The 63504-nt window shown below is 42.9% G+C and overlaps 2 protein-coding genes across 4 annotated transcripts; one reads left to right on the forward strand and one right to left on the reverse strand.

The window, feature by feature from the left end:
* Positions 1-3556: 3556 nt before the first annotated feature.
* On the reverse strand, positions 3557-22884 carry EIF2S3 (eukaryotic translation initiation factor 2 subunit gamma). Its single transcript, XM_064151996.1, has 12 exons — positions 22684-22884; positions 18752-18815; positions 18147-18274; positions 17905-18026; positions 16125-16219; positions 15050-15208; positions 13978-14112; positions 12957-13051; positions 11724-11868; positions 10504-10673; positions 7656-7828; positions 3557-4313 (listed from the first exon to the last, which is right to left on the reverse strand). The coding sequence occupies exons 1-12, from the start codon at positions 22750-22752 to the stop codon at positions 4250-4252; spliced, it is 1419 nt and encodes a 472-aa protein (XP_064008066.1). The 5' UTR covers positions 22753-22884; the 3' UTR covers positions 3557-4249.
* A 2726-nt stretch (positions 22885-25610) lies between these two features.
* Positions 25611-56705, forward strand: KLHL15 (kelch like family member 15). Of its 3 annotated transcripts, none has more exons than XM_064151995.1 (4): positions 25611-25640; positions 27366-27473; positions 36855-37566; positions 48495-56705. In XM_064151995.1, the coding sequence occupies exons 3-4, from the start codon at positions 36862-36864 to the stop codon at positions 49602-49604; spliced, it is 1815 nt and encodes a 604-aa protein (XP_064008065.1). In that variant the 5' UTR covers positions 25611-25640; positions 27366-27473; positions 36855-36861; the 3' UTR covers positions 49605-56705. The 3 variants fall into 3 exon arrangements, with proteins under 3 accessions (XP_064008065.1, XP_064008063.1, XP_064008062.1); XM_064151992.1 differs by lacking the exon at positions 25611-25640 and adding an exon at positions 27055-27146; XM_064151993.1 differs by lacking the exons at positions 25611-25640; positions 27366-27473 and adding an exon at positions 27054-27146.
* Positions 56706-63504: the final 6799 nt, after the last annotated feature.

Consider the following 63504-nt stretch of genomic DNA (forward strand, 5'->3'; position numbering starts at 1 on the left):
TGGGCTGGAAGTGCACACTCTTCTCATGTCCAGCTTCTCATCCATCAGAACTCCCAAGTCTTTCTTAAAAGGCTGCTGTCCATCACCTCATCCCCTATCCTGGATTGATAATGAGGATTGTTCAGGGCCCTGCAGCACTTGGTCTTGTTGAGCATAATTCCTTCAACAAGATGCTCATTCCTTGGCACTAAAATTCTCTTGCCTACTCCTTCTTCATTGTTTGGGTTTGCATTCTTTCAGGGTAAGAAAGGAAGAGAACTTTCTTACATACTTGTATGACTTACATACAGGTTCTGACTGCCACAGTTCAGTTATTACTCTCTTTATGCCAAAAACGCTCATGCAACTCTCAGAATCACACAGAATATTAAGGGTTGGAAAGGGCCTCAGAAGGTCATCCAATCCAACCCCCCAGCCAGAGCAGGAGCACACAGGAATGCATCCAGTTGGGGTTTGAATGTCTCCAGAGAAGGAGACTCCACCACCTGTCTAGGCAGCCTGTTCCAATGTTCTGTCATCCTTACAGTGAAAAAGTTTTTCCTCATCTGCTCCAGCTTGCACCCATTGCCCTTTGTCCTGTCACTCAACATCCTTGAGTAGATGGAGGTTTACAGAAACAAGAGCAGCAACAGGAAGCCAGAGTACATTTCTAACTTCAGCATCCTGGTAAGTGACTGTCAGCTACTAAGTCAAAAGGCAATGGTGCCAAAATAATTACGGCAGTGGAAGAACTGACTGAACGACTTATGTAGGTAAAGTCTGGGGGGTTGCAGTAAAAAGGCGACTGAAGATCGGCATGCACAAGCGCCATCGTATGGTTAGAGGGTGACAGGGTCTGGAAGCCAGCCGCTTGTGCAGTGTTGTTTTTGTTAGGCACCTCTTTGAGGCTTTGTAAATGTTTAGCTCCAACCTTGCAGCAAGAAGTGACCCAGAACCGCAGGGGCTTGATGTAGCCGGGGCATTGTGCTGGGGGGGAAGCACTGATGGGAAACTGGCATGTGAACAGGATGGGGACAGAGGTTTCAGTCTCTCACGCAGGGAATGCTGAGGCTGTTGCCAAGATGACTCAGCATGGAAAACCAGTAGAAACTCACAGAGTCACAGGATGTTGGGGGTTGGAAGGGACCTCTGGAGATCTTCCACTCCAATCCCCCTGCCAGAGCAGGACCATAGAATCTAGCACAGATCACACAGGAACACATCCAGGCAGGTCTGGAAAGTCTCCAGAGAAGGAGACTCTACAGCCTCTCTGGGGAGCCTGTTCCAGTGCTCTGTGACCCTTACAGTAGACTCTTTTTTCAGTAAATTCCTTTCCCAGAAACACTTCTGAAAGTGCTACAGACCTCATACAAACCCATAATAAATAAAAATAAACCCAACTTATTTAGTATAGACTAGAACAAAATTGGCAAAACTATGTGAAGTGAAAATGGATGCTTCAGTGCTTCAGACAAAAAAAAGAAAACTGAGATTTGGCTGGAGATAGCATTTCCCTAACACATACTGGTCTCAGAAATGCTTACTGCCACAGCTCCTTAACTCTCTACCATTGCACAAGAGATCTCCTTATTTGTAGTAGAGCAGCACGATGTGTTACACCACACTGCCCTCTTCAACGTTGGAGCAATGCAGGCTGGCACAGCAACGGCTCCAGTCAGCATTGTGTCCTTCAACAATGCTTCAGTTCAACTTCTGCCAGTACAAAATACTGTAGGATGGGTCAAGCCTCCTTCCCTCTCACACTGTTCAGAACCACTCAGTGCCTGAAGCACAACACCATGCAGAGATAGCAGATGATGTAATGACTGTTAAACTAGCAGAACCACCACTCTCATCCTCCCCATCCCCCCATCCAATTTTATTTTGGCTAGTTTGAAGGAATTTCCTATAAGACACTGGAGAGGGGGTCTCCTCCTCCTCTACTCTACCTCAGTGAGGCTGAGTATTGTGTCCAGTTCTGGGCGCCTCAGTTCAAGTAGGACCTCAGGGAACTGCTTGAAAGAGTTCAGTGCAGAGGCACAAATAGGATTAAGGGAGTGGAACATCTTCTGAGGAGAAACTGAGGGAGATGGGGCTCTACTGCTTGGAGCAGAGGAGCCTGAGGGGTGACCTCATACTGCTCCCAAAGCATGAAGACGCAGCATTTGAGACAGAAACACTGAAAGTTGTATCCTGATCAAGCACTAGAATTAGAAAGAGCTACAGCTGACCTTCTTTCTTGTACAAAGGCATCACAGAATCTGTCTGGTTGGAAGAGACCTTCCAGCTCATCCAGTGCAACCCTTGACCCAGCACTGAAGGGTCAACACTGAACCATGTCCCTAACCATCAGGTCCACAGGCTGCTTGAACACCTCCAGGGATGGCGACTCCAGCACTGCCCTGGGCAGCCCATTCTAATGTTTGACAGCTCTTTCAGTGAAGATTTCCTAACATCAATCCTGAACCTTACGTGGTGCAGCTTGTAACCATATCCTCTAGTCCTGTCTCTTGCCACCAAGAAGAGGCTGCACCCTCCGTGCTCTAACCTCCCTTCAGGTAGTTGTAGAGGGCAATGAGGTTTGCCCTCCTCTTATCGAGACTGTACACCCCCAGATCCCTCAGGTGCTCCTCATAGGCCAGAAGCTGCAGGCCTTCTGCAAGCATTGTTGCCACTGGCTGGCCACACTCCAATACCTCAATGTCCTTCCTGTAGTGAGTGGCCCAGCACTGAACACAATACTGGAGGTGTGGCCTCAGCAATGCTGAGCACAGGAGGATGACCTCGCTGTTCCTGCTGGCTACAGTGTTTCCAACCAAAACCATTGGCTTGCTTGGCTGCCTGGGCACTGCTGACTCTTGTTCAGTGGACTGTCAACCAACAGACCCAGCTCCCTCTCCAAGTTGGAAAAAACACTATACAAAAATTAACGTGTTTACTCTCAACACCATGTGAGGTAGAAGTACTTTACAAATGGAGAAACCAAGTACAGGAAATGCAGATGGCAAAAGGGAGCACAAAATACAAAGTGAAATCAGGAATAAAACTCAGGCTGCTTCAGTGAAGTCCACTTGGATGAGTGAAATGATATTTACCTTTAGGATACTCTTGAAGATATTAAATACAGCTGAAGTTGGGCTTTGGAAATGAACACAGTGCTTTGTATAAAACCATGGGAATTAACATGACTTCCAGTACATAAAATGCCTAAAACTATGTACATTAGTACAAATGAAGTGAAACCTAAAGGGATGAAACTACTGGCACTCTATGGCAACTTTATTACATTATAATTTCTCCTGAGGAGTATGATTCAGGCAGGATTTATACCTTTCTTCTCCTCTCATTCTGAATCCATGTCCCTTTCTCCACCTCTCCCCCCCCCTTTTGCAGCCTTTTCCAGCTATTTTAGATTTCGCAGCTAATATTTGCTCAATATAACTTTGAAAGAAGTAGTTTTTACCCAGGGTAGGAAAGAGCTCCCAGGTCACCCCCACAATAATCCACGGTGACAAATGCTTCACATTAATCACATTTGTTTCATAAATGCATTCTAAAATAAGGTCAAAACCAGTACTGCCAGTTCAGATCCAGTTTACTTGTACTTTCTCTTTGGAGGTTTAACCAAAACTCATAGTATTGGAAGTGACAAATGTAAGTCAGTCAATATTTCCATCCTAATTACAAAGTGTAGTTAATACAAGTATAATTCTAAAGTCAGAACCATACAAAGCAAGAAGGCTTTTTGCTGTAAACAGCTGTCTGAACAAAAGATATTGTGCTGAAAGGGCAGCAGTCTTCAAGAAGGGGTTTAGTTTGGGTTTTTTTAGTTCTTGCACTGGTTGGACAATCACTGCAGCCTTTTGTTACTCAGGAAAAAGAATGGTGTGAATTCATGAAAATAGCAACATTTTATTTCAATACCAGATTTATGGTTTGCCTGTCACACTGGGGCTGGCTTGGCTGATATTAAACAGATATGTCTGAAACACAAAGTAACTTAAATTAGACATGCCAGGAGACATGTACAGTTAATTTCTGCTAAAATGTGGATCATTAAATCCACTTCTGAGCCAATTCTTGTATGGTTTTCATGGTGATAGTGAGTAGTATTTTAGTAAGAGGGGTAAAATTCAATAAAATGTATGAGGGCAGCCATACAACTCCAAGATACTGTTTGCACAGCTTCCAATTCCACTGGGTAAAGATAGCCCCTCCAAAATAGAAATAGGCACTTCATCTGTAAAAATGAAGCACTTTCTCTTGGGTTTCAGTCATCATCAACAGTTGGCTTGATTGTCACTCCTCTTCTGATTTGACCCCAGCCAATTAAACTGCAACAAGAAAAAAGAAACACAAAGCACTTTAGATGACTTTGAACAGTAGTCAGAAATCTCCGGGATAATCAGAATCCTGTCATACCTAAGCCTTCAGTTTTTGCCTTTTGAATTTTCTCCCCTTGTTTCCCACCCAAATTCATAGAATAGTTTGGGTTGGAAGGGATCTTAAAGATCATCTCGGTCCACTAGGCCTCATCCACTAGGCCAGGTTGCTCAAGGCCTCATCCAACCCAGGTTTAAGAGTGGTTAGTGGGAACACAGAAGGAAAAAAGGATGAGGGACAGAGAATATTTGTGTGTTTGCAATCTGCTAACGATGTACCTCTGAACAATAAACTATGCTGTAACTTACACTGTGCTGGTGGACTATAAATCTGTTCACAGCTCCATCTCTTTCACCTATGCCTGATGTTCTCCATTGCTTTCAAACAGCAATGAAAGTGGGAGAATGCAGACAAGACAACAGTAGGATTATAAGCAGAGTAACTCAATGATGAACAAGTAACCCATACAGACAACTCAATCCTCTGCTAAGCTCTTATTTATATCCAGTGAAATTAAGGTCCCTTAGATCTCCAGATGTCCACTCCAACCTCTAACACCCTATGAACTTCTTATAGGTCACTGCTGTCCCATAAAAATGCACTTTTTGAAAGTGATTGAAGATGATATCCATTTCCCTAATCAGCAAGCAGGCCACATTATTAATCTATCTGCCTTTGAAACACTTCCAATTTCTGGCAAGGGAGTAACACAGGAACCACGAGTGCATCCCTGTTTTATTTGCTAAGTAGTAAAGCCTGTCTCTGGACAACACAATAGAAACTAAAGCATATTCCTCCAGCACTTGCCATGTTTTAGCACCATATCCTTAAGTTGTAACTAGTTCACCTTTGAATTTATGGTTCTTTACCAGGCTAGACGTGGGTCTGGGCAACCTGAGCTAGTGGAAAGTGTCCCTGCCTGTGGAAGGGGGATTGGAACTAGATGGTCCTTGAGATCTCTTTCAACCCTGGCAATTCTGTGAATCTGTATCCTGAGAGGCCATTTGCTGTTAAACATTTATAATGTCTACTTTCTATTTAACATCTCCTTCTTGTGTCTTGCTTTCTCACTTTCTTCCATCTTTCCAGCACTCCACTGCCTTGGGCTACAAGCTCCTTTTCACAGTACCAACAGTACATGATCTTTACTCCAGCTGGAGTTTATCAAGTTGCTCTTCCCAGTTTGTCTCCTTTCCCTTTTCTCAACTTCCAGTTTCCTTATGTTGTCTCTTTGTCCTTTTAATATAGCACAGAAAGCAACTTCTTACTAACAGAATCTTTACAGCAGGCTGCCACTACTTGCCCACCCCATAATCTAGAGACAAGTGGACTTACTGGCAAAAATGGCTCATATTTTTCTAGTGGGAAGTAACCCACAGCGGAAACAAAACTCATATTACATTTTGCATAGGCTAGCAGTCTACAGCTAAAACCACTCCATAGTTTCCAGTATAAGTTTCCTCTTTTCTCCTCTTCCTTCTGCTTTCCTTGATGTAATTTGGTTTCTGCCTTATGTTTTTCTTTTGTTCAAGACATGTTGTCTTTTTTTTTCTTGTTTTTTTTTTGTCAGGGAATAATCTCTTCCCTAGTTGCCAGCTAGTTCTGAGACAGCAAGCACTAAATTCTGTCTGTGCATTCTTGTTGCTCAGAAAAAGAAACATGCCTCCATGGGTTTTAATGTCAGGCTTGGTTCTTTTTCATACAGTAACCACTTCCTATAAAAATGGCCATGCTCCCTTATACTTAAGATCTGTGCAGAATCAGTGAATCTAAACACCCTTTTGCACTTAGCAGATTCATGTGTAGGGAACACAACAGGCACAGGATGCATAATCATTTAGAAGGAGATATGGCACTGCGTTTTAAGTGAACCATCAACCAATTCTGTTCATCACTGTCAGCCTCTGCAGTCAGACATTTTGTATCTGTAATTTGAACAGGTAAATCCCATTGGTAGTTTTTCATTTCCTCACAGTACACTCAAACACTCCAATCCTGCTCCATTCCCCTGCTATTACTTCAGGGTTGCACTAGAAATCACATACATGGGCAGAGCTCCACTGACTTAGGTGTGGATCAAGAGAGGCTTAACACTACTAGCATTTCCGAAGTGCTGTACCAAGATTGCCCACTGTTAGATCAACTTACAACTCAGCAGTTTTGACAACAAACCATGAAGCTTCCTTGTCTGTTAACTAGTAGCTATCTACTCAGTTAGAAAGCTCCATTTGAAGGAGTCTAGTAATGAAATGAAGCATTTGACAATAACAGTGTCCACCAGTTAGAAGAATCCAGAAAAATTTTACAATGGGACACACTTATTTCTAGGACAAAATAGCCACATTTCAACATCTGAAATGGACCTACAGGAAGGCTGAGTAAGGACTGTTTACAAGGACTTGAAGTGATAGGCTAAGGGCAGTGGCTTTAAACTGGAGCAGGGTACACTTAGGCTGGACATTAGAAAGAAGTTCTTGATAACGGCAGTGGTAGAATCCTGGAACTAGCTGCCTAAGGATGTGGTTGAGGCCCCATCCCTAAAGACATTCAAAATCAGACTTAATGTGGTCCTGGGCAGCCTTGTGTAGTTGAAAGTGTCCCTGCTGACTGAAGGGGGCGCTAGGCAAGATGGCCTTTGAGGGTCCTGTAAAGGGTTAACCCTCCTGGGGGAGTGGTCTTGACCCTGACCCCAGGTCTTCCTGACTCCTCCCCAGAGGTGGATGTGAACTTTCCTCCAGGTGTAGTGGTTAGCTCACTCCCGCTTCCTGTCTAGACCCCTATAAAAACAGAGAGACTTCTGTTTCCCACTCTCTTGATCTGCCTCCTTGCCTGCCAGCACCACCCTCCTGTTCCTGCTGCTCTTTGGTTTACCACGTGGCCATCATTCCAAGGGGTGTACAAACCCACTGCCATTAATCTGGGTGTATATATGTATTTTATATCTTGTTTTCCCTTCCCTATACCTCTTTGTAACTCCCCTACCTCAAATACCTTTTATTTATTGTTAAAGTTTCCTCTTTAAACTTCCAAATCAAAGTGAAAATATTTATTTGGGTGTGTTTTACATTTTCCTCTCTACATCTAATTCCTTTTCTTTGCAAAAAGAGGGGGAAGAGGGAAAGGCATCCATTAATTGTTATTTGTTCTATTAACTCTATTTGAATCCCTAGGAAATTTAAAGTAGAACCAAGACAGGTCCCTTCCAACCCAATGCAATCTGTGAAAAATCAGTCACCTACTTCTTTGTTACCAATCTAACAGGCAGGTTCTCTGCCAAGGTAGCACCAACTCACCGCCAGTGTTTCTCAACTCTTCGACTCAGGGCGATTTTTTCTCCCACTTCTGTGCATACTGGGTTAGTAAGCACAATCTTCCCCAAGTCAGCTTTAACTGCACTGACTCTCCCTCCAGTAGATAAGGATCCTATGTTCACCATTAAAACTTCATTCTTTGATAATTTTTGCACCTGAAGAAAAACACACAAACCTTTCAAGTATATGCCTTAGTATTAAACCCCCCCAGCAAAACAAACCCACAACTCTCCAACCCCACACTAAATATTATCTTCTGTACCTACCTGAAACCAAAGATATAGCTATGTAAAAACTATAAATATCCACACACAACAATGTCAGTGGGTGAAGTCTGCATGTGAAAGGACAAATCTGTAAATATGTTGTACATGTTGCAGGTTCTTGGGATGATAGAAAACAGAGAGAGTCCAACTCTCTATAGTCCAACTACAGAATCGTAGAATCAACCAGGTTGGAAGAGACCTCCAAGGTCAGCCAGTCCAACCTAGCACCCAGCCCTAGCCAGTCAACTAGACCATGGAACTAAGTGCCTCATCCAGTCTTACCTCCAGGGATGGTGACTCCACCACCTCCCTGGGCAGCCCATTCCAATGCCAATCACTCTCTCTGGCAACAACTTTCTCCTAACATCCAGCCTAGACCTGCCCTGGCACAGCTTGAGACTGTGTCCCCTTGTTCTGTTGCTGCTTGCCTGAGAGAAGAGCCCAACCCCACCTGGCTACAGCCTCCCTTCAGGTAGTTGTAGACAGCAATGAGGTCTGCCCTGAGCCTCCTCTTCTCCAGGCTCCACACCCCCAGATCCCTCAGCCTCTCCTCATAGGGTTTGTGTTCCAGGCCTTTCACCAGCTTCGTCACCCTTCCTCATAACTGCACATCCCATACTGAAAGTGTGAACCATCTCAGATATTGCTGCAGGTCAGAATGTTACATCATTTAAAATCATCTGAATATTCTCTCATTTTCCTTATATCTACATACAGTAAAATGATTTTTCAGCAAAGTAATTCCTTTCACAGGATAAAAAGAGCTCTGAAGCAATTAATTTACTGAGGCGTGAAGCAGATTATAGAGATTTTAACACTACCAAGGAAAATCAAGGATCTTTTAGTTTATTTTCTGTAAAACAGAACATAAAGTTCACTTTTCTTTTCAACTACAGCGTTTCTAAAATACTTAACTTTAAAAGCTCATCTACAAAAAGCATGCAATTAGGAAGTAGATCAGTTTGTGTATAACAGCAATTATTGCACAAATGGGCAGGCCTATATCAAAGTGAAACAACTGCCAGTATGTTTAGGAGCCTAACATGGAGATACTGCCCCTGTACTCTGCACTGGTTAGACCACACCTTGAGTACTGTGTTCAGTTCTGGGCCCCCCAGTTTAGGAGGGACATTGAGATGCTTGAGTGTGTCCAGAGAAGGGCAACGAGGCTGGGGAGAGGCCTTGAGCACAGCCCTACGAGGAAAGGCTGAGGGAGCTGGGATTGGTTAGCCTGGAGAAGAGGAGGCTCAGGGGTGACCTTATTGCTGTCTACAACTACCTGAGGGGTGGTTGTGGCCAGGAGGAGGTTGCTCTCTTCTCTCAGGTGGCCAGCACGAGAACAAGAGGACACAGCCTCAGGCTGCGCCAGGGGAGATTTAGGCTGGAGGTGAGGAGAAAGTTCTTCACTGAGAGAGTCATTGGACACTGGAATGGGCTGCCCGGGGAGGTGGTGGAGTCGCCGTCCCTGGAGCTGTTCAAGGCAGGATTGGACGTGGCACTTGGTGCCATGGTCTAAGCCTTGAGCTCTGTGGTAAAGGGTTGGACTTGATGATCTGTGAGGTCTCTTCCAATCCCAATAATACTGTGATACAAATGGCTCCTGCTGCTTGAAACTCGTCTGATATGAATTCCTGCTCCTCTCTATTGAGAAGTACTCTTCTGTAATACTAAATACTGCATCCAGCACTACAGCCCTAAACACAAGGACATGCACCTGATGGAGCGGGCCATGAAGATGATCAGGGGATTGAGGACAGGCTGAGGGAGCTGGGCTTACTCATCCTGGAGAAGGATCCAGGGAGACCTAAGAATGGCATTACAGTACCTGAAGGGGTCCTACAAGAAGGCTACTGAGGCCTGCAGTGTCAGGATGGGGGACAGTGGTTTGAAATTACAGGAGATTTAGCTTGGATGTTAGGAACAAGTTCTTTACCATTAGGGTGGTGGAATACTGCAGTGGTTTGCCCAGGGAGGTAGATAAGGCCTTGGAGATCATAGAATCACAGAATCAAACAGGTTGGAAGAGACCTCCAAGATCATCCAGTCCAACCTAGCACCCAGCCTTATCCAGTCACAGATATTCAAGGTCAGGCTCAACAAGGCTCTGAGAAACCTAATCTAGTGGAGGATGTCCCTGCTGACTGTAAAGGGGGTTGGAATAGATGACCTTTGGAGGTCCCTTCCAACCCAAACCATTCTATGATTCTATGGTAATTCTAAACAAGCAGGGACAAATATATAGGAGCAGGCAGATATGTAAACATGAAGAATTTTTTTTCCCTCTGAGGCTAACAGAGCACTGGAACAGGCTGCCCAGAGGGGTTACAGAGTGTCCCTCTCTGGAGATACTCAAGACCTGCCTGCATGTGTTGCTGTGTGATCTGCTCTAGATGCCCCTGCTCTGGCAGGGGAGTTGGATTGGATGAGTTGTGCAAGTCCCTTCCAACCCCTAAGATGCTGTGATTCTGTGAATTACTGGGTAAGATCAGGAAGTGTATACACTGATAAAACTCAGCACAAAAAGACAATCAGGAAACACAGACAAAAAAAAAGGGAGTACAGACCTTTGCAGCTTTCTTGTCTCCTTCGGTGCGGACACCTAATAGACGTCTCAGCAAGAAGTAGGAAATTTCTAGCTCTGTAAATATTTCTGGCAGTGCTCCAACTGCACCAAGAACTTGGCCTACCATTCGGTCAGCCCGACACAAAGTTGGATCAATCTTAGTTCCAACACCTAAAGCACAGTAAGGAAAGCCACATGGAGTAACTAAAGGGTAGCTGTTATGTGTTAAAGTGTTTTATGAAGATCTAAACCAAACAAACTGAGGATGTATTGGGAATCCCCTGTTACCTGAACTGCACTTTCACTGTGAAGGTGACCAAGCTCTGGAACAGGCTGCCCAGGGGGGTTGTGGAGTCTCTTTCTCTAGAGACATTCAAAACATGCCTGGATGCATTCCTGTGTGACCTACTCTAAGTGATCCTGCTTGGCCTGGATGATCTTTCAAGGTCCCTTCCAACCCCTAAGATTTTGCAGTTCAGAATGTAAGCAAGTCTGTGAGAGCTCTGTCTAACAGATGAAGAAATATTCTGCTGTTAAAGCGGGTAGTTAACAATGCAAGCTGAACTGCATTGGCCAGTAGTGCTCAGAAATGCATCTTACTTACTAAATATCTACTTTTCATAGAATCAACCAGGTTGGAAGAGACCTCCAAGATCATCCAGCCCAACCTAGCACCCAGCCCTGTTCAGTCAACCAGACCATGGCACTAAGTGCCTCATCCACTGTCTTCTTGAACACCTCCATTGACGGTGACTCCACCACCTCCCTGGGCAGCCCATTCCAATGCCAGTCACTCTCTCTGGGAAGAACTTCCTCCTAACATCCAGCCTAGACCTCCCCCAGCACAATGTGAGACAACTAAGTCCCCTTGTTCTGTTGCTGGTTGCCTGGGAGAAGAGACCAACCCCCATCTATTTTTATGCCCTGTGAATTGTTACTGAGGAGAACAACACCCACTTTGCTCCAGCCTCCTTTCAGAGAGTTGTAGAGAGCAATGAGGTCTCCCCTCAGCCTCCTTTTCTCCAGACTAAACAACCCCAGGTCCCCCAGCTGCTGCTCACCAGCCCTATTCTCCAAACCCAGGTTGTACCTCTCCACACCTATCAGTGTAAATTCCTCACAGGCTTTTTGTTTTCCACAATGAAATAACACTGTTGGAAGTAACCGAGTGGATTCAATATGCATAAAGAAATAGATCCTTTCATAGGAGAATACTCTTACCTATAAGTCCTCCTGGAGCAGCATATTGCAGATCATTGTGTTCAGCAAAGAGTGACACAATTTTGGAAAAGATTGGCTTGCACATGAGTTTTCCTTCGCTGTCCTTGGATACAATACCAGGCCGGACCTCAATTTCCTGGCCCACCTAATTAAAAAAGTGAAAAAGTGATTAACTGATTGCTTCAGAGGAACATAAAGCTAACTACTAGTCACAGACAAAACCTACTATTTATACAAGTGTGGGCTCTGGGCTGCTGTAGAACTTCTGGGGCTGTTGCCCCTGTTCACTGCAAACTGAATGATACTTAAAGTTCCATATCTCACAGCCAACATAACAAGGGTTTTGCTTTTCAAAACTATGGATGTTAGGAGGAAGTTGTTGCCAGAGAGAGTGATTTGCCATTGGAGTGGGCTGCCCAGGGAGGTGGTGGAGGCACCGTCCCTGGAGGTGTTCAGGAAAAGCCTGCATGGGGCACTCAGTGCCATGGTCTGGTTGACTGGACAGGGCTGGGTGCTAGGTTGGGCTGGATGATCTTGGAGGTCTCTTCCAACCTAGTTGATTCTATGATTCTATTCATAAAACTCCTTTACCAAAGGATCTTTGTCAGCAGTAATTCCAACATTTAAAATTGAGTTTAATTCTGTAAATGATTTCATTTAGAAATGTTACAGCACTGAGAAAATTTGAGTTAATTGGAGCAGTGCAAGTGACCAGCATCGATAAACAAGACAAGTACAGGCTATATAACTGTTTGAAGATGCAGTTTGCTTTGCAGTCTAGCAGAGAAACTTTTCAATTCTCCATTGATTGACACTATCACACAATCAAGTATCAAAATAGAGAATACCTAAATGGAGAAGTGGAACCTGTGGGAACATACACATCCAAGGTACTTTAAAAATCCTTTTCTTTCCCTCTTCCTCCCAATAATTCAGGAATTAAGTTGTAGTACAGAAAAAAACACAACAGCTCCCTCAGTTTTTGTAAGCAATGAAATCAGTACTGCTATAAGCAAAAGATCTGAGTACAAAAATTGATTCAAAAAATAAAAAGCAGTGTTTCTTGCTCTGGTGATTTTAGAGAAGTAAAAATGAGGTAAAGACAGAAAGGATAAGTGCCATGTGACTTTAAAACAAAACAATAAATCAATTACATAGACTCATTTTACACTAAGCAAGGAAACTCTAATAATTATCATGACAAATCTCCAGACAAGAAAGGGAAAAGGTTACCTTTAAGACACCCTTTAGAATACTGCCACCAGCTACACCTCCCTTAAGGTCATCAACTTCACAGCCAGGCTTGTTGACATCAAAAGATCTAATTACTGCAAAGAATAAAGCATAACCAGGCTTGTATTTAAGATCAGGTTTTTAAAGCACTAGTGTCTTTATCACCTTTGACTGCTTCCCTATTCTTATGAGAGCAGACAAATACTTCTCAATATTAGAAAAACGTAATTCAGGAAGAAGACTAAAATATGAAGATTATTTTCTTCCAGATTTTTAAACATATGGTTGATTTTGTTCTCAAAAAAAACATTTAAGCTGCTCATATGCAAGAATGGCTTTTAAAACTGTTTCTACATAGCAGAAATTAAAGATCAGTTTCTGAAAAAAGAAATAATTGTAGTTGTGAATATTGGAAGTGGTTTTGTAAAGCAGTTGGACCTTGTATTAAGGTGGACCTTGTTTTAAGATGGTGAGCTTTTAAGCATACTGAACACATTCTGTAGGTCTCCCATGCTTTATGTGGAGAAAAGGGCAAACAAATCCTCATGCAGCTGAATTTTATAATATCCTGGACATGACCAGAGACTTTGATGATTATATCCAGGAGTTAAGAGACTACTACAGAAAATCTAACTAGGCAACCTGCAAGGTTTTCATAGAAATCACTTGATTTTCAAATTCAGCAATTTGTCAGTACTTTGTTAAATAGACTTTAAATTCAGAGCAGCTAAAGGAATGTTTTTAAGACACATAAATATCACCTCTTCGTTGCATTTTTGTGCTGTCATGTAGACAGAATGTGTACAAAACCCAGCAAAACCTCAGACAGATTTAACTAGAGCAAGTAACTATGAACAAAGAATACTGGTCTCAAAACAACATGCAACTTTTTAAAGTAAGAGCACACTAAAGGCTCCTCTTACACCTACCTCTTTAGAGCATGCAGCAACATGCTATTCTAAGTGTAGATACAGGTAGCCAATGGTTAGCAACAGAAGCCCAGATCCAAGCATTTACATACCAATAAGCCTCGGTTCAGATGTGAAGTCTCGCAAAGGGACTGGGATTTTCTTCACTATATACTCACAAACCACCTCGATGTTGTATTTCAACTGTGCTGAGATTGGAATTATTGGAGCTCCCTCTGCAACTGTACCTAAACCAAAATCAAATTCAAGATCAAGTCTTAATGCAGCACTCCCAGCAATGTGACCAAGGGTTCTGTTGTTGTTAAAAATACCTCTGAATTTCAAGTCACAATTTCTGTGTATTTCCCAAAGTGGTATCAGAGTATTCACTCTTCCTTTCAACATTTTAACTCAAACCACTCAGACCTACTTTTTGAGGCTTTCTGAAACAGCCCTTGTGTTGCCTCTGGGCAACTGTGTACTGAAGAAGCTTTACCATTGCTCTCTGAACACTCTGCAAGATAATCTTGTGTTCTAAGAGAGAATTAATTTCCTATATTGTGATCTGAAATATTCTTAAGATAATTTCCTCAGAGAGATGAGATAGCTCAATATTTGATACATCAGTATTCATTTTGCAGCCAGATTTTCTCTACAACTGCCTGAAGGGAGGTTGTGCTGAGGTGGAGATTGAGAGGAAATGGCCTGAAATTGTGCAAAGGGAGGTTTAGATTGGATGTTAGGCAAAATTTCTTCATGTAGAGTGGTTGGGAATTGGAATAGGCTGCCCAGGGAGGTGGTGAAGTCACTGTCCCTGAAGGTGTTCAAAAAATGTGCAGGCCTGGCACCTGAGGACCTGGTTTAATGGCCATGGTGGTGTCACGCTAGACTTGATGAACTTAGAGGACTTTTCCACATGAAACAATTCTGTGATTCTAAGGAAGCTCAACATCAGTGAAAACTACTCTCTAAAACCTATTGCTATTCATTTTACATGAAGAGCTCCCAACAGCCTCAGCACTATTGTACCCAGGTTGTCTGAAACAGCAAGCACAGCTCCAATGATCCATTTTTAAGATCACCAGACTCATCTGTTAGCATCTTCTGAATGAGAAAAGATTTTCTACAGAGAACCACTATGTCCATCTCCCATCACTAACTGGATTTCTGCTGATGAAAGCTTACCTTGTACAAATGCAAGAATCTGTTCATATTGTTCTTTAGCCTGGCTCTCTTTCACCAAATCAATCTTATTCTGTAGAATCAAGATGTGCTTCAGTTTCATGATTTCTATAGCAGCTAGATGTTCTGAGGTCTGAGGTTGAGGACATGACTCATTGCCAGCTAAAAGAAAAAGTGACTACAATATAGAACTGTAGGCAAAACTCTTGCAGTTAGAACATCTACTTTCCATTGCATCTTTATTCTAAAAGACAGTCACCTTTCAGTGATCTACATGTGGAGCATCCAAATTACTAAGCACATGAAGCACCCAATAAGCACCTACTCCTCCCCTGAACTGCTAGCTGTAGTATCCCCAAGTATGTGAACAGGGAAGCTATCAGCATGGTTTGGATTTCTGCCATCCAAGAAGCCAGCTTTTGGCTGATGTGCCATCATGGTGGTTAATCTCACTTCAAGTTTGGTCTATTGCACTTTCTAGATCTAAACAGGCAGCAGGACTGACACCTCACAGCTATCTCAGACTACCAAAGCTGTTTTTCTTGTTTGTTGACATGCCTTACACAAGTAAGATAAATGATTTTATCACTGCAGAGCACTGTATTGTTCTACTGGCACACAAAAATCAGTTTTACTTACTTCCTGCACCTTGACTTTGCTTATGTTCATCTGGGTTTACTGTTTATATTGATGTTTGTGGACTCTCCTGCATGGCAAAGGCTATGTACATATTTAAAGCAAACTGAAGCTTCAGAGAAATTCAAAATGTACCTGTAGGTAACTGATCTCCATGGAGTGGATATAATTTTTACAGTATTGTATCACCTACAAGGTTTCACCTTACCTAAATAATCTATCAATTAGGCCCGTTACCAAACTAATGAGTATGAGTGCTGTTTAACAAGCCCAGCTTGTTAGGGTACATTTTTATTGCAGCATCACTTTATTTTCCTCAACACATCAAAAGAATTCACTTGTTTTAATCAGTCACCCCACACCACTATATTTTAAAACCCATATAAAGCTGCTTCACAATATAAAAAAACCCAGAGCTCTGTTCTTTTGTAGCAATCATTACCTATCAACAGTAAAGCTGCATCCATTACTGCTGCACCGTTCAACATAGTAGCCATCAAAATATCATGGCCAGGACAATCCACAAAAGAGACATGCCTGTTGTAGAAAAAGGTTAAAAAGAAGTCCAAAAAGCCAGTTAACAGCTTCCCTGACAAATTTATGTCAATGGTTAGGTAGACACAGAAGTTAAAAGCATCCTTCAGTTGATAAACATTTCAAGACAGGTGCTGACAAGTAACAGCTTTGAAGTCATATGGCTTGGATTACCCCTTTGGTCAGATGGGAGTAAGCTGGTCCAGCTGTGTCCCCTCCCAAGATCTTGCCCACCCCTTAGCATAATCTTAGGACAGGAGAATGCTGGAAAAGCAGAGCCTTGGTGCTTGGCTCAGCAGCAGAAAAAACACTGCTGCGTTATCAACACCCAGCTACACCACTGCAAAACACAGCACTAGGATGATGCTTTTGGGTGAATCAACTCCAGCTCAGCCAAACCCAATACAACAGTTTCCTGAATAGCTTTTCTGAGTTTCAAAACTTGATGCCACTTATGTATATTAGGTACTGCTTTAGTATTTCACAAATGTGCTTGTAGACTACATTTGAATGCAACAGAATAAAACCCAAGCAAACAAACAAAACTCAAACACATGCACACCACACAAGATTTTTCTCTTTTGAAGGATGTGTCCAGTTCTCCTATGTTAGAAAATGATGCATCTTTAATTACATGGCTGTAATTGCATTTGACTTCAAAGACTTATCTATATTAGTTTCAAGACCAAGCTTGACAGGGTGCTGGACCATCTCATTTAAACTATATTCTTACCCTGGACCAGGTGATCCTTGAGGTCACCTTCCAACCTGGTATTTTATGAACGAATCTATGAATGTTACAGCTCCTTGTTCAAATTTGCTGTTGTGCAGTGCCTAGCAGTTGCTTCACTACATTCTTGCCTGAACCTATGCAATGTGGAATCCTTGGTTCCACCAAAAAGCAAGGGACTAATTTGCTGCTTTGCTGACATTGTGAAAAATCTACTGTAAGTAGATAAATCTACCACAGTAAGATAAAGAATCCAAAACATTTAACCAGTAGTTTGCATGTCACAGTCCAGAAGTTATTGTTAGAATGAGTGTTTTATTGGGAATCTGAGGAAAGGAAGGAAAGGTGTGATTACAGCACTATGTGTATTTTATATAGAGCAGGAATCTCATACAAGAGTCTTTGTGACTATTCTCAACTGAAGAATCACTGCAAAGACCCATGGGACAACTGTTGTAGTTATGCCTGCATAATGAGCATGCTATGCTTTATGAGAAATTAAGTATGAAATGAACATCTGGCCTCCAGTTACAGTCTTGATCTCACATTAAGCATCAGGCTTTCATATACTTAAGAACTTGGAAAACTTTTCTGCTTTTAGGAATCAAGTTTAACAGAAGTAACTCTCCAGGAAGGAATTTTGAAGAAGGTGAGGTCCACATTAGTTCTCATTCTAGTGAATTTAGAATATAGTTGTATTATTAATAGCAGAAAAAAATCATTTTGGAGTCCTGCAAATACCAGAGGGCAGAAGACACAGTTGTGCTCTACCATAAACTGTGTGTCACAACTAACACCAAGGCAGTTTAGAGGATAACTTAGATCAGGGGTTTAGATGATACCTTAGATCAGGGGTGCCATAATAATTTTGCTTACAGCTCAGCTTTGACTATCTTCAGTTTGTAAAAGGATGATAAAAAAACCCTGACAACTATACCATTCATTTCACAGCAGTTACCTGACTAGTTTAAAGTTCCCTTTAGTGCCAGGAATATCTGTAGGGAACTCATCTGGGGTGCTACTTCCACAGGATCGGTAACACTCTGGCCGGGAACAGCTTGGGTCATCCAACTTGTAAATCTGCAACAGTTATTTTTACAAATTGAGGAGTTAACTCGAGAAGGATTTGTTACCTACAAGCTTACATCCACCTTGAAATACATTATCAACATCTTTGCTAGATTTCTGGTAATGACTCACCTTTGCATTAGCATAACCCAGCTTGATCGTGATATTTCTTTCCAGTTCATTTTTAAATCTGACAGTGTGAACTCCAGAAATAGCTTTGACTACTGTCGATTTTCCATGGGCTACATGACCAATTGTGCCTATGTTTGAAAAGCAAACATTTGTCCATAAACCACTGTTTCATTTTGTGCAACGTTCCAATAAGATCAACACTTAATTACCCCAATTACTCTCTGTAAACACTAAGTCCTGAAGTGCTGTATGAGTTTCGTAAGCATTTTTGTTTGAACAAACAAGATTCTAAATTGAGCTCCTGACAGAAAGATCTTTGCAATTTCATAAAACTCATTTCAGTGTTTAATGTTAAGGTAAAATCAGCTTTGCTTTAGCAACCATTTCCCACTTCATTCAGCAGTGTTCTTCAGGTAGAATTGGTGCTTTTCAAATTAAAAGGGCTCAACAAGCTTCTTCCTTTACCTTGATAAAATTTGTAACAAACCCACTATTATTACTGTTTCAGTGCAACAATTATTCACAACGTTCTTGTGTAGGTACCATCTGCTATTGCAAGAGCACCAAAGTCACATTAATGCAGCCTTTCTTTCAGAAGTTCTTACCTATATTAATTGTTGCTTGTCTGCTGATGACTTCTGGTGAAAGAGGCGTCAGCTTGGTAACATCCTGTATGAGGGAGATGAAAAATCTGTGTTTATTTTGCATCTAAATGTTTACAAAGCACCACAAGTATTTTCTTAATGATTAGCCAGCAATTCTGTTGAGCAAAAATCCAGCTATGCTAATTAAAATAATCACAGATGAGCATTCTTGTCTTTTAGGCTTATGAAATAGGATGAAAAGTGAATAAAATTGTGATTGTACATCAGTATAGGGTTGCAAATCAAAACCCTGATTGTAAATTGTATAGGCTGAAAGGTGTTAAGGATGAAAGTAAACAAACCAAAAGCCCTCAAAAGAAGTTGACACACAAAGCAACCTCCTTTTCTCCTTCTAAACTTATATTACACATAACAGGCAAATTCAAATTAACTTTCCATGGGCTCCACATTGGGAGGTGATCTGCTGGAGAGCAGCCCTGTGGAGAGGCACCTGGGAGTGCTGGTAGATAACAAGTTAACCATGGGACAGCAAGAAGGCCAATGGGATCTTGAGGTGTATTAAGGAGACTGTGTCCAGAAGATCAAGGGAGGTTCTCCTTCCCCTATATTCTGCCCTGCTGAGACCTCATCTGGAGTACTGTGTTCAGTTTTGGGCTCCCCAGTTTAAGAGGGACAGGGATATGCTGGAGAGGGTCCAGCGGAGTGCTACGAGGATGATTAGGGGACTGGAGGGCATGGCTTACGAGGAGAGGCTGAGGGACCTGGGGCTGTTTAGTCTGGAGAAGAGAAGACTGAGATGGGATTTAATAGATGTTTATAAACATCTGAGGGCTGATCAGGAGCTGGGGACAGGCTTTTCTCACTTGCTCCCTGGGATAGGACAAGGAGCAATGGGTGTAAGTTGCAGCAAGAGATTCCACCTCAGCACACAAGGGGAAACTTCTTTATCGAAAGGGTCACAGAGCACTGGAACATGCTCCCCAGAGAAGCTGTAGAGTCTCCTTCTCTGGAGACTTTCAAGGCCTGTCTGGATGCATTCCTCTGTGATGTGTGCTAGATTGTATGGTCCTGCTCTGGCAGGGGACTTAGACTCAATGATCTCCTTGGGTCCCTTCCAACCCCTAATATCCTGTGATCCACAGTGAACTGCACCTATGTTTTAAAACCAAATTAAACAGCTGCTTAATTTGTGTAAGGTTCCACTACATTCAATACATAATTACAGCAAAAACATTGGAGTCAGCAGGTCAAGAGATTTCATTAGTGCTGTCAATTTGAGTTCTGGCTTGGTTCTGTTTTCTTTTTTTAGCAGCTACTTTTTTTTCCTGAAGTATTCTTATTGCAACCATGGATACCAGTCTTCAAAAGAGTTGTTTTGGTATTTTTCTAAATCTATTTGGACAAATGTTGAAATCCACTGAAATGTTCCTCTGCACTATTTTTGAAACAGTTAATTTTCACCCTGCACTGATTTCATACAGACAAGCTGCTCAGTTCAAGCAAAGGCAATGACATGAGAGTCCTCAGTGTAGGCCAGGATACAAATATCTTGCTAATACAGAGATAACACACACTAATTTACATGAAATCATATATTGTGTATACCATAACAAGCACTGTGATTAGCAATCAAACTTAAAACATCTCCATAATCATGAAAGATTCTGTTCTTAAACATTACATGAATAAAAAGCTCACACCCAATACAAAATCAAGTTTTGTTCCAGAGGCAGTTAAAATTTCTGTTTCTTCTGTATCTTAACTTAAAATGACTACAGGCACAGGAGTCAGCGACCTGCAGATGGCATCCTGTCGTAGGGTGACAGGCACGTAAGCATGATGAAGATCCTGCCATCAAGATTTTTGTTCCTGGTGTACAAATATGCACACATGCAATTTTTTTTCCCCCTCAAGACTGGTCTAAGTTCAGCTGTAACATTCCCTGCATTAAAAGGCCAACTAAAACATACAAAATAGGCCTTAAAGGCAATTCTTACTGACCTCTCAAGTTGGCTTATCTCTTTCCAACTGGTAATGTCACGGTCAATAAGAAAATCAAGGAAGGAAACTTTCTGAACATCCCTCACTAATGACTATCACCATGCTTAGCTGCAACACAAAAAGAATTCTTGGCTACAAATCCTAGTAGTTAGCATGGATTTACCAAGGGGAAAGTCATGCTTGACTAACCTGACAGCACTCTATGATGACACAACTGAATGGGTAGATTCAGGGAGACCAGTGGATGTAGTCTACCTTGACCTTAGCAAGGCCTGTGACACTGTCTCCTCCCATGATACTCTAGTGAGCAAGCTCAGGAAGTGTGGGATGGAAGAGCAGACAGTGATGTGGATTAGGAACTGGTTACAAGACAGAGTTCAAAGAGTGGTGATGAATGATGCTGGGTCCAGCTGGAGAGCTGGAGTCCCCCAGGGATCTCTGCTGAGTCCAGTCCTGTCCAACATCTTCATCAGTGACACTGATGAGGGGAGAGAGTCTGCACAGCAAGTTTGCTGATGACACCAAACTGGGAGGCTTGGCTGACACAGGTGCAGGCTGTGCTGCCATCCAGTGAGACCTGGACAGACTGAGAGCTGGGCACAGAGAAACCAAATGAGGTTCAACAAGGACAAGTGCAGAGTCCTGCACCTGAGGAGGAATAATAAACTGCACCAGTACAGGCTGGGAGGTGATCTACTGGAGAGCAGCCCTGTGGAGAGGGATCTGGGAGTGCTAGTGGATAACATCCATGGGACAGCATTGTGCCCTTGTGGCCAAGAAGGCCAGTGGGATCTTGGGGTGTATTAAGGAGAGGCTGAGGGACCTGGGGCTGTTTAGTCTAGAGAAGACTGAAAGGGGATTTATTAGATGTTTATAAACATCTGAGGGCTGATCAGGAGCCGAGGACAGGCTCTTCTTACTTGCTCCCCGGGATAGGATAAGGAGCAATGGGTGTAAGTTGCAGAAAAAGAGGTTCCACCTCTTTACAAGTAGGAACTTCTTTATTGTAAGGGTCCCAGAGCACTGAAACAGGCTCCCCAGAGAGGCTGTGGAGTCTCCTTCTCTGGAGCCTTTCAAGGCCTGTCTGGATGTGTTCCTCTGTGATCTGTGCTCGATTGTGTGGTCCTGCTCTGGCAGGGGGTTGGACTCGATGATCTCCTTGGGTCTCTTCCAACCCCTAATACCCTGTGATCTCAGGAACGTCTCGTTTGCTGAATACCAGGGAGGCAGCAAGAGGATTTTCAACTACTTTTGCCTGCATACGTGTGTAATATGTGAGGCAGCCCAGGCGAGACACGTAAAAAGGAAGATCACCAAAGCAAGAGACCACCGCGAGTGATTTCTGGGTGATTGAAAAAAACGCCTGCATAGCCCAACTAAGGTTCGCAGCCCATCGAACTTGCTGGGCAACAGACAGCCAATGTACGGTTCTACTTTGGGGCGGAAGGAGCCTTCAATAGTACTAAACAAGACAGCCCTTATAAGGACAAAGCTCCATGTCTCCAGCACTGTCACACAAAGATTTTACTCTAACAGCCGGGACGACATCTCATCGAACCTCACGCTCGCCTGACTAACAAGCCGAGAGCTTCATCCAGCCAACTCAAACAGGCTGCGACCAGCCTAACCAGCTCCCAACGCCGCCGCTCCGCCCGGCGCCTAACTCCATCTATGCTCTCCTTCGGCCCCGGCGTGCTGCAACCCAGCCCTTCGCAGCACCGCCGCCTTCTGCGGCCTCTCAGACCTCACCAGGTCCAACGGCCGCGGCAGGGCCTGGAGGAAGGCACAGATCCCGTCTGCCTCCGAGCGCCGCCACCACCCCCACCACCCCCACACCCCTCAATGGCTGGTCCGCCCAACCGCCCCAGCACCGCCGCCCGTATCCACCGCTTCTGGGCGCTCCCACTCGCGGCCACCTGCCCCAGTCTCACCAAGGTGGCAAGGTCCTGCCGGCTGAGGTGCGGCTGCCCCAGAGTCACTCCCGCCTCATCCCCCGCCATCTTGGCCCGAAGAGGAAGCGAGGCAGCCCGCGCAGCTGCCTGACCCCCGCCTCCGCCCGGCACCGCCGACCCTGGCGCGCAGCCCGGCACTCGCCGACCGGAGAGCGAGCACCCAGCTCGGGGGCTCGCCGCGCTGAGCGGACCGAGACCGGCACCAGCCCCGCCGCCGAGCCGGCAGCGGCTCAGGCACGTCGAGAGGCAGCCTAGAGAAGGACCCGGCGAGGCCCTCACGCCGGGTGATGCAACCGAGGCTGCGGCAGCGGCGGTCCCGCGTGTGCCGCCGGGCAGCGAGCGCGCTGCGCCTGCGCGGGCCGGGGCGGATGGCGGCGGCGGGAGCGCGCTGCGCCTGCGCCTGCCGGCGGGTAACGGCCCAGGGTGGTGAGGGGTCGCTGAGGGAGGGGGTCGGCGTTGGAGGATGCGCTGCTTAAGCCTCACCGCCGGCGCGTCCGTGCGGGTGGTCTCACACGCAGCTGTCAGTTACGGCTGCAGGAAGGAGCGTCTGGGGAATCCGCTCTAAGAAATAGTCGTGTGGAAGGGGGGATTGTCTGTGCTCTCCGGCGGGGCCCGCGGTTACTGTGCGCTGGTTACGTCTGTGAAATACTGCTGTCGCTTCGGTAGGGCGGGCAGGACGGGGACCTCGTTGGGTGCGAAGATACACTCTAAAGAGGAGCCCGCTCTTGTGTTTGTGGTTTATGCATGTCTGAACAGCAGGGCACTGTAGTTTTATTTGGGGCAGTGAGTGGGAGTGATGCCGAAAGGGAGATGGGGGTAGAATTAAAAGGTAATTGTGTGTGTTCGTTTCCAGTTGTCACATCTGCCTTGATACCAGCTTACCCGCTTGAACAGTAGCATTTCACTCTCTCTGTTAGTAATCCTTGCTGTCCATCAGTCTGATAAGGTTTTAAATTTGCTGTCTTTTGTAGGCTTTTTTAGTGCTTAGTATTAGGGACACCGTATGAATATAAAACCCTGCCCTAAGAGAAATTTGTACCAAATGGCTAAAAACTCCACCACGTGTGTACTGTCTTCAGAGCTGAGCATAACATAAATGTGGTGAGAGACAGCACATAGGTTCAATAGAGACCAAAGGACACATTTACAGCTCTTCCCTGTGGGCAATTAAATTAGTCTCTCCTCATGGAAACTTCTTAAAGGCATAGGTGATGCTACTAGTAGGTCTCCTATGATCAGAGAAACAGGTTTAAATAACCAGTTACACCAACTACATGAACATTCATCAGCAGTGGCTTTGCTGGGAAAAGTGATGGGTTTCAGATCTTGCCTGGCAAAGTACTTACAGAATCATAGAATCAACCAGGTTGGAAGAGACCTCCAAGCTCATCCAGTCCAACCTATCACCCTGCCCTATCCAATCAACCAGACCATGGCACTAAGTGCCTCAGCCAGTCTTTTCTTGAAGACCCCCAGGGACGGTGCCTCCACCACCTCCCTGGGCAGCCCATTCCAATGGGAAATCACTCTCTCTGTGAAGAACTTCTTCCTAACATCCAGCCTATACCTACCCTGGCACAACTTGAGACTGTGTCCCCTTGTTCTATTGCTGCTTACCTGGGAGAAGAGGCCACCCCCCACCTGGCTACAATGCCCCTTCAGGTAGTTGTAGACAGTAATAAGATCACCCCTGAGCCTCCTCTTCTCCAGGCTAAACAGGCCCAGCTCCCTCAACCTCTCCTCAACTTCTCACTTTCACAAATACTACTATTTCCATTCGTTCCTGCTGTGAGAGTTAGGAGTGAATCCTGCTATAGTGTAGTAAATACATAGCTAACGTTCCCGTTTCAAACAAATTCATAGCATGCTGACAAACGTTATGTATAAACAGTGTTGCGGATGACAAAAAGGTGGTTTTGTTTTGCAGCCCAATAATTTTGCAGGTTGGTCTGGGAAATAAATGTGCATATCTAATCTTTCACCCAGCCATGTGATGTTTTCCAGTTTTGTATAAAATATCGCACCTCTGAGGAAAATAACAGCCCAAGATACACCAAGTGTAGTGGGAACATGATGCAATACTTGCTTGTAGTTGCCTCGACATCCAGGCATGTATAATCACTCTCAAATGAGCTGAAAATACTAGACTCTTGTAGTTACTTAGCCATTTAAATTATGCAATAATGCAGTGCAGTGTGAAATTATGGAAACTGCTCTCGTCGCTTTTGCGGCAGCCTTCGGAAAGGATTTAATCCTTGCCAAGAACCCTGTCAGGAATCTGAAAGATTAAAACCCAAGCCCCAAACTGTTGCTTCTATTTTAACAATGAGGTGACACATTTTACGTGTTCTGAAATAGTATTTGGAAGTATTTGTAGTACGAAGACAAACCAGAGAAGTTTAAATGCTTCATTAAAGTAGGTCAACACATTCACACGAGTTACTGAGTACATATAAGTATAAATTAACTGAAACTATTCAAATTCGACAGTAAATAACATTTTGAGGTTATATTAAAACTCTTAGGTCCAGAATTGTATTTATTGCAAGCCTCGTGTCAGTGGGCACTGCTCAGTAACCACCTTTGTACAGATGCTCAGCCCAAATCTCTGTGAATGAAGATAATGTCGATGCTGCTGGCCATTGTTGAGGGCCCACATGTAACAGTTTCACTTCTTTGTGTAGGAGATTGGAATTGAGACATCATTCACATGATTTTTTTTTGGGAGGAGGGTCCTATGTGAAAGGGGTGGAGGGAGAGGGTGGTGTCTGCTTTTATATGTTGAGAATAAGTATGTCAAAGCTATTGGGCTTTTTTTTTTTGTTGTTGTTTTGGCCAGGTTTGAGGTCACCTTCCCTGGCACTGTGTAGGAGAGACCTGAAGATCGTCTTGTGCCTTAGCTTGCCACAAACTGCAAACAGCAAAATGACAGTCAGGTAAAAGCAAAATAGTCCTAACAATTCTGCTGAGCTTTTTCTGTCCTTGCTGACCAGTGAAGAGGGCAGAAGGAGTTTTGGTTGGATTATTCCTGTATATGAGAAACTTGCTTTGGCCTCTGTTTTTTTCTCTGCTGAAGCATGACGTGCGAGTGGGTATGTGCTTGTGCAGCAGCAGACATAGCCTATAAATAAAGGAGAGGATGTCTTAGTTTGAGACTTCAGTGGCAGGAACTGTAGCTGTCTTGGCAGAGTCACTATGTAGAGGGATGGTTGTTGCACTCCCAATTGCACAAGTAACATGTTTTTAAACAGTGACTGGGGAGACAGTGTATTTACTGCATAAGTTGGTGAGGTGGAATAGTTTGCCCACTGGTGAGGGTCAGGCTGTTGAAACGAGAGAGTGAATGGGAGCAGGTTGGTTGTAGCGTGGAGTAAGTGGGAGCAGTAGGAGGGCAGTAGAGCAGAGTGGGGATACCAGTGGGAAGTCTTTTGTGAAAGATGCATAGAATAGCTGGTTCATTATTGTGTGATGCTGTGAAAGGTGGGAAACGTTGAGCTTTGAGGGTGGCAGCTATAGAGGAGGTACGCTCTTGTTTTATACATCAGGAGTATGGTGGGGGTGGTAATGAGAGACTGAAAATAGACAGTGAAGGGGATGGGAACAGCATTTAACAGGGAGAGGATGGCAGCCTGTGGCCTGCTATTTAAAGCAGTGAGTGACATAGAAGGTGATGGGGAAGTACGTACTAGGCAGCAACTGTTTTTGGGGTGACAATGGCAAACCAGAGGTCCATGTCATGTACTTCTTAAAGTAAGAGTTTGACAGGTAAAGGCAAGTTAGAAAAAGCAAAGGTGTGTGCACCCTGTGCTGGGCTGCCGTTCCCTGTAAGGAGCCTGCGGTTTGTCGCTCGAGGGCAGCTTCACTGAGCGCCTGTGGCCGGCAGCCCTGACCCGCCGCACTCTCCTGACCTGGTTCCCACGCTGGCTGGGAAGGCCGCCCGCGGCGAGTCGGGAGCTCAGATCTGGCCGCAGCACCTGCGAGGCCGGACCCGGCCTGGATGCAGAGTGGAAGGCACAACCTTGAGCCACCAAAAGTGCCTGCCTGTGTATGAGCGTTCTCAGGAGCCTGACGCAGACCATGCTCGTTGGTGTCTCTTTCCCAAGCCTCGGCCATACGCGGCCTCCGCTAGGCACCGGTGAGGGACTCCTCTCCGAGGGTGCGCCTTGCCTTCCCGCGGGTGCCGGTGCGGGTCGGCGGCGGTGGGAGCGAGCCGGCTGTGGGCTCGCACAGCAAGGGCAGGGAGGTGCTGGCGGGACGGGGCAGGCTGCGGGGCGCGGGGCGGGGGCTGGCGAGCGGGGCTGGCCGTCCCGCGGCGGCGGCGGTCTGCTGTCCCGGGCAGCCCCCCCGGCCGGGCTCGCAGGTGGCGGCGGAAGTGACGGCCGGCGCGGGGTGCCTGTCGCGGGGGAAGATGGCGCCTGCGGCCGTGCTAGGCATCGCAGAAGGTAAACAAGTGTGAAAGGCGGGGGGCGGGCGGGAGCGGTAGGGACCCCGAGGGCGAGGCCAGATCAGGCAGGGCTGGGAGCGCCGGTGCCCGGGCGGCGCGGTGCGGCTTCCAACCTCCCCAAGAGCACGGACCGCGGGGAGGAGGGAGCCCAGGATCCCCCCCCTCTTCCTCCGCCTCCTCCTCCCGGCTTTGCCTCAGCCATTGCCCCTCTCTTCAGCCCCCCGGCGCCTCCCTCCGCCGCCCCCGGCTTTATGTTACACCGAGGCCCCCCTCTCCGCCGTTCCAGCGGGAGGAGCCGCGTCTTCAGCGCCGCCGCTGCCGAGAGGTAGGTGAAGCCTCCGTCGGGGTTCGCCGGGCCCTTACGCCGCTGCGTACCCTACCGAGGGTGGCCCGGGTTCCCTCCTGGCCTCCGGGGGTTCTCCTTCCCCTGTTGTGCCGACCGAGGCAGCGGGGGCGGCTCGCCGGGTGCCCACGGGCGGCAGGGATGGAAGCGGCATCGGGAGACAGGCTGAGGCGGGCACGGCTGGCACCGCGTCAGCCTTTCGCGCCCGCGGGGCGGGCGGTTATCGGGAGGCCTCTGCTGGGGCGGCCGCGGTCCGGAGCCGGGCGCCGCGCTCTCCTCAGGCGGTGCGTCTCTAACTCCGGGCCCGCCTTCCCCTTTCGCCGGGGAGCTCGGCCGTGGAGCTCTCTCACGGCAGAGCGGTGCTAAACGTGTCAAATCGACCAGCTGAAGTAGGTCATCTGAGTTCCTACCCTGAAAATGGCTATTTCGCGATTAGCGATAGTGGGGAAGAAAAAAAGTGTGAGCTGAAAGGTGAAGCTGCCGCCCAGGAGTGGTACTGGAGCTTTGACCATTTTGGCAAACGCTTACATGTCGCTTGAAAATGTAAACTTATTTTGTGGAGGGGTGCCTCTGCGGTTTGTTTGTTGGTTCCTCCCCCTCCAGAAGTAATACGAGAACTATAAAGCTATGACTGTATGAAAGGGCAGAACTTCTGAAGTCTGGCTTCCTGTTGACTAGTTGGTCCCAAAGATAACCACCCAACTTTTTCACCACCGTTGCCCCAGCTCACATTCTGAGCCCCTCGGCATACATCAGCTTCCTCTCTGTCGTTTTCTTTCCAACACCTAGCCGGACATGTTTAATTTCTACCACATCCTATCAACTTTCCCACTGTCACTCATCTCCTTTCACTTTCCTTAATTATAGCCTTGTGGCTGGTTAGAATCTACACGCGTTGATTTGCCTTTCAGCAAGCAAAGCAGTACAGGTACTGTTGAGCTCACATTGCAGACGCCAGATCATTTTCATTTATTTTACTGCCAATTTAGGACAAGTTTGCAAAAAACTGAATTTGAGATTTCAGTCTTTGTGACAAATGGAGCTGACATTCAACAATCAGGTCAAAAGCTTCGTTTCTTGAACAAAAGGCTCAATCTCATTAATACAGTTTTCTTCAGAAGATGCCAAAAGTATTAACTAAATTAGCAGTAAATATACAGATAACAACAATTATTGTAAAGGGTAAACTGCCTTCATTTAGATTACAAGGAGTATTAAAATTATATTTGTAAAAGTAATTTTAGAACGTGGCCTTTTTTTGGGCTAGAACTTTGACAGGTCAAAAAAAATGAAGGTTATATTTTTGCAACCAAGAAATTCTTAACCTGCTACTTTTCTGTATAAATCATTATTTTCTTGATAAATGTCTTCACAGTGAGAAAAATCACTCTTACTATTAATTTTTTTGTTCTTCCCGTTGGAAAATTCAGTCATTATAGTAGCCACCAAAAAAAAAGAATGTTGGCAGACAGAGTAGTTCTGTCCACTTTGAGAGCAGTGTCAAGTCTCTGTTTTTCAGCACTACAATCATTATACTTTTAAATATTAGTGATCCATCAGCTTTTCCAGCTATGGACAATTCTCATGGATGTATTACAATATTCTATACTGGACACCTGTTATCAGTAAGTGTAATTAGAAGAGTCTGGGGCTGAGCTTGGCTCTACATTCAAGAGTGTGTTTTTTCCATATAGATGTAGTGATGCAATGTTTTTTTGGCCAATTTAAACTGTCTGGGAAGTGCTGTTACATTGTCCACATAATGGACTAATATGATGATAAATTAATGAATATCTCATTGATGTTCATTTATGAGATAGGAGCTGAGTTTGGATTTGGTTAGGTGAAGTTAAGAGGTGATCTGCTGGAAAGCAGTCCTGTGGAGAGGGACCTTGGGGTCCTGGTGGATAACAAGTTAACCATGGCACAGCAGTGTACCCTTGTGGGCAAGAAGACCAATGGGATCCTGGGATGTATTAGGAAGAGTGTGTCCAGCAGATCAAGGGATGTTCTCCTCCCCCTTTACTCTGCCCTGGTGAGACCTCACCTTGAATACTGTGTTCAGTTTTGGGCTCCCCAGTTTAAGAGGGACAGGGATCTGCTGGAGAGGGTCCAGCAGAGGGCTATGAGGATGATTAGAGGACTGGAGGGCATGGCTTATGAGAAGAGGCTGAGGGACCTGGGGCTGTTTAGTCTGGAGAAGAGAAGACTTAGAGGGGATTTGATAAGTGTTTATAAATATCTGAAGCCTGCCAGGAATGGGGGGGACAGGCTCTGCTCACTTGCTCCCTGTGATAGGACAAGGAGCAGTGGGTGTAAGCTGCAGCACAGGAGGTTCCACCTCAACACAAGGGGAAACTTCTTTACTGTAAGGGTCCCAGAGCACTGGCACAGGCTGCTCAGAGAGGTTGTTGAGTCTCCTTCTCTGGAGACTTTGAAGGCCTGTCTGGATGTGTTCCTTTGTGATCAGTGTTAGATTGTATTGTCCTGCTGTGGCAGCGGGGTTGGACTCGATGATCTCCTTGGGTCCCTTCCAACCCCTGATATCCTGTGATCCTGTGAAGTTAGACTAGATGAATAACTACAGCTGATGCCTGTGTCTGGCAGCCTTAAAATGCTTGTCAAGTGTATACTTACATCTGAATCATTTTGATAGTCAACCTAGGCTTGATTTCTGAGCTGGAGAGCTTATTTTTTTCCCCCTGATGACTAGTGTTGTAAAGGGAAGTTTCTGACCTATAACTGATTAGTGATAATCTGCATCAGATATCATCTAGATCAAATGCATGTGAGTGTTTCAACAGTATTAAGAAAAGAGATGGTTCTGACCTTTTGTGTGTGTTCTTGTAACGTTTGCATCCTTCTTTGCAGAAAGACTAAGTTGAGTTATAGTATAATTGTTTAGGAATAGAGAGTTATATGATTAAAGTATTCATTCTGAATATATACTTAAGAGAGCACCAACACATCGTCTTGAACTAGAGGTTTTTCCAGAGGAAAACAACAAAACACTCCACATGTTGTACTCTATGGAGGCATCTAGAGACTACTCAGCAGGGTTCTAATATACTTAAAGAGTGACATATAAGCATGCTGAGCTGTGACACAATACATACTGAGTTCTAGTACAGTTGGTTATAACTAGTTCCAGTAATGCTTCTAGCATAACCGTGGTGACCTTGAAGACAGATGTTTTGTAAAGATGCCACTGTTGTTATATACTGCTGCAGACAGGTAGCATCATGGGTTGAGACTGAGAGGAGCTGTCATGGTTAGATTCATGCCCCTAAGAAATTTTTCATGGAGTGTGGACAGTTTTCAGGAGAAGCCATGTTTCAATTTCAAGAGTTCTAAGAGTCTCATTCCCTTGATTTGACTTTGACATTGGTTAGGTCCTCCTTGCTTCTGAAGTAACCCAGTGATTTTGTAATTCTCAGCACGGATTGTGTGAAGTCTTTAGTGTGAACCTACTGACTGTTAAGAGAAATTGTTTCCCAGACTTAGCATACAAATTAGAAGGAATTTTAGATGAAATACATGCGAGCTTTTTGTGTTTCTTTGTTTCTCACATTAGCAGTTGGATAGTTTTGATCTCTGTGTGTTTCTTTGTTTCGCACATTCGCAGTTGGGTAGTTTTGATAGCCACGGGTTATTGATCTATTTTATTTTTAGTTCATTCGTTCTGTTGCTGTTAGTGGGGAGTTGTGATGAGAAATGGTAGTTGGTACAAAATTGAATGGTGTTAGTGTCCAGACACGTAAACAAGGGTTTCATTTTGGGGATAAATTATTTGCACTGTGTATTTGTACACTCATTGCATTCTCACACATTCAGCACGCTGCAGTCAAAGGCCCATTTTTTAGTGTTGACTATGTGCAGTTGTGAATGCTTTGCAAATACCTCTGCGTATTGTATTTCCATACATGTGTATAACATTTTACTGTGGTGAAATATCCTATTTGTGCAGGAGGGTGTTCAAAATTAGAGTTGTAACGAAGGTGTAACAGAGTTAGAGTTGAAGAATTCTGCTCAATGAAGTCCTTGCTGTGCACCTTACCACATAAAGCATATGTAGTGGCTTGAAAGTTTGCATTTAAACACTCTAGGAATGGGATAGATGGAACACATTATTGGATTTTAAGCTTTATTTCAGTGCTTTGTAAGTATGGTTCTGTGTGTCTGGTGAAATAATCTTTTCATGTAGCTTGTAGATACACTGTTTTGTGTGAAAATTCCTTGTTTGGCTGTGTTCTCATAGGTGCTTTCTCGGAATTTCTATGAGGTAGGGTGAATGAACAAGTACTTCATAATCTCTGAACAAAGGAACTGGCTAGCTGTGTTTTCTGTCTCAGCATCTCAAATGAGTTATTAAGGAATAACAGTAAAGGAGAGCAGAAATCTATCTTTCAACTGGTGTGTGAAGTTGGTGTTGTCAGTACTTGCCTAGAATAATACATTTCTATTCCTAAAAAGTCCACATAAGGTTACCTATTACATAAACCACACAGCTATTTAAAATAGGCTTTTTCAGGAAGATCTGCTTCTGTATAGGTTTTTAAAACAAACAAGGCATGAGCCCCAAAGAGGGTACTCCAGAACTTCCTTCTTCAGTAGCATGTGCGTGCGGACTCCATTTCTTCTTCTTGTGACTGAGAGTCTCAGACACCCTGAGGAAAGAAGGTTCTCCTTGTTTGGCAGGAAAAAGCAGTCTGGAACAGCGTTTTCAGACTTTTATTACAGCTGCAGAATAAAGATGAGAAATCTGTGTTCCAAGTAAGTGCTTTTACAGTCACAGACTCTGTAATGCATTATGTGCTAAAAGAGGAAGAAATGTCAGGACAGAGCTAATAAGGTTAAGCGTATTTCTCTCTTGGCTTTTCAGCAGAAAATGTTAGTTCCTGTGCTGCGTTATACTGTGCAGAACAATGCAGAGCATCAACTTAGATATTTTCCTGTATTTTTTCTTTTACTCTTTATATATTGAAATGTTTTTGTTCCAGTTTTCTTGCAGACTACTGTAGGCTACGTGCCGTCTTTTGGATTAAGTATGCTGTCGTGTTTTGCATGCAGAGGAAAATCAAACTCTGAATTTTGCATTTTTATTGAAAATAGAGGGGAAAAATCATTATATTATTGTCCTCTGGGAAATAAGCTGCAGCATTTGAACAGAGCATAGAATTACATCTAAAATTGCAAGTGTGTGTATGTGGGAGGAATGGCATAGCTGTGCTTTAGAAAAAATGACTTCATTTGAGAGTATTTTATATTAGCTTTTTAATATTTGAACTACTGCATTGCTATTTGCTTTTGGCTGAGGATATTAGCTATAGAAATGAAGGGTTTTCAGCAGTTGATCATCATACATGTTTAACAGTCTCCTTTCTTGGTCTCTGTGCTTTTTTAAACACTTTTGTGTATTTGGACTGGCCAATACATTTTTGTGTTACAAAGGGAAATATTTCTGCTGATACTGTGTATGGCTTTATGCCAAGAAAGGGTATTTACTCCTTTTATTTCTTGCAGGAAGACAAGTAATCCTTCTCTTTTCACTCATAGTACCAGACTTGGTAGAGTCAGATAATGGTTGCACTTGATCTTAAAGGTCTTTTTCAACCAAAACAATTCTGTAATACAGTTCTGAAGCTCCTTTAAATGGTGTTAGGGAGAAGTTTCACTGGTTTTGTCTGATAATGCATTAAATGCTGTGTGATGTTTGGGAAGAAAAATATTCCTGAGATGAAAACTGTAGAGTTACTTAAAGTAATATAATCAGAGATATGAAAAGAAGATGAAGTGACATAAGCTCCCACATACTTAAAGCATTCTGAAGTTTTGATCGCTTTGTTACCATTGTAGGCTTTTGTGGTTGACTTCTGCTTTTCATATATTTTAATGAAATAGACATTTCTAGGGAGATGTGAGAATTTGAACCTGAAAACATGCCTCTGTAATGCACTGAGCATTTAAATGTGTTTTGGAGATTATTACCACTTTGTTTTTTGATAGATTTAAAATGTGAAGTGTAGTCATTTATGTCCGATGTTGTGCATTTGTTTCTTATTTCTATTAAATCAGAATTAAAAGGGTAGTTGTAAAAAACAAAGTGACTTCATAACAGAACCACAGTGTGGTTGTGGTGGGAAGGGACCTTTGAAGGTTACTTGGACTGGCCCTGTGCTCAGCAAGGCCACCAAGAGCTGGTTGCCCAAGACTGTCTCTGGTGATATTTTTTTTTGGGGGGAGAACAGGGCAGGCAGTGAGTTTGTGTAATATTTATTCGGGTTTATCCTCAAAAAGAACACTGGAGGTTCCCCTCTGGATTTGGTGCATTTGTCTCTGCTTACTTCACTTGCCAGCTTTTTGTTTTCTGTGTCTTTTAAGAGTGATGAAAGAGGCCTTTTAAAGCCATCCTATGGAAAAATTAATTTCTCCTTTTATTTGCAGCGTACCTATAATGTTAGCTATCTTTCTGGTGTTAAAGACCCTAATGTGTGTTGGGAACTTATTGGTATGGTTCTTCTGTGTTGCTCATGTGTGCAGTAATGTATATACTATTTTGAAGAGATCCCTTCCCTGAGATTGCTGCCTGTATGATGGGAGATCCCATTCTTTCAGATTAATATGTGTTGCTTAATTTCTGACCTATTTTGTTCCCCCAAAAATATTGTTGTGTTATTCTGTTGAGATCTCTCATTTGCAAATTCCAGATGTCCTGTCCTGTTTTTTTCCATTGATCTTGAAATCAATGGCTGAGCTGTACCTCTTGGTTGGTAGAAAGAAACCTCTGTAATGTACACAAGTTATATGGTTTGAGAATCCTAAGAGCCTTTGACCTCTGGGCCAATTTCAGGCAAATTTGAGAGAGCTCTTTCAAGTAGCTGTGTGTTTTATGAAAATGGTTGGCCCATTTAAAGGCCATTTAATCTCTTAAACAGGGAAGGGTGAACCATGAATTCAACTGTTATCAAACATCAGAGAACTGGGGTAGGGGGGATTGTGTGGTATAAGAGCTCTACTGAAAGAAGAGAAAAAGCTAATATTAGTATTTACCTTTTTACCTCATACCAGAAATGCAATTATATTAAAAAAAAAAAATCCTGTTAACTCAGGCTTTATGTTTTCCCTTCAGTTTGCTGCTTCTTTTTGAGGTGGAAAGAGTTAGTAAAGTAATTCTTTCCGTGCCTGGTTTTGTAAGAATTGGCAACATCTAAGAAGAATATTGAATGGTAATTTTTCTTTCTGGTAGGTATGTGCTATGATCAGGGTAAGAGACACATGATAAAAAGCTCCAGAGCAGTTTGCATTTCTCTCTCTCTCTTCAGTGCACTATCTCACATACTGGTGAGAAGGTGACTGGATTATCAGCTTTGTTCTCTTGCTGCTGCTCTTACTTTCAGGAATTTGATTTTTGTCATAAGGCCTTAAATGTCATGTGAACACTCCCAGGATCGTCTCTATTGTGCACAGAACCTGTCAGCAGGCTTCAACGGTGTGGGAGCGGTGCTAATTCCATGAGGTGTGGCTACAAACACCCACTCGGGGTTTTAGTTTTGCATAGACAAAAGAGGATCTCCAGCTTTGTTTTCCAGGATGTGTGCTGATGAATTAAGGAGAGGAGATGACTATTGATAGCGTCTAATATAATACATTGTCGTTACAGAGGCAGCAAGGATGTGGTGCTTCAGGAAGTGGGAGTATCTTAACTATCCTCTGAAGTTGTGAGACGTGGGCTAACTTATAGCAGCTTCTGGGTTCTTATACTGCTGTAAAGTAACCTGGAAAATCAGGTCTTTCAAAATGTATTGGTATGATATGTAGGTTACCAGTACCAAAACACTAACCTTAATTGATACAGGAAATTCAGAGGTAAATGCACGAAGAACTGAGTGAATGTTGCAGTGTAACTTAAGAAGGGATAAAACAGCAAAGATTGAATCAATTCTAATAACTGATCAATGCCAAAAGCAGAAAGTGTTACTCTTGCCTTTGCCTTTGACTAGCGTGTTTCAGGCTGCCTTGTGCAACTTTATCATAGCTAAACTCTGGGAAGTTGACCAAGATGTTGATAAATTCCTGGCTTTTGGAGAAGGGAGAGGAGATTTAACTGCTTTTTTGAGGGAAGATTTAACTGCTCTCTACAACTATCTTAGAGGAGCTTGTAGTGAGATGGATGGTGGTCTTTTCTCTCAAGTAACTAGCGATAGGACAAGAGGAAATGGCCTTAAGTTGCACCAGGGAAGGTTTAGATGAGATATTAGGGGAAAAAAACCTTTCCTGAAGGAGTGGTAAGGCACAGGCTGCAGCCCAGGGAGGTGGTGGAGTCACCGTCCCTGGAAGTGTTCAAAAAACATTTAGGCCTGGTGCTTCAGGGCAGGGTTCAGTGGTCATAGTGGTATGGAGTTGATGGTTGGACTTAATGATCTGAGAGGTCTTTTCCAGCCTGAATGATTCTATGAAAAGTTTCTGGTACATATTTTTATTGAATATTTATCTTCCTTAACTTTAGCAGGGATCTTGCTAATCTTTAATTTCTTCTGCAGCTTGACTATAGCTTGCATGCAGGTAACACTGCATCTGCAAATGTTCAAATGCTTAATAAGCAATTAAGCATCTCTAAACCTAGTATACAGAATGTTCTTTATCATGACCTAATCTTACCAGGGCTTCCTATTGCCTTTGTGTTTTGCACTTCATAAATCTCATCACCGATTAATCCCTAGAGCAAGAAACAGCTGAGGGAAGGAACTATGATGTTGCAGAAGTGAAACAAACAAATAGTGTTTCTGGAAATGCCATTACTCAAAAGAAATAATTTTTGAATAAATTGATGCAGATTTTCAAGAGACTTTTTTTTTTTTAGGATATACCTTGTACAGATCTCCTGGAGCTTGTTTCTGAAGTTAAGGAAGTTCAGCTTCTTTTCTGAAACCTTTGGTATTTTTTTAGGTTATACCTTGTACAGATCTACTGAAGCTTGTTTCTGAAGTTAAGGAAGTTCAGCTTCTTTTCTGAAACCTTTGGTATTCAAGAGTGGGTGTTTTAGTGCTCCCTGAGATAAATTCTTTAGAAAGTTTGAGAGAGGGGAAAAAAGCTATTAACAGTCTTTTTAGCATTTCATGTTAATTATCTGACCAGTAAATAGCTTGCTTGGTGGTATCACATAGTTATTTTCGCTCATTTTTTGGGGGGGAAAGGTATCTAAAGTTTGTGTTTTAAGTTGTTTCTTAAATTGGTTTTTCAGCTGAAAATAAAACAAAAAAGGCTGGTGAAGACATTGAATTCTTCTTTGAGCAGGAAGGGCTTGTGATGTATTATTAGAAAAAAATACTATTTTTATTTATTTATGTTTTCTTCCCCCCCCAGGTGATTCATGGCAGGGGACGTGGAAGGGTTTAGCTCCTCCATCCATGACACTAGTGTCTCTGCCGGATTCAGAGCACTGTATGAGGAAGGATTGCTTCTTGATGTCACACTTGTCATTGAAGACCACCAATTTCAGGCTCATAAAGCACTGCTTGCCACCCAGAGTGATTACTTCAGGATTATGTTCACAGCTGATATGCGGGAACGAGATCAGGACAAAATCCATTTGAAAGGTCTGACAGCTACAGGCTTCAGTCATGTCCTCCAGTTCATGTACTATGGAACTATTGAGCTGAGTATGAACACTGTTCATGAAATACTTCAGGCTGCCATGTATGTCCAGCTTATAGAGGTGGTAAAGTTTTGCTGCTCTTTTCTCTTAGCTAAAATCTGCTTAGAAAACTGTGCAGAAATTATGAGACTTCTGGATGATTTTGGTGTAAACATCGAAGGAGTCAGGGAAAAATTGGACTCCTTTCTACTAGAGAATTTTGTGCCACTCATGTCCAGACCTGACTTCCTTTCGTACCTGAGCTTTGAGAAGCTCATGTCTTACTTGGATAATGATCACCTGAGCAGGTTTCCAGAGATAGAGCTGTATGAAGCTGTTCAGGCCTGGCTGCGCCATGATAGAAGACGCTGGAGGCATACGGACACCATCATTCAGAACATCAGGTTTTGTTTGATGACACCATCCAGTGTTTTTGAGAAGGTTGGTGCATTTGAAAAACAATAGACAGGATTCATCATTTAGCTAGGGCAGCATGCCATTAAATAGGTAAGATTTCCAAACCTATTAGGAGGAACAAAAAGATAGCATTTATTTTTCTAGTAAGTCCATAAAAGACAGGTATCTGAAAGTACTGTCAGTAACTGGTTGGTAGATAACAGTATGTACAGTGGCTGGAGAACAGGTAGGTTTACAATACATGTTTTTAGATGACTTTGTATGGAAAGGGCATTTTAAAATAAGGTCACTGATAACAAGTTTTCTTTCAGTCATTCTTACTGTTTTCCACAAGTTGCTTCTTGCTTTCCAGAGATTTTTAGAGCTGCATATAGTATCTAGGGCATATGCCATGATAATAACTGATGTAATAAAAAATGTGACTAGATTTTACATGGTTTAGGTATGAATTGTTTTACTTAAAAAAGAAAGCTAGCATCTGCTGTTAAATCTGCAGGGTGTTTTTGTTGTTATTGTAGCTGCATTTTCAGTGCTTGTGCTGTTACACAACAGTTGGAAGTGAGCCCTGACACTGCAAAGTTACACATGCATTTGATTCTACACAAGGCACATAATGCAATCAAAAGTTACTGGATGGTGTAAAATGTAATGTTTTATTGTGAGTATTGGAGGAATCTTTGTAACCCGTGATCTGAAGTTCAAGTGATCATTGTATGTATTAAGAAGCTGAAAGAGAACTTGCTTTTTTCTACTATTGTTGGAGAATAGAAAAAAAAATGCTTTCTAGTTCCTGAAAATCTCCTGAGTATTTGTCAACAGTCAAGAATTACAAAACTTTGTGAGCAGCTAGTAACAGTGTTCAGGGTAGCAGTGACTTAAACTGTGCTGGTTTGTTTTAAGTGTTAATCTTGTTTGACAAGTTGCACCTTTAATTTGTGTGTTTTTCACCCCTCAGTGAATTAATAAGATTCAAGACCCTGTGTTTTTTTGGAGCTTCTTACAACTTACTTTCCTGTGTAGTTTTACTTTGGTATCTGGTTGAATGTACAGATAGGTGTACATTGTTCTTAATGGGTTTAAGGACTATTGAATCATTTCCATGGTAATGCTTACACTTATTTGTAATTTAAGTTACAAAAGGTATTACTTCAGAGACTAGTGAGCCTTTATGTTTTGGATTGTGTGTGATTGGGTATAGAAGTAATACGTGGAGTGTATTTGTTGTTCTGTGTTGGCTAATAGACAAATACCTGAGCATGTTTTAGAACAGTAATGCTTATATTGGGTTGAAACATTTCCAACTAGTAAGAGCTGAACCCTGCAAGATAATGTGTAGTGTCTTGTTTTTCATAATATTTTTACCTAATTACATCTTCTAAGCCCTGTAACAGTTAAATCTATCAGTTAAACTTGTGGGACTTTATTGCTGCCTTCCAATACCTAAAAGGATCCTACAGGAAGGCTGCAAAGGAACTTTTCACTAGGGTATCTAGCAATAGGACAAGGAGGAATGATTCAAAGCTGAGGGAGAGTAAGTTTAGACTGGATCTGAGGAAGAAGTTCTCCAGTACAAGGATGGTGAGACTGAAATAGGCTGCCTAGAGAGGTTGTGGATGTGTCCTCCCTGGGGGTGTTCAAGGCCAGGCAACCAAATCTAGTTGAGAGGCATCCCTGCTCATGGCAGGGGTATTGGAGTAGATTATCTCCAAGGTTGCTTTGAGCCTGAGCCATTCTGTGATTCTTACAGTATTCTCAAGGACAGTGTAATACGATAAGACTAGTAGGAAAGAGCCTGCTTCAGCTCTTGGAGGTTTTGGGATAAAAGTTCAAGCATCAAGCTGTCTTCAGTTACATTTCTGTAAGCACAAGTGAACAATACATGGTGGTCTTCAACATTATATTTAGGTGTAACTTCTGGAGCTGATTATGGTGTCACTGGTATAAATCCTGCATACAGTGCTTCTCATGTTTTACCTTGGGCAGCTACCAGATGATCAGATAGATCCAACTTAAAGAGAGAAGTAATTTTCAGCATCCCAGTTCATGTACCCACATGTGAAAGTTTTATCTGTGAGCAACTTTTCCATTAATGGTAACTGGGAACAGAGAGAAACTAGTGCAGGTTCTGAAGCAGGAATAACTCTGTCATGTGTTACTGTAGCCAGGAATGTATCTGTGTTTTGACTTGGCTGGATAGCATTGAGTAATCCAGTATGAGAGGTGACAAAGGACAAGTGCAGTTGCAGATAACATTGCAATATAGAATAGCATATCTATCAACTCCTCCTGTAAGTAACTTGAGGGAAAGTCTCTTCTGTGTGTAGGAGGGGGAAAATGTTGGTAAAATGATTTGGTTGTGGTTTGGGGTCTTGTGTTGTTTTTTTTTTTATTTTGTTTTGGGTGGGTGGGAGAAATTTGTTTGTTTGTTTGTTTGTTTCTGAGATTCATAAGCAGAACTCACCCTTTTCTTGAAGCCAGCACATAGTAAAGGCCTGCATGAATGTACCAAATGCTGAGGTTGACACTTCTGGTTCAGCAAACTCTGTGTTCACTGTATGCTGGCTGCCTTGTCATGTGTCCTCTTATGTAACCTTTCTAATACACATTTCTGAGATGCCTGTCATTGTGGTATATGAACAACTTACATAACCTTGCAAGTTACAGTAAGAGTACTTTTGGCCTCTCAAGCCACTCTGTATCTTATGTAATTTTTAAAAAGAAACTGACAATTTGAGTGGGATAGCTTTGTCCTTTCAAAAATGAGATGATGACTCAGACCTTGAGGCTGATGTGCATTTGGAGTGCACAGGTGAAGGTGCAGCCTGTATGCTTGCTCTGTGATCTGTTCTGGCAAAGCTGCTTCTGAAGTATGGATATATATTCCTTTTTGTTCCTCAGCCCTTACAATAGGTGCAGAAGTGTGAGGGGAAATGGAAAGATATATGAAGTAAGGATTTGGGGAATAGTTACAAAACTAAAAGCAAAGTATATGGGTAAAAGCACAAGTTCCATTATCCGTGTTACACTTTATTGAAACACATCATGGATCAGTAAGTCTTGAGGAAGGTTGGAGAGAAAAGTTGGAGACATTTCTCCTAGATGATTTGAGTTAATCTCTCTTTTTTGGGGGGGACACAACGACTTCATGATTTCCCCTAATACTCTGTTTAAGCTGAGCATCTCAATTCTGGCATAGAAGTTGTTTGCTCCACTTTGATTTGAGAGGTCAGATTTAGATTGCCAGATTGATATGTGGTAATTACTCATGTCAGTTTCTAAAAAGGAACAGCAAAATACTCAGTTTGAGGGCATTGTCCTTAATGCACAGAGGTGTCATCTTGACTTTCTGTCATTGGCCTGAAAAACAGCCAATGTTTTGTAGCACTTGCAAAATAGCCTTTCAAAGTTCTGTGCTGGTACTGACCATTTTTTGTGGTGGCCAGGGGATGTAACTAATGTTTAATGTTTTAAAAGGCCACCACAGTGTGTCCAGTGTTATGTGTACTGATGCTTGGTTGCAAAATCATTTTGATCATTGCTGTTCTAGACACACATGTGTGCCTTTTGCTATTTAACTAAAATTTGATGTAGAGTAAGTATGTTTGCTATTTGATAATGTTTGCTGACAAGCTTATAATTGTGCTTAGAATATGGCCAGAGGGAAGTAGGCATGAAAATAATAAGGATCTTAGTAGCATTGAGGGATCTTTAGTTTCAATTCAGTTAAATCTGTAGTTAACTATCAACTTGTGCTCTCTGGAAATCTGATACAAATGCCATCATTATTCATTGAAAGGTGTAGCATGGCTTCTGTGTTGCTAGTAGGTGAGTTTGAGTTGCATCACTTAAACATTCAGAAATGGCAGTTTCAGAAAACTCAGGTAACCACAGTTTTAAAAGCTTTCACATCTCTGCTTGTGTAACTAGAGACGATGATGCAGCTTGGGTGTTAGGAGGAAGTTCTTTAAGAATAGTGGAACACTGCAACAGGTTGCCCAGGGAGGTGATTAAAACCCCATCCTTGGAAATATTCAAGGTCAGCCTTGACAAGGGTCTGTAAAACGTGATCTAGTGGAAGATGCCCTTGCTGAGTGCAGGGAGGGTTAGACTAGATGACCCTTCCAACTCAAACCAATCTATGATTTTATGATACATTATAAGCCAGACAGATCTTTTTTCTGTGTTGTTTTAACCAATTCTACAGAAAGAACTGAGTTAATATCTATCCCATATAATAACCAATTATTAACTACCATATACATGTATACCACCTAGAAAATTTAGTTACCAGGTATAGAAATAAGAGCTGTTTGGTTTGGGTACTTAAAACCAAAAAACTAAGTGAGCTAACAAAAAAACAACCAAATTAAAAACTTTCTTCATGTTTTTGAGGTCTTTTCCCTAAATGGCCAAGTAACAAATACAATGGCTGTAAATATTTGCATGATGGAAAAAAAAGAGGGCAAAAAAATCAGTATACTGAAGTCAGACTTGTTTTATAGACCATTTACCTTGCTTTTCATCATTTTTCCTGCAGCTTAATTGTTTTAAGGGGGTGGGAAGATGACAAACATTAGCATTAGATACATCTGGTGTTTTGTGAGGATCACTTTTCAAATTAGAACTAATGGCTTACGTGTTTTGCTTTCCTTTTCCATAGCTAGATGGAAAAAAATTGAAACTTGCATAGCTGCTGCAACTAGAAGAGCATGCATTGCAATACAGCAGAAAAATAGGCAGTGATTAATAGCTACATTAATTTGGAAAGTCAGCCCTTCTTATGGAGTCTTTCACTGATTCAAAGTGAAAGAAAGAAAATGCATTCAAGCTCAAGTTTACTATGGCTGGAGGGGTGGTGATGGTTTTGGTGAAACCTTGATTGTTTTGATATTGACTACCAAAACTACCACTGGTTTTATTCTATTGTTTTAATGAAATTTGATTTTATGCTGGTGCTTGTCTGTGTAGCTAAAAATCTGATTGTGAACCACTGTAACTGGTAGATGATGCAGCAAGGCAATTCTCATGACATAATCCTTTGAAGACCTCTTACATTAGTGCTATATCCTAGCAGACCCTCTGTAACAAGGTTTTGTCTGGAAAACTGAAGAGCAGTAATAGACAGAATGTAGGAAAAGCTTTATACTTGAATTCATAGAATCAACCAAGTTGGAAGAGGCCTCTAAGCTCATCCAGTCCAACCTAGCACCCAGCCCTGTCCAATCAACCAGACCATGGCACTAAGTGCCCCATGCAGGCTTGGCTTCAACACCTCCAGGCATGGCGACTCCACCACCTCCCTGGGCAGCCCATTCCAATGCCAATCACTCTCTCTGCCAACAACTTCCTCCTCACATCCAGCCTATACTTCCCCCAGCACAACTTGAGACTGTCCCCTTGTTCTGTTGCTGGTTGCCTGGGAGAAGAGGACAACCCCCACCTGGCTACAGTCACCCTTCAGGTAGTTGCAGACAGCAATGAGCTCTGTCCTGAGCCTCCTCTTCTGCAGGCTGCACACCCCCAGCTCCCTCAGCCTCTCCTCACAGGGCTGTGCTCCAGGCCCCTCACCAGCTTTGTCGCCCTTCTCTGGACACCTTCCAGTATCTCAACATCTCTCTTGAATTGAGGAGCCCAGAACTAGACACAGAACTCAAGATGTGCCCAGTGTTGAGTACTGGGACAGAATAACCTCCCTTGTCCTGCTGGCCACACTGTTCCTGATGCAGGCCAGGATGCCACTGGCTCTCATGGACACCTGGACACACTGCTGGCTCATGTTCAGTTACTATCTACCAGTAGTTCCAGGCCCTTCTCTGCCTGGCTGCTCTCCAGCCACTCTGTCCCCAGCTACTTGGAGTTGCTGTGGCCAGAGCGTAGAACCCTGCACTTAACGTTGTTAGATCTCATCCCATTGGCCTCTGTCTACCCATCCATCCTGTCAAGGTCCCTCTGCAGGGCTCTTCTACCCTCCAACAGATCAACTCCTGCTCCTAGCTTGGTGTCATCCACAAACTTACTGATGCTGGACTCAATCCCCTTTTACAACTGGGGTTGGTGAAGAAGACCAACTGAAACTTTTCTTGAGTTACCCCTCAGCAAGGTAACAGAATAGTCTGCTTTTTAAACTTTAAAAATGCTGTGAAACACTTACATTTTTATCAGTTCAGAGTTGCTGATGTTCTCTGAAGAATTCACTTCTTGTTTAAGATTCATCTCAGTTTGACATGTTCTGCAGAAACTTGTGTTTTCTCTAGTTGAGGATGTTGGTAATGAGTTGTGTGGTCCTCCTAGAGCCTCTCCATTTGAAGTTATTTGCAACTGGTCTAATTTTAAATTGATCTGTTGGTAAGCACTGAGGTTATTTGTTGGTTAGCTGCTTGTTTCTGCTTACAGGTAAATGTCAGAAGTCTATATTGAAGGAAATCCCTCAGTGTGTTTTGGGTGTCAGACAGGAGGCTTGCTGTGGGTTCTTAATCTAATAAAGTATATACACAACTTGCAGTTGTGTTTTAATACTTAAATTCCGAAGTTTTAATGTTTCTCTTTCATTATGCACATTTGGAGGGCAACAAAGCTGGTGAAGGGCCTGGAGAACTGAGAGAGCTGTGGATGGTTAGCTTGAAGAGGAGGCAGCTAAGGGGAGAACTCATCACTCTCTACAGCTACTCAAAAGGACATTGTAGAGAGATTGGTGCTGGTCTCTTCTCATAGGTAATTCGTGACAGAACAAGAAGGAATGGCCTCAAACTGCAACAGGGTAGGTTTAGATTGGACAGTAGAAAAAATTCTTTTCACAGAAAGAGTGGTCAGGCACTGGAACAGGCTGCCCAGGGAAGTGGCTGAATCACCATCTCTGGATGGGTTTAAAGGTTGTGTGGGTGTAGTGCTTGGGGTTATGATCTAGGGGTGAACTTTGTAGTGTTTGACTAATGGCTGGACTTGGTGATCCTGAGGGTCTTTTCCAAACTGAACGATTCTATGAAAATAATTCAGATGTGTAGGTGTTCAGAGGGTTTTCCTTAGTATGGGCTGAACAGGACTTGGCCACAGACAACTGTGTGGGTGTGAAAGTGAGAAAACTGACTTAGATTTGCTTTGTTCTCTTTCATCAAGCAAGTGTACTTTCATACAGACATATCCTAATGTTTGTCATAGATCATTATTTGAGCCTCAGAAGAGGTACTGCTCCTGTATAGCAGAGGCTGCCTTTTTCCCCCTGAATATTCCAAGAATTCCTAGTACTTGCATATTGTCATGTTCATCTCTTCAGCATTGTACTTGAAGATCCCTTCCCCAGAAACTTTAGTCTGAAAAACTGTTTATATCTGTTAGTTGCATTTACTTCTTGATGTCTTTCTGGTGTTAGGTGAGTTTTGCTTTGATGTTAGTGCCTTTGTTAAGTACTAGTCTTGAGATAGTGTCTCTGGAATTCGAGATCTTCCTTGTTTTCTTTGCATGCTCTCATGGGGTGAGATTTAGGCTATGCGAAGGAGTAGAGTGTTGTGGATATATAAGGCTTATGTTAATTCTAGTTTCTGGCTGGCATTTCAATTTCTAGATCTAAAGACAGAGTTGTAAATGCTGAGGGGAAAGAAAAAACATTTCCCATCTGTGCCAGGCTTTTCTGGCATGCTTCACATTGTAAGCATGTTGATCCTGTTGTCTTCCATAATCATCCAAGAAAACTTGAAATGCATGTAGGTGGAACAAAAATTACCTTTTTATTTTGTTCCAAAAATGATAGCTCCAGTTTGGGAGTGCATGAAATAGTCCTGCTGCTTTAGAATTGGAAAGTTATTTAGCCTTGAAAGTAACCTGTCCTAGATTCTCTGCTATTTTAACTCCTCTCTTTTCTCTCTCCCTCTCTTTTTTCTCTCTCCCTCTCTTTTTTCTCTCTCCCTCTCTTTTTTCTCTCTCCCTCTCTTTTTTCTCTCTCCCTCTCTTTTTTTCTCTCTCCCTCTCTTTTTTCTCTCTCCCTCTCTTTTTTCTCTCTCCCTCTCTTTTTTCTCTCTCCCTCTCTTTTTTCTCTCTCCCTCTTTTTTCTCTCTCCCTCTCTTTTTTCTCTCTCCCTCTCTTTTTTCTCTCTCCCTCTCTTTTTTCTCTCTCCCTCTCTTTTTTCTCTCTCCCTCTCTTTTTTCTCTCTCCCTCTCTTTTTTCTCTCTCCCTCTCTTTTTTCTCTCTCCCTCTCTTTTTTCTCTCTCCCTCTCTTTTTTCTCTCTCCCTCTCTTTTTTCTCTCTCCCTCTCTTTTTTCTCTCTCCCTCTCTTTTTTCTCTCTCCCTCTCTTTTTTCTCTCTCCCTCTCTTTTTTCTCTCTCCCTCTCTTTTTTCTCTCTCCCTCTCTTTTTTCTCTCTCCCTCTCTTTTTTCTCTCTCCCTCTCTTTTTTCTCTCTCCCTCTCTTTTTTCTCTCTCCCTCTCTTTTTTCTCTCTCCCTCTCTTTTTTCTCTCTCCCTCTCTTTTCTCCTTTAAGGCTTTCTTGATTCTAACACTTTTCTGTGCTGTTGTTCTCACCACCATCCCTCCTCAGAATATTTTCTGGAAATTCTGTTCAGTCGTTTTAGTCAGGCAAGGTATGTTTGTATGATGGAGTCTTTATTTGCAATAACAGAATAGATTTGTTGTCCTCCAGAAGAGCTGCGTTTACTGTGTGTGTTTTGTAAAGCACAACACCTCAGCAAACCTTTTTGTGCCATTGCCAAGCTGGTAAAAATTGTGGAATCATAGAATGGTTTGTGTTGGAAGGGACAAACAAAGGTCATCCAGTTCAACCCCTCTGCACTCAGCAGGGACACCTTCCACTAAATCAGATTGCTCAGAGCCTTGTCAAGCCTGACCTTGAAGATCTCCAAGGATGGGCCCTCAACTACCTCCCTGGCCAACCTGTTGCAGTGTTCCACCACCCTCATGGTAAAGAATTTGCTCCTTACTTCCAATCTAAATCTCTTCTTCCCTAATTCAAACCATTACCCCTTGTCCTGTCACCACAGAACCTCATAAGCAGTCCCTCTGCAGCCTTACTGTAGACTCCCTTCAGTTACTGGAATGCCACTATTAGGCCTCCTTGGAGCCTTCTCCAGGCTAAACAACTCCATCTTCCTCAGCCTGTCCTTGTGAGAGAAGTGCTCCAGCCCCATGATCATCTTGGTGGGTCTCCTCTTGACTTGCTCCATCAGGTCCATGTGCTTCCTGTGTTGAGGCCTCCAGAGCTACCAGAAATGGTAGAAAGAAGTGAGATATCTCCCCAAGAAGAATATATACAATCTCCATGTGACTATACTATTTTTCCAAACAGAGATAAGTTGAACTTGTCAAAACAAGGTAGGGGAAAGAAAAAGTGTAAATAAAATCCTCACATCACTGTAACTCTGGAGCTATACAGCTCTTTACGATGGTAGGTTAGCATTCAGGGAGGCTGGAAAATTGGATCTGTAAGCCAATCTCACAATCTGTGTGAATTCCATCCAGTAATACCATTTCATCTGACAGCAGAGTATCTTAATTACTGTATAAGGAAGAGCCATGATGAACAGAAGGCAAACAAAATTTGACTGATAGATGTTTATGGAACAAGAAACTGTGTTCACATGGTATAAAACCCATTCATTTCCAAGTTCTTTTTCATATCCATGAAAACTTACATACCACCACCCCTTGGGCAAGTGATGGTACAGGCTTTTTGTCCCTTGGGACAGGGAAGAGAAGAAGGTGGAGGAGCAGATACTGAAAAAAATATTAGCTCCTGTTATTATCTTGTGGTTGTTTTGAAATGCCAGTGGCCTGATGTTTTTTTCAGAGCATTGCTTCTTTGCAGCTGGTGTTCAGAATGTTTGAAAGCAGTCAAGGTTTGTGTGGAAGAAACTGACTTAAGGAACAAATTTGATAGAAAATGTGCAGATTTGGCAATATCTAGAGGGTTTTTATGTGTTCTTTAGAAATGTAATTCAGGATGCTGGTTTAGAGCAGACTGCACAGGAAAAGTGAAGCCTCTTTGAAGAGAATGACACTAGATTAAACTATTCGAGACAGGGATGTGGTTTTGGTATTGTTTCAGAGCCAGTCTCAACCTAAACTGGTTTAGGTATGAGGAGGAGGTCTTGGGAAGGTGAACTCTTGCAGTCTGCCCCCCACAACCTCCCAACTCTAATAACACTGATCAGGGAGAACTCTTTTCAATTTGAGATGACACCAAGAAGGATCACTTCACTATTCTGTGGTACTTCAAAAGTTGTAACTCTCTCTCTTGGAAAGTGGAAGTTCATATCTACCTCCACAGGTGTTTGCCAAATAAACATCCAACCAAAGGATTAGAGGTTGCTATGTTTTCTTCTTGCATTGAAAGTGTTTGTTAACATTTGGAGGCTCCCAGAGGGGGAACTCTGAGGATAACTGTCGTGACAAGTGATTAGTGTAAGCACATACTCTGAAGGAAGGGGTTTGGGTGCTTTCCCTTCCCACTCCACCCCAAATAAACAGTCCTGTGAACAAGCTTAGCAGGAGTACCTGCTTGGGCTTGATTGTGGGAATTCAGCAGTAATTAGACTAGAGTAGATCTTGGTAAATGCAGGTGTGTGTGTGTGTAGAATGCTTTCAAAACCAGGAGAAGAGTCCATTTTTAGTTCAGGTGCTTCATGGATTAAGGAGAAGATGAACAGAGGCATTTTTGGGAGAAGGAATAATGATTCTTAGACTTGGGGATTTCAGTTGTGTGTAATTCTGGCTTAAGTTGTGCATGTGTATATGCTGAAAATGTTAGTCACTGCTGTTAATCACTAAATTGCCTTCTGGATTTTGGGTAACAGTACATTAGCTTAAGCCTCTCTGCACAAATGCAATTGCTGTCGAGGTTGCCCGAATGAAACGAAGTAAAATAACCTTCTGATGACACATAGTCATTTAGATGTTTTGGATCATTTCTCCTGGTCAGAATTTTAATGTCTTTTAAATGTATTCATAGGTAAAAACATCAGAGTTTTATCGATACTCCCGGCAGCTGCGACATGAGGTTGACCAAGCCATGAATTACTTTCATAGCGTTCACCAACAGCCTCTGATGGAAATGAAATCGAACAAAATTCGTTCTGCCAAACCCCAGACTGCAGTATTTAGAGGAATGATAGGACACAGTATGGTAAACAGTAAAATTCTTCTCTTGCACAAACCAAGGGTCTGGTGGGAACTAGAAGGTCCTCAAGTACCTTTGCGACCAGACTGCCTTGCCATTGTGAATAACTTTGTGTTCCTGTTAGGTGGGGAAGAACTGGGGCCAGATGGTGAGTTTCATGCATCATCCAAAGTGTTTAGGTATGACCCAAGACAGAACACTTGGTTACGAATGGCAGACATGTCTGTTCCACGTTCAGAGTTTGCTGTTGGAGTGATTGGGAGGTACGTTTACGCGGTGGCTGGGAGAACCAGGGACGAAACGTTTTACTCGACCGAACGCTATGATATCACTGAAGACAAATGGGAGTTTGTGGATCCCTATCCCGTCAATAAGTACGGCCACGAAGGGACTGTGCTTGGTAACAAGTTGTATATCACTGGTGGAATTACTTCGTCTTCAACTTCTAAGCAAGTGTGTGTGTTTGATCCCAGTAAAGAAGGGACAGTGGAGCAGCGAACGAGGAGAACTCAAGTGGTCACTAACTGTTGGGAGAACAAGTGCAAAATGAATTATGCGAGGTGCTTTCACAAAATGATTTCTTACAATGGTAAGCTTTATGTCTTTGGGGGCGTCTGTGTGATCCTGAGGGCCTCCTTTGAATCCCAAGGATGTCCTTCTACAGAGGTTTATGACCCAGATACTGATCAGTGGACTATATTGGCTTCTATGCCAATCGGTAGGAGCGGTCACGGTGTAGCTGTGCTGGACAAACAGATCATGGTTCTTGGAGGCCTTTGTTACAACGGTCACTACAGTGATTCGATTCTCACCTTTGACCCAGAGGAAAACAAATGGAAAGAAGATGAATATCCAAGGATGCCATGCAAGCTGGATGGCTTACAAGTCTGCAGCTTGCATTTTCCTGAATATGTTTTGGAGCATGTTAGACGTTGCAGCTAAAATAAACAACTCAGTGAAATGCAAAAACCTATACCCAGTTTGTCAAAAAAAAATCCAAGTCCTTCAGAGATGTTACCTTGTGTGTGAGGTAAAAGCTTGAGAGAAACAGGATGTACAGGGAGTGTACTTACCAGGCTCATCAGAAGAGCCAAGAAGTTAGTCTGATATTGTGAAGTCTTTGGTTTGTTTTTAACAAATATAATTCTAAGTAGGGGGAGGAAAAAAAATCAGTGTATTTTTTTAAATTATTTTGAGTTTTTTGGGGGGTAAAATTTTATGTTCACAGTACTGTCTTCATTTTTTTTTTAATGGCCATTATACAGCTGTGCTTCTGGAATCAGTTAACAAAGTGTTTGTGGGAGAAAAGAAGACTTTATTTTCATTGTTTTTTCAGTTGAGCATCAAAATAAAACACATTGCCTGTACTAGGGTACAACAAGGTCTAAACCAACAAAACAAACTCAATCACTTCTATAATTTACGTGGTCTTTTGGATGCTTTCCCCATTAATTGCAGAATACTCTTGAATCTACTAGGTGGTTTTGTTTTCCCTTATCTATGTTGAAGGATAATCTTAACCCCTTTGCATGTTCTTTTTCCTAGTTTTTGTATAGTGGTACCAGTAAGTCTGCCAAAACTCAGATTCTACATTTCTACTCAGCTGAAAACAAAACATTTTTTTCTATCCAAAACACTACTACTCTGCTGCCTTCTGTTGTCTGCATTGTGGTTGTTGGTGAGTTAAAAGAAATATATATGCACACACATGCATACACTGTAAAAACTATATGTATATAAATACATCTTGTAATGTGCAGTTACAATATTCTAACTAGTGCACAGATTGATCCAGACCCGTTGAATTTAAAGTTTAGTACTGTCCTTTAATGAGCTAAGTAATTCAGAATTCTTAAGTAACTGGAAGCCTAATTTGGTATCAAAGTATCTTTAGTCTACACTGGTTGATTCAGGAACATTAAACTCTTTATATTGATGCTACGTAACAAACCATTGAGAATTTTTTATTTCATCATTTATTTTTTCAAAAGTAAAACCAACTTAGCAGAGTTTCTTTTATGTCTGAATGTGAGGCCCAGTTTGTTGATTTGTTTTTTTTTAATGAAATTGGGAAATGTCAATAAGCAAAAAGCTCAGCGCAAAACTAGACGACTTCAGAGTCTATTCTCAGTGCTCTGCTTGTACTCCTGCTTCAATACAAGTTCTTTTGTGCTTGTACTGAAGTAATTATCAACTGCTATGAACTACTGTGTTTTGAAAATGTGGAGTTATGTGGTTGGAGAGTACCATTGGTGTTTCTTTTACAAACAAAACCTACACAGCTATAGCTACTGACCTCAGAGTGCCTGAATCAAGATGTGCAATCCAGGAGGGCTTTGAATAACTCCATTGTGTAGACCTGCAGATATTACTGACAAGTAGATTGGTAAGAATTATCTGCCAAGACATAAGTAATCTCAGTAATTACATTCTGATCATCTTTAATGGTGTGAAATTAGCCACTTGTCAAATCTAAAGGGGAAATCTGGAGAAGCTGAAGGCTCACACTTAGTTCAGCTGCGTAGGGGTGAAATGCTGAAACATGCACCTGCATATTTTGTAAAGTCTTGATGCTGCTGTGTTGCACTTGAAGCAATAGACTTTACTTTATATGCAGCAAGCCAAAACCACTTTTTTTCAGCATCTTCCAGTCAGAAATCACTGTAGAAAAGGAATGTACAGTACTCAGGGAGTTCAAAAGAATGCACTTACAAAGGGACCAAACGGGACCAAAATAACCCTAAGTTTCCTATGTTAAAAATAACAACTGCTTGCCTAAACTGAGTTTGAAATAACTGATGGAAGTTAAAGTGTAAAACTCCTCATACTTATATTTTGATATCTTTTAGTAGTAATTCCATTCTGGGTTGAGATGTGATGTGGTAGTAATTCCATTCTGGGTTTGGAGCTATATGGCATGTTAGCAGGGTGGGTTTTTTTTTTTCTTTTGTGGGTGTTTTTTTAATTGAAAATGGTTTATTGATAGAATGTTTCCTTTCTATGTGTTTTAACAGCCAGAGAGAGAGAGAGTCTGTGCCATCATAGCTATAGCAGTAAGTTATTTACACCAGTAGTGACTGGACCAAATACTGATATTCAGCCTTCCGATACAGACTAATTTACAGTTAAATTTAAGTCTTATTTTAACCAAAATTCAGTTTGCTGAATTAAAAAAATCTACTTTACTTTATTAATAGCATAACTTAAAGCCAATGTGGCTTACCTCAGTTTCACTGTGAGACTCGTGTGTACGTTGCCCTGCATGGGTGCAGAGATAAACTGTCTCTAGTAGGTTCTGACTCTGCAAGTAAAAAGCTTCTACTGTATATAGTTCATGGAATATTGGGGCACAAGTGGGTTTTTTTTCTGTATGTTTTGTTTGTTTTTTCTTTTTAACTTGTTTGGGGTATTTTTTGTTTGTTTGGTTTGGTTTGGTTTTGTTTTGTTGGGATTTTTATTATTATTACTCTTTTTGTTACCAGTTAATTTCCAATTAAGTGTATGGGGTAGCCCAAACTAATCCTGCTTGAGTAGGCTTTCATGAGTGTGTTCTGTACAGTATGGAATACTTTTATCTAGGGCATGGATGTGGTTCTGGATGTCTGGTCTCCCATGATTCAGGTGTAGTAAAGAGATTTAGCCAAGACTTCATCAAAAGATGAGGATGAGGATGAGGGATGTCTCAAGTTACATTTTGGGTCTACATTTAAGCACCTTCTGAAAATTTTTTGCTCAGAGCAACTGCCACTAAAGTGATTGGTGAGTAGTGACACTTTGAATCATGAAGAACCAGATGAGTTTCAGGTGCTCTGGTTTAAAATTTCTATGTATCACCATGCCCCCAGTTCTGAAAGATCCTGTTCAGGACTGTAATTGTAATTCTTCTGTGAAATTCTAACTTGAACTGTTGGTTTCAGCTTCCCTGAAGATGTGTCTCCATTGAGAAGCTGGCTTTAACCAAGCTTTAGGAATGATTGGAATCTGCTTGGGTTTAGTGCAAGGGTGTGTGAGAATGTTTTGTTGATTTACATTTCTACTGTGCTTTTATTGTTACAGAGGTGAAATACAAAATCAGCTTGCCTCCTCTTTTCCACTGCAGAGGAAATTTTGAGGCAGTTATTTTGTTACTTTATGTATCAGAGGGATAGTTTGGGGTTTTTTAATGGACAATTATTGTTTGTGCTTTGTTTTAGTATTTAGCTCCAGATTATTTAGTGTTTAGGTGAAAAGAAAACTAAGCCAGCTAATAAGAATTGCCTGTTCCTATCAAATTTTTACTATTATGAGCAGATTAAGAGTATTAAAAACACTGAAATGCCTCTGATTTGTCAAGGAAAAGGTAAGTTACCATCTTTGATGATTAAATTTGGAGGGGTTTTGTCTTCTCTTCCCACCCCAACCATAGGATAATACCAGCAAATCTTAATCTCACCCACGTGTTTAACACCTGGCCTGCTTTTAAACAGCAGGTACTTGCCTTGCCTTGAAAAGGTGGATGGTAGTGAGTTACAATCTAGGGGTTGGTTTTTTTCAGCATTTCACAGACTCACAGAGTGTTAGGGGTTGGAAGGGACTTCCAAAGATCATCCAGTCCAAACTCCCTGCCAGAGCAGGAGCACCTAGAGCAGGTCACACAGAAACGCATCCAGGTGGGTTTGGAATGTTTCCAGCCTCTTTGGGAAGCTTGTTCCAGGGCTCTGGCACCCTCTGAGGGAAAAAGGTTTTCCTCATGTTTATGTGGAACTTCCTCTGCTCCTGCTTGCACTCATTGCCCCTTGTCCTATTGATGCACATCCCTGAGCAGAGCCTGGCTCTGTCCTCATAGAATCAACCAGATAGGAAGAGAGCTCCAAGCTCATCCAGTCCAACCTAGCACCCAGCCCTGGCCAACCAACCAGACCATGGCACTAAGTGCCCCAGCCAGGCTTGCCTTCAACACCTCCAGGCACAGCCACTCCACCACCTCCCTGGGCAGCCCATTCCAATGCCAATCACTCTCTCTGCCAACAACTTCCTCCTAACACCCAGCCTATACTTCCTCCAGCACAACTTGAGACTGTGTCCCCTTGTTCTATTGGTGGCCACCCTTCACATCTTTCTAAATGTGAATGAGGTCACCCCCCAGTCTGTTCTCCAGGCTAAAGAGCCTCAACTCAGCCTTGCCTCAGAAGGGAGATGTTCCACTCAGTTAAGTGTCATTCCTCTGTGCTGAACTCTCTCAAGCAGTTGTCTGAGATGCTTCTTGAACTGAGGATGAACCTTTCTGGACCTACTAACCCCAGCCCTTCTAATCCACCCCAGGATGCCATTGGCCTTGGCCACAAGGGCACATTACTGGCTCATGATCAATCTTTTGTCCACCAGGGCTCCCAGGTCCCTTTCCTCTATGCGGCTCTCCAGTAGGTCAGTCCCAAACCTACACTGGTCTGTGAGGCTGTTATTTCCCAGCAGTCCAACTCCACACTTGTCCTTCGTAAATATAGCAGCTTCATGTCTTGATTTAGCAGCAAGCTCTGGAAGCAAAGTTTATTTTGAAATGAGCCAGAATGGACAAAAATCCCACAGTACTGTAAAGGGGTTGGAAACTGCCAGCTCCCATTCCACATGCTGCTGTATTTCTTTTTAGGGGACAAGAAGGTTTTTTTCTTCCAAAGCAAAAAAGAGAGTTAATTTTTCCCCAGAGTGTTGGTGCTAGTTTCATTGTGGGAGGTATTAGGTGGCAAAAAAAGAGGAACATTTTGAGGTGTTTTTTTTTTCTCCCAGTGATTCAGCTGGAAGAAGGCAGTTCTTGATTTGACAAAGACTGCTATTTCAGAAAGCCCTGCTCTTGGCAAGAAGGGGTAGTAGCAGCATATGAGGTACCTGACAACCTGCTTTTATGTTACTCTTTTGAGATGTGTGGATGCCCTACTTTATCTGCTGTCTGATAGCAGTCCTCTTATAACAAGCTCCAAGGGCTTCTCGCTAATATGTCTTTGGTTTCTCAGATTTGCAGACATTTTTTCCTCTTGAGGACCTCTCCTGCCTTACAGACCCAAATGCTGCTTTCTCTTTAGTGCTGATAACGTGGTAACTACCTGCCTTAGGGAGGAAGCATCGCTCGACACCCAGGAAGCAAAGAATGAAATTCAGCAGGTACAAATTCAAATCAGTTTAAAAAGAAAACTTACTGGTTAATTCAGTGGAGCTGTTGGAGTGAGGCCAGGGGGCCACAAAGATGATCCAAGGACTGAAATACCTTCAGCCTGGAGAAAACTCTGGGGAAACCTTAGAACAGCCTTCCAATATGTGAAGGGAAGACTGGAGAGGAACTTTTTGCAAGGTTGTCTGAGGGAGGGTAGGTTAAGACTGGATCTTAGGCAAAAGCTCTTCAGTATGAGGATGGTGAAACTCTGGAATAGGCTACCCAGGGGAGAGAGGCTGTGGATGCTTCCTGCCTGGGGTTGTTCAAGGCCAGGTTGGATGAGGCCTTGAGCAGCCAAGTCTGGTAGAGAAGCATCCCTGCCCATGGTGGGGAGGCTGGAGTAGATGATCTCTAAGGTCCCTGCCAACCTAAGCCCTTCTATGATTGCATCCATTCATTTGCAAAGGGAGGGTAAGCATTATGGGGAGCTGCTAATGGCTCTTTAAATTTCAAGCTTGTGTCAGCATTTATATGACAAAATCTTTTTAGAAAAAAGCTGTATTTGTAGGGCTGAGTTTGCCTTTTTATTCTGTTTTTCTCCCTTACCTCCAAAAACTACAACACAAAAACAAAGTAGTGAATGAGGCCACTCATTCTTTTACCACTTCAAATACGTACTTGAAGGCTATGAACAGTCCAGTATAAAGCAAACAGAAAGATGCAAGGTACTTGGAACCTATAAGCACAACTGTTATAAAACTTGTGCTTGAGTGTCCTACTCTTCTTCCAATAGTAAAACCAGAGCTGGTGAAGTTACCTGAGTAAGTGTGGTCCACATGTGGCAGGGCTCACCAAAGGGAGAGCAGGACAGAACAAAACTGGAAAGCACATGGAATCTATTTGAAACAAAGCTTGCTGGTGTCCTGTAGCTAACAGTTTGACATTTTAATGTTTGTAAACCAATCTGAAGCTGCTTAAAATAAAAACTAGTGACTGCTTTTGCATCTGTATTTGATTTTTGCAAGTTGGTAACTTGAACATTTCCATTCGTGGGGTAGAGCTCATAAAAATGTGGCAGCAAAGCTGAGGGTGTTTTGAGCACAGGTTTGCTGAAGATCCCTCTGCAGTTTTTTTCCTTCTCAAAAATAACTCTCAAAGATGAATTTCAAGCATATTAAGTTGCTAGTTAGGGGAAAACCACTTCTGTTTGCAGATAGCCATTTTTATGTCTGGTAGAAAATGTTACAAGCCTAGAAAATCCACTGTTCTATAGGGCTGTATGGAGCTCGTATTACCTCAGTGGCACCCACCTTACTTCTAAGTCACTTCTGGGAGCATGGTGAAGGGAAGAGTGAGCTATGTTTTTATTTTAAACACTTCTTTTTCCCCTAGAGATTTGTTATTTTTGTAGACCTTTCTAAAAAGAAATTCTATGCTGGAGACTGCAGTTCTGTTACGGTGTTATCCCACCTGATTCCAGTCTATAATATCAGATTGTTCATGTGGCAAAGAATGTATTTGAGAAGTTTTTTATGAGTTAACAGGGGGGAAAAATGTTATTTTGAAATCCTGCTGTGTTTGTGTCTATCAACTGAAAATATTGAAAATTAAAATTATATATGTATATATAAGATGACCTCATACATACATTTGGATTAACTGTCTAATTATTACCCTAGGGCTGCTATAACCTTTGAATAATTTAAGAATTGCCTCTTTTGAACTGTTTTAAAACCTCTTTTTTTTTTTCCTGCCTTTTTTTTCCCCTTTTTTTGGAAGAAAGAGGTTTTCCTCAGCTATGGATACAGTGTGCTCAGACTTGCATATGTGCTTTCTTTGGGTTTTAAACTGAAAAACAAAACAAAATGTATAAAATGTGTATAAAGGAAAGTGTAAATAAAATATTTTTAATCTTTAAACATGCTTGTGTTAAACTTTGTAATGCTAAAAGTGTGCTGGACCTGGAGTGCTTTCTACAGGGCTTGAAAGTTTACTCCAGATAAGGAACTCTTTGGGCCCTGGAATGAGATGCCCAGGGAGGTGGTGTAGTCCACCCACCCTAGATGTGTTTAAGGGTTGTTTGGATGTGTTGCTTAGGGATATGGTTTAAGGTGAATCTTGTTATAGGTTGGACTTGGTGATCCTGAGGGGATTTTCCAGCCTGGATGTTTCTGTGATTTTTGTGATCCTCAAAAACTTGTTGCTGAGCTCACTGTGACCTGGCAGTGTGCTTGTGCAGCCCAGAAGTCAAATTGTGTCCTGGGCTGCGTTGAGCATGGATGGCAGGGCATGAGAGAAGATTCTGCCTCTTTGCTCTTGTGAAACCCTACCTCCAATACTATATTGGGCTGTGGAGTTACCAGCATAAGAAGGACACAGAGCTGTTGGAGTGAATCCAGAGGAGGGCCACAAAGATGATCCAAGGGCTGGAGCAACCTCTGCTGTGAAGATAGGCTGAGGGAGCTGGGGTCGTTCATCCTGGTGAAGACTCCAGGGTGAACTTGTCAAGCATGACCTTGACGATCTCCAGGGATGGCGCCTCAGCTGCCTCCCTGGGCAACTTGTTCAGTGTTCCAACACTCTCATGGTGAAGAACTTATCCCTAACATCCAATCTAAGTCTGCTTTTATCTCATTTCAAAACATTGCCTCTTGTCTTGTCACTGCAGGCTTTTGCAGACAGTCCCTCTGCAACCTTCTTGAAGCCCCTTTGGGTACTGGAAGGCAGCTCTTAGGTCTCCCTGGAGCTTTCTCTTCTCCAAGCTGTCGCTCAGCCTGTCCTCATAACAGGTTTTCCAGGTCACTTCTGTGGGCCTCCTGTTTACCTTCTCTGTCAGATTCATGTCCTTGCTGTGTTGAGGGCTTTGTGCTGATCCCAGTAGCACGTGTAATGGGAGGAAAGGCCTCCTTTAGTTGCAGTTTGTCTCCATTTTAAATTCAAAGTATGTAGTGGAGTGATAGAGTGGAAGAGAAGATGGCAGACATTTATTCACTCTGTTCTTTAGAATTATTTTTGTTCACCTTCCCAGTTTTCCTTCTGTATGAGCCAGGTTTGGCAATAACTTTCTTCCACAGTGCTGCAGTGGCTGACTCGTTAGGACTTTTGAAGTTGATTAGGAATCTCCAGTAATGGTTCAATTATTTTCCTAAGTACAGCTCTCACATTTTAATTTCAGTTGTGATACAAAATTCCTCACTTCTCTGGAATATGCAGCCTTATTTTTTGGCAGCAGCTCAGACCTCTCTGTTCAGTTGCTCTGTGTGATATGAAAGTGACATTTGTTTGGCAAAGAGGTTCTTCTTTCAGGTAATTCCTTCCAGATTCTTTGCTGTAAGTTTTTCACCCTTGTTGACTTGAAATTCTCAATTTCAATAGATGTTCTCCTTTTGTTACAGTTTGGGGCTTTGGTTTTTGTGGGTTTTTGTCTTTCCTGATTGAATCTGCTTCGTAATGTGAAAGGAAGGCTGTTGCTCTGCACGTTGCACTCATTATTCATCAGTTCTGTACCTTTTGATTTCATAACATACTCATGGACACGTGAACCCCTGCTCAGCCTATAGCCCATTCACTGATTGCATTGAGTTGGAAGGAATCCTCAAAATCATCTTGTCCAACCCCCCTGCAGTGAGCAGGGAGACCTCCAACTAGGTCAGGATGCCCAGGGCCACATCAAGTCTGATCTTGAATGCCTCCAGGGCTGATGCCTCAACCACATTCCTGGGCAGCCTGCTTCGGTATTTTACTTCTTCCTGATGTCCAAGCTAAATCTATCCTGCACCAGATTCAAACAAGTTCTCCTCATCTTGTTGCTACAAGCCCTTCTAAACAGTCCTTCCCCAGCCTTCCTGCAGGTCCCCTTCACATATTGAAATGTAGCTCTAAGGTCTCCCTGGAGCCTTCTCTTTTCCAGGCTAAGCAGCCCAAATTCTTCCAAGCCTGTCCTCGTAGGAGAGGTTCTCCAGCCCTCTGATCATTCTTGTGGCCCTCCTCTGGACTTTCTCCAGCAGGTCCATGTCTCTCTTGTGTTAGGGACCTTAGAGCTGGACACAGTGCTCTGGGTGAGTACTGAGTCTTAGTGATGTCATCTGTCAATCAGCATGTCTTCTTGTCATTCTTCCAAGGGCCTGAACAATGGGCCCCAAGCCAAAGCTGACCTCTAGATGAACCTCCCAACCAAACATAGTATCTAATATTGGTATCTTATCATTAGAGAAATTTGTGTTATCTTTAGTGTCTGTTACTGTCTGATTCTTAGTGAGATATGGATGGTTGTTGGTGAAAGACAGAGCTTAGACCCCCAAGGCCATGAAGTCAGATACCTGTCCTTGTTGAGGGGATTCGTGATCGAATAGCTAAAGACTTGGTTTCTTCCTGAGCCCTGGTCAGGGTGTGGGGGGCACCCAGGAGGAGGATGAAGTCAGGTGTTTCCACATTTGGAATCATGTAAACTTGTTTATTAACCAATATAAAAAGCTGGACCCTCTTGCAGTGACTTTGAAGACCTCCCTTAGGAGTGGATGCACTGTGTAGGACCTTCCAGTTGCCAGGAAAGGTTCTCCAAAGCCTCATTGTCGCTGGAGCCCCTCAGCAACTGTGGATCTGGATGATGGTAAAGTATTAATGCAATTGGTGATGCTTCTTTCTTAATCATTAATCTTTTGAAGTAATGATGAGGTGCATTACCTTGATGTATTAATTTATTATCCTTCATTATTATTTTATCCTTCATTATTATTTTACCCTCACTGTATTAATATTTTGCTTGTTCTTCTGGAACTGCTTTAGACATAAGTAAAAGATGAGTTTATTTCTTTAACTTGCTCTTTGTGTCACTTGTGCTGACCCCATCAATTGGCAATACAGGAGGGCAGGGGATGTATGTCAAGCCAGCTTTATTTTGTTGTTTTCCCACTTCTACACTCTATGCTTCAGTTGCACTGACAGGTGCTGAAGGTGATGTTTACAGGCAGAAATAAACCTCATCGTGCTCTGCGTTTCAGCACCCAGTGACTCTTTGGCCATCTATCCATTGCAGTGGATGCTGGCTTTAAGCATCATGGTGTCTAGAAGGCTCGGGACTCTGTGCTAGGTAGTACCTGAGGAACTGAAAAAACTCTCTCCTTGTCATGTATCTGGTGTCTGTCAGGTTGTCTTCCAGTGATGCCACCCTTGGTAACAGCTCTCCTCTGTTAGGGATAAGTGTTGCTCAGTGTCAGCTCAGTGCTGAAGCAGTAATTGATTTCCAATGAGATAGATGGCTTCAACAGTTAACCCTTTCATTGCTCTATGTGTTTTTTACCAGGCAGCCTCCTTTCCCATCCCCATTTCAGTATGTCCTCAGGCATCTTAGAAGCACTGGTTGGTTTTTGGTTTTCTATCCTCTCACAAGGCTGAGTTACACCAACCATCTATGTGAGAATCTTTATCTCCTGCGGTGAATCATGCATGTTATGGCTGTGTTTATGTGTATTCAAGTACTACTACTATCCCTTCTCTGGGGAAAACAAATGCATAATGCTAACTGGAAACAACTATTCCTCCTATCTTTAGCTTCTCAGGGGAGAAACTCCAGGGTGGTTGGTGTATCCCTCTTGTGTTCACCTTGCTGGACTGCCAAACTCATACACTGTGCATAGAATTGCATTTGTGGTGGTGACGCTGCAAAAGCGTGGCCCAAGTGCTTTCCCTGATGGCCTTCATATTCACTCCTGGGGAGAAAGAACTTGCTCTGCTGTCATCTTGCATCTCTCAGAAAACTCTCTTGGCTAATTTATTCCCAGGATGAAATCCTAGTCCATTGGGTATCCTTGGTCAGCTGAGGATGTTCCATGGGATTAGCTTTGTGCCTCTGACCCTTACAGGTAGTTTTGCAAGGGTTTTTTTTTAAGCTAACACAAGTGGCAACTTGATGCCAGGAACTTACTTTAACTTGTTATAGGGAAGACATTTCAGAATGCAAAACCTTTTTAAAAATATATTTCTTCTCCTTCTGAGTCTTCATTTATTGCAATCAGGAAGAGTTACTGACAAGTGATGACTTTGCTTTCATTGTTTCTCCTGACAGATTCATCCAAAACACTAAAAAGAGTCAGGGATGGGGAAAAAAAAGGTGATGATAATTAGCTGATCTACAGCTTTTAATTTAATGGCTTTCTGTAGTGTTAAAGTTAGGAGCTGTTCCAATTAACAACTTGATTGGAAATGTTTTAGCTAATTTCTCTAAGAGATGGATTTTAGCTTGTTCCATGAAAGCAAGGAGAGTAAGGCTGACCTCTGCATAAGTTAGATAAACTAAATACTCCAGCCAAAGAAATCTCAGTGTGGGAATTGTTAACACCCAAATGATCAACCAATTGCACATTGCAGAAGTTAGGAGTCTTAAATTATCACATTTGCTCAATTTTAGCTTTGCAGTGTGGAGATTTTTACTTTTCCCATGCTAAAAATCAATTACAATAAGGTATCTTTTGCCAAACTTGTTAAACCAGTGTAGGAAGCTATGCTTTCAGATTTACAGCCTTGTTCAGAGCAGGACAGAGTCTTATTAAAGTGACTGGAAGGGTTAGCAATTTTCCAGTGCCTTGACTTTTGAAGATTAAAGCATCTGCTGTGGATAGAGATAATGCCTGAAACCAGGCATACAATTTACCTGCTGCATGTTCTCATTCTTCTATAGCAACAGAAGCTACAGAGGCCTGAGGCTTTTCAGGTGATGAAATTGCCATCCCTTGGTGTTCAGCAAACTCACTCCTGTTTGTAACATCTAGGTTTTGTACTTGTATTGTTACACACTTATGGAATAAGAACCTATTCAATCATATTGGAGAACTCTGACATTTTTCTGATCTATAGAACTGCCAAATCAAGCTGAAGTATTTGGTTTATGCCTCTGCCAGCACCATATTGTACTCATTTAACAGACTGAAGAGGGAGTTTCAAATGCTGTGCTAGAAAGAAACAGTTTCAAGGCAATGCCAGTTCACCACTACCCTGTGCTCCTTCAGTTTCTACTCTGTAAGCTGCAACTATGCCAGCTGTAGCCCTCCTCCATGGAGTGTGGAGGAGTGGTGCAAAACCAAATAACTTCAAGTTATGAGAAGTTGTAGGTGATAATGACTGTTAAATGTATAAGGGATCCATGGAGGAAGCGATCAAACTGACAGTGGTTGTGAAGGACTCCTAAAACACATCCTAGAGTTTGCCATAGGCACTTCGGGATTAAGGATGTTTAAGATTTGGTGCTACAGTGGAGCATGTCCAGAGAAAGGCGACAAAGCTGGTGACAGGCCTGGAACACAAACCCTATGAGGAGAGGCTGAGGGAGCTGGGGGTGTGCAGCCTGCAGAAGAGGAGGCTCAGGGCAGAGCTCATTGCTGTCTGCAGCTGCCTGCAGGGAGGCTGTAGCCAGGTGGGGTTGGGCTCTGCTGCCAGACAATCAGCAATCAAACAAGGGGACACAGCCTCAAGTTGTGCCAGGGCAGGTCTAGGCTGAATGTTAGGAGGAACTTGTTGCCAGAGAGTGATTGGCATTGGAATGGGCTGCCCAGGGAGGTGGTGGAGTCGCTGTCCCTGGAGGTGTTCAAGCAAAGCCTGGATGAGGCACTTAGTGCCATGGTCTAGTTGATTGGACAGGGCTAGGTGCTAGGTTGGGCTGGATGGTCTTGGAGGTCTCTTCCAACATGCTTTATTCTATGATTCTATACTTTTTTTGTGGAAAAAGCTCCCAGAATGAAAGCACTTAGCTGAAAGTGGCAGATGTGATGGGTTTTGATAAATGTCAAGCAAAGGAATAGAAAGTTGCAGAAGCAGCCTGAACAAATGCCATGGTAGCAAGGAACTGTAGTAGGACTCCCCGGCTAAAGAGTACTCCCCACAGAAACACAGGATTATGTCCTGGTAAAGGGCATTTTGCTTCCAGTTTTGCCTGATGCCTCTCTCAGCCATGTATGCCCTCTTCATTTTTGCTAGCTTCTGTTGAGCTTAAGAGCAATGTGTTGGCTGCATGGGCAGTGTAGTGGGATAATGAGAATAACACAAAAAGGTAACCAATGGAAATGGAAGGTCTTGAAAGGGAAAATATTTCAAATCCAAATACGGACTTTTCCCTCTCAAAAGGGGCCTTACTCTAGACTAAACAAATAAACCCATGAAACCTAATTCTGCCTTCCAGAAATTGAATAACAAATGTTTCCCCCTTGCACTCCTCTCCTATGTCATCAAATGATAGTGGCAGCACCAGTGAAGAAGAAATCTGGATGATTCATCAAGCTCTGTCTCCATTCTTCTTCAAGCTGCACAACAAACCCCTGCAGAACAGTCTGCTGCCCTTCTGTAAGGCTTCAAGCTCCAGCCCAGGGGGCTTTATGAGGAAACAAGTTAGATCTTCAGCAAAAAACATCTTACAAAGTAAGTATAGGGCTCATTCCTCAAGTACAGAAATCTTTGCCTGTTGTATCTTAAAGGGTTGCACAGCAGGTGCTGGTACATGCTGAGTTATCCTGATGGTGTCTGGGTGATCTGGGTGAGGGCCACAGGATGTTAGGGGCTGGAATGCACCTCTAGAGATCTTCACATCCAACCAACCCCCTGTCAGAGCAGGAGCATAGAATCCAGCACAGGTCACACAGGAACACATCCACACAGGGCTGGAAAGACTCCAGAGAAGGAGACTCCACAACCTCTCTGGGAAGCCTGTGCCAGTTGATGGTATCAACAACT

Source organism: Pogoniulus pusillus, chromosome 12 (assembly GCF_015220805.1).
Source record: "Pogoniulus pusillus isolate bPogPus1 chromosome 12, bPogPus1.pri, whole genome shotgun sequence".
In the NCBI taxonomy this organism is placed as follows: Eukaryota; Metazoa; Chordata; class Aves; order Piciformes; family Lybiidae; genus Pogoniulus; species Pogoniulus pusillus.

Bases quoted from the DNA above. Each gene is read 5' to 3' on its own strand.
- EIF2S3 (XM_064151996.1), bottom strand. From the start codon at position 22,752: ATGGCGGGGGATGAGGCGGGAGTGACTCTGGGGCAGCCGCACCTCAGC. The intron at 18,027-18,146 runs GTGAGTCATTAC...TAACTGTTGCAG, and splicing joins TGGGTTATGCTAATGCAAAG to ATTTACAAGTTGGATGACCC. The intron at 4,314-7,655 runs GTGAGTTGGTGC...TTCTTGTTGCAG, and splicing joins AGAGTTGAGAAACACTGGCG to TTTAATTGGCTGGGGTCAAA.
- KLHL15 (XM_064151995.1), top strand. From the start codon at position 36,862: ATGGCAGGGGACGTGGAAGGGTTTAGCTCCTCCATCCATGACACTAGT. The intron at 37,567-48,494 runs GTTGGTGCATTT...ATGTATTCATAG, and splicing joins CATCCAGTGTTTTTGAGAAG to GTAAAAACATCAGAGTTTTA.